Source organism: Marasmius oreades, chromosome 4, assembly GCF_018924745.1.
Source record: "Marasmius oreades isolate 03SP1 chromosome 4, whole genome shotgun sequence".
NCBI lineage: Eukaryota > Fungi > Basidiomycota > Agaricomycetes > Agaricales > Marasmiaceae > Marasmius > Marasmius oreades.
The window spans coordinates 3,658,517-3,729,652 of record NC_057326.1 but is presented as its reverse complement, the minus strand read 5'-3'; the positions used below and the strand labels follow the sequence as shown (position 1 = coordinate 3,729,652).

At 45.0% G+C, this 71,136-nt stretch overlaps 7 protein-coding genes across 7 annotated transcripts; all 7 read right to left on the bottom strand.

Moving 5' to 3' along the window:
• Positions 1-31,903: 31,903 nt before the first annotated feature.
• E1B28_007991 (uncharacterized protein) lies at positions 31,904-32,400 on the bottom strand (the record flags this gene model as incomplete). The annotated part of the gene is made up of 2 exons (XM_043152774.1): positions 31,904-32,256; positions 32,331-32,400. The coding sequence occupies 2 exons, from the start codon at positions 32,398-32,400 to the stop codon at positions 31,904-31,906; spliced, it is 423 nt and encodes a 140-aa protein (XP_043010861.1).
• Positions 32,401-37,976: 5,576 nt separating this feature from the next.
• On the bottom strand, positions 37,977-38,248 carry STR4 (Dehydrogenase str4; the record flags this gene model as incomplete). The annotated part of the gene is made up of 2 exons (XM_043152773.1): positions 37,977-38,062; positions 38,125-38,248. The coding sequence occupies 2 exons, from the start codon at positions 38,246-38,248 to the stop codon at positions 37,977-37,979; spliced, it is 210 nt and encodes a 69-aa protein (XP_043010860.1).
• A 2,425-nt stretch (positions 38,249-40,673) lies between these two features.
• On the bottom strand, positions 40,674-42,316 carry E1B28_007989 (uncharacterized protein; the record flags this gene model as incomplete). The annotated part of the gene is made up of 3 exons (XM_043152772.1): positions 42,049-42,316; positions 41,567-41,991; positions 40,674-41,429 (listed from the first exon to the last, which is right to left on the bottom strand). The coding sequence occupies exons 1-3, from the start codon at positions 42,209-42,211 to the stop codon at positions 40,674-40,676; spliced, it is 1,344 nt and encodes a 447-aa protein (XP_043010859.1). The 5' UTR covers positions 42,212-42,316.
• Positions 42,317-46,486: 4,170 nt separating this feature from the next.
• E1B28_007988 (uncharacterized protein) lies at positions 46,487-46,792 on the bottom strand (the record flags this gene model as incomplete). The annotated part of the gene is made up of 1 exon (XM_043152771.1): positions 46,487-46,792. One exon carries the CDS (start codon positions 46,790-46,792, stop codon positions 46,487-46,489), a length of 306 nt encoding a protein of 101 aa, XP_043010858.1.
• Positions 46,793-46,823: 31 nt separating this feature from the next.
• On the bottom strand, positions 46,824-48,309 carry E1B28_007987 (uncharacterized protein; the record flags this gene model as incomplete). Its single annotated transcript, XM_043152770.1, has 4 exons — positions 46,824-47,477; positions 47,531-47,767; positions 47,827-48,113; positions 48,165-48,309. 4 exons carry the CDS (start codon positions 48,307-48,309, stop codon positions 46,824-46,826), a joined length of 1,323 nt encoding a protein of 440 aa, XP_043010857.1.
• Positions 48,310-50,419: 2,110 nt separating this feature from the next.
• On the bottom strand, positions 50,420-52,557 carry E1B28_007986 (uncharacterized protein). Its single transcript, XM_043152769.1, has 16 exons — positions 52,408-52,557; positions 52,313-52,351; positions 52,236-52,246; positions 52,107-52,177; positions 52,007-52,055; positions 51,920-51,946; positions 51,749-51,865; positions 51,653-51,684; positions 51,568-51,592; positions 51,496-51,507; positions 51,252-51,433; positions 51,137-51,199; positions 51,025-51,082; positions 50,829-50,959; positions 50,711-50,767; positions 50,420-50,645 (listed from the first exon to the last, which is right to left on the bottom strand). The coding sequence occupies exons 1-16, from the start codon at positions 52,437-52,439 to the stop codon at positions 50,562-50,564; spliced, it is 990 nt and encodes a 329-aa protein (XP_043010856.1). The 5' UTR covers positions 52,440-52,557; the 3' UTR covers positions 50,420-50,561.
• Positions 52,558-53,983: 1,426 nt separating this feature from the next.
• E1B28_007985 (uncharacterized protein) lies at positions 53,984-56,042 on the bottom strand (the record flags this gene model as incomplete). The annotated part of the gene is made up of 10 exons (XM_043152768.1): positions 53,984-54,062; positions 54,122-54,262; positions 54,337-54,453; positions 54,526-54,607; positions 54,680-54,869; positions 54,926-54,939; positions 55,000-55,105; positions 55,162-55,277; positions 55,333-55,481; positions 55,540-56,042. The coding sequence occupies 10 exons, from the start codon at positions 56,040-56,042 to the stop codon at positions 53,984-53,986; spliced, it is 1,497 nt and encodes a 498-aa protein (XP_043010855.1).
• Between the last annotated feature and the right edge of the window lie 15,094 nt (positions 56,043-71,136).

Here is a 71,136-nt window from a genome sequence, read left to right as displayed (position 1 = left end):
TATCGTCATCAGTGGAGTCCTCCATTCCTGACGTTCTAGACAAACTGGAGATGTCTGCTACTCCAATGAGATCTAGATACTCACCTAGACATGGTAACCCATCTAATTCTTGATAGGGCATCCAAGTTTTGTCGCCTGTGCTCCAACGAACCCTGAACAATGATTGTTCTCATGCACCCGTGTGTGTTTCAATGGCGTCAATCTTCCACTGTTGTTCTGCTTGTGGTGTTTCTCCGAGTTGGCCTTCCATCCTTCCGGAGAACCTATGGTCGTCATTTGGGACGTGAATCCGAAGGAGAGACGCGTGAAACACTGGATGGATGCCTCGCTGGAGGAAACTTGAAGGGAGATTGACTTTGAATGAATGATTCCTGTAATCTTTGAGAATTTTATAAGGTCCAATGTATTTAGGAATTAACTTACGAGCGAGTCTCTTTTTGAACGATAAGTTTTTTGTCGATACATAAACTAAATCCTGTTCTTTGAAGGGTTCATTCCGCTGTCGACAATTCGCTTGCCTGGCTTGTTTCACTCGGGCTTCTAGGATGCTATCATGGGCTTCCATTAGCGCTAATCGTCTCTGACGGGCGAAAACTCGGACTGAAGGATACTCATCTGATACATTGGAGCTCCAAATCATCGATCTAGGCATTTGACCAGAGTTAAGGAAGAATGGAGCATATCCAGTCGATTCCGAACGAGCGCTGTTAATTGCAAATTCGACTGCTGGTAGTTTGGAAACCCAATCTCTCTGGTTCGGGGACACACACTGACGAAGCATCTGCGTAATTGTTCGGTTAGCACGTTCCGTCGCTCCATCTGACTGGGGATGATAAGCACTTGACATATTTAGCTTTGTACCGATGAGTTCATGTAGTCTTTTCCAAAAAATACTTGTAAACAGCGAATCATGGTCGCTAATAATCCGTCGAGGAAGCCCGTGTAATTTATAGATGTGTTCGAACATTAATTCGGCGACTTGACGCGCAGTATAAGTTGTCCTACATGGTACAAGGTGGACCATAGATGTGAATAGATCAATTATGACCGTGATTGAGTCAAACATACCATCACGATTCTTGGATTCTGGCAGTGGACCCACAAAGTCCACTCCAATTGCATCCCACAGCCTGGAGGGGATTCCAAGTGGATTTAACTGTCCATATGGTCTCTGATTATCTGGTTTGGTGGTCTTACAGATATGACAAGACTCACAGTAAGACTGAGTGTCAGCAACCACATCTTTCCACCACACATGGTCCCTGAGGTAGTCTACAGTCTTGGCTGCTCCAAGATGGGCTAAAACAGAATGTGCTTCTGAAATCAATATCTCCTGTGCACTTCTCTGGTTGATTGTAATCCTAGGGATACACAAAACTTTGCTTGTGTCGGAATGTTTTAGATAGATCAAACCATCTGATAACTCAAAGTTCTTGAACTGTTTTGGGTTTTCCAATATCTTCTTGAAGAATAAGTCTTCAGAATATTTGCCCTTGATGAGTGTAGTGAAGTCAACACCACCACCAATGGCTCTAGTGACGATGTCTACCAGAGAGGATGGGCCGTCTGATTTGGTAACCCGGTCTTTTCCAGGCGTTTCAGTCACGCGTGACTGCTGTTTCCGTACTGGTACGGAACATACAGCCACTTGACTCGTTCGCTCTTGACCGTCATGACCGTCGTCCCCGTCGTCCCCGCTACCATCCGTTTGGTCAACACGTCGCTCACGTCGCACGGGTATTCGGATAATCAGTTTAGGTGAGTCTTCAGTACTTGTATTGCTGGACTGAGTTGTAATTTTTGTAGGATTCCTGCCCTCCTGTTCGAGTTGTGGGCCTTTGACTCGAACATTATGCATCATCCGTTTCGCAAATTCAGCCGAGGTTTCTGGTCGTCCAGAGTCCACATCTGAGGTGAGCAATTTCCTCCTTTTTGGCTCGTTTTTTGTTAACCGAGCTCCTTCAGCTTCAATCCCGACGACGAGTGGCATGGAGATAGCATGACTAGCAAGATGGTCATTGTCGATATCACCAAAGAAGGTATATTCGGAGCAGGACCTCACAGTACCTGGTGCGTCGTTAGCATATATCCGTGATAATGCATCTGATAGGACGTTCTCAGTACCCGGGACATACTGAACATCAAAATCAAATTCACTCATTTTTTCGACCCATCGAGCCTGTCGGCCAGTCAAATTCTTCTGTTTCATCAAGTGCACCAAGCCCTTGTGATCTGTTATCCACATGAACCTCACACCTCGAAGTAGGTCCCGATATCTCTGCATTGCTTCAACGCCCGCTAACATTTCGAGTTCATGAACAGCATAATTCTGCTGGGTCGAGTTCAACTTCGCAGAATAGAAGGCAGCTACATTCGACGATTTCCATTTGTCGCCTTGAGAAACTACGCCCGCAATGCTTGCTGAACTGGCGTCGGTTATCAACCATATAGGTTTGTGATTCGGCGAGTAGTTGATTGGTACTCGACAGTGGTCTCTATGCCTCTCAACGATTTCTTTTATTTCATCAAAGGCTCGTTGTTCAGTGAAGGTCCACTGAAACGGGGCCGATTTCGCTGTAAGTGAGTGTAGTATGCCTATAGGTGCCCGGATCCGGGGTAAGTCGTCCGCCAGAAATCCTACTGCCCCCAAAAAACCTGATATGAGGTCTTTTGATGTAGGCGTCTTCCACTTAGCGATAGAGTCCACCTTGTTCGGGTCCATGCGGATGCCGTTATCGTCAATTACTCGACCCAGAAGCTTCAATTCCTTTGCGAGAAAGTTCAATTTCTTTTCGTTCAGGTAGAGCTTCTCCCGTTTTAATATATCGATAACCTGCTTAACATGTTTGATATGGTCCTCAATAGTCTTTGAATAGATCACGATATCATCAAAGTAGACGTCCATGCATACGCCTATCAATGGCGTGAAGATGTGGTTCATCAGTGCTTGGTACGTCGCTCCTGCATTACAGTTGCCCTGTTGGACAACATGACTGACCATGGTTCCCTCAGGCATCGATACAGCCGTATGGGGAACATGTTCAGGTATTACCCGAATCTGTTCATAGGCATCCTTGCCGTCAATTATGCTTCGGAAGGGAAAACTGGCTGCTCGACGTGTGATCTCCTCGATATTTGGAAGAGGTGAGGCAACTTTTTTTGCATTCGCGTTTCACTCACATAGATCCACAACAATGCGTAGTAGGTCCTTCTGCTTAGCAGATTTAGGTATCAACATCATTGGCATCGGGTTTCAAGCCGTTGTTATCTCCCACCTCCCTGAACCGACATAGTCCTTCCATTTTTGATCCCACTGGGAACGAAACGCAGCCGGACATCTCGACGGTCGCCATGAATAAACCTTATCCTCGTCAATCAATGGAATGGTATGATTAATGGCTCGTAACGGAGGGAATGGAGTTTCGGCGGAGGTTTTACATATGGGTTTTGCATAATTTCGTAGCTCTTCACGAGCCGCGTCTAAGGTACGCTCTTCCACCTGTATAGACTGTGCTCGTATCTCACTGACATTATCTCCTCGAACAGGTTGGGGTTCGCTACTCCCAATTTCGATTGTCGAAGGATTAAGCCCAATACGGACTTTGTGCTGGAATATCCACGGCATACCGAGGATGACGTCGTATCCAGCTATATTAGCTATATCAAAGTAATGTAAACTTCTTATGGACTGATATTGAATATTAACAGTTGTTCCACAATGGATTTTCGAACGGGAGCTTTGAACAGCCATGTGCAATGCCAAAGGTTTGTCAAGGTATTTCTTTTTAACTTGCAGTTGATCTGCGAGTTGTGTCGACATGAAGTCACCAAGTGAGCCAGAGTCGACAAGGGCCCTCGCCGACTTTCCATTGACCTGGATCACTATTACTATAGGCCGTGGTACCACCCGAGAGACACCTTTAACCAATGATGAAGTCCGTTGAATACCCGGAAACGTCTTCGGCTCTATGTGTACACTGGCTATACTAACAAAGTGGACAAGACCGTCATGTTCTTCCCACTCAAGGTTATTCTCATATCTTAAATGAAGGTAATTGTCCGAAAACCCTACAAGGCAGTCTAATTCTCGCTGAAACTCATTTTTAGGCTCATAGAATAACCTGGATAGGAACTCGTATTCAACAGGTCCAGCGAGACTACGCTGGAGTTCCGCTTCAGCGTTCTCCAGCCATTTCTGATACCAAGCTGGTAAATTGAAGTTCCTATTAGCCAGCAGTTTCGCTGGTACATTTAGTTTGAATTCTCAGACATTGTCCTCGATCACATACTGATCAGTCCATTCAGGATTTTTGTATACAAAATACCAATGTTCTCTTGGAACTTTGGCTGTCAAATCGCTCGGAACCCATCGTGTAAGCTTTAATTTTGCTGTTTTAGCAAGTACGTCACCCATTCTAGGTAGATCCATGTCTTCAAAGTCTAAGATATTTGACTGTGAAGCACATAGTAAAGACCACACTTCTCTGGGTATGAATTTCGGGTTACGTAGGTCATCACCGTCAAACTTCCAGTGCAAGTCCCATTCATGGTCAATGACTTCCACCGTTTCCATCGCGCCCTTCCGAGGATTAGACCAGGCCGTGAACCTGCTATATTTGCCCCATTCTCCCTCATCTCCGGGGAATGGTTGACTTTTTTCTAGACAAGCTTCAAGCCTTCGTGCATACATATTGTCCTGTCGGCGATTAATCCAGGCGCGCATTTTCTCAAAACATAAGTATTCTTTCCGTTCTTTGGCTGCCTGATATCGATGTTCCGAGCCGTCCATCGGTACACTGAGGATGGCTTCACGCCACCATCCAATTAAATCAAAGTTCAGGTCATGGAGGAATTCGACCTTCAACTTCCTCGAAAAACCTTCAACTAAATCATGGATATGGTACTGTTCTTTCAATTTATCTTTATTTGATTGATTAACAATAAATCTTCCACAGCTCGGCTCATCTGGGAGACCCGAATCTGGGTAGCATTGTGATCCATGGGCAAGGACCATTTTAATACCTTTTCGATAAGCGTCCCCAACTTCCGAGGTGCTGTAGTCCCGATATTCACTGTAATATCGATAATCCAAGCCCTGTTCTTCAGCCCGTCATTTAGCGTACCAAGCCGCTAGCTGGAATTTCGGATTCTGTAACAGGTGAGCAGGTAAATTTATAGGACCTTGCTCTGATTCTAAGTCACAGATCTCAAAGGTGTCTTCGTCTAACTGAAAGACATTAATCCGGTGCGAGTCTGTACATCCCCAGCAGAATTCGTCTCCCAGATAAGGCATGTAGTGTTCAAGGATCAGTTCAGCATTCTCGGCGTGGAAGTTACCAATCATCCGAGGACAGAACGACGGATCAATCTGTTCATTCAAGTAAAAATCCGACCATGGCGAGCTCGGATATCCGTAATTCTCTTTAGCTTCATCCGCCCAGCAGAATCTGGGTTTTCCATTAGCTCGATCCTCAAACGCTTCCGAGATCTCAAATCTGCGGCGGATATTTTCAACTGCAGGCCTTTGTTTTGATGACGGTTTGTATTCTTCAATGTACTCAGAATAGTCTACGACAATTTCGTCCTCAGATTCATAATTTAAAACAACATTGTCATCTTCAGCATTGTCCAAGTCTTCCGAAAAATTCGATCACACACTCAGCCATTCATCATCAGACTCATTACCATCCAAATCCGACTCGGCGTCTGACACAGTTTGAAGACTCGGCATTGAGTCACTGTTGTCTTCCGAATATTCCGAGTCAGAAGCTGATACATCCTGAAGGTCAGGTATAGAGTCTATATCCGAGCCGTCAAATTCTTCGCTTATAGACATCATGTTTACAGATATGTGTTCTACAGTTTGGGTGGTTTGAAGAAGTTCATCATTCAGAACAAACCTCATACTATTCATTTGAACACCGGGTGGACCCTTTTTCCCATTTCCTTTGAATGTGTTCTTTTCAGGACAGTTTCGGGTGAAGTGTCCTACCTGATGGCAATTGAAACATTTGTTACTGGCCATGTGTTCAGCCTTCTCGGCCTCAGTGAGTTGTTTTTGTTGAGGTGGGGATGATTTCCCTCGCCCTCCGTTCCCAGGTTTGTTATTATAATTACTCCCCGAGTTTGAGTTGGATGGACCCGGAGACTTCGTATAATCTTTCTTCCCCGAGAACGAATTTTTCCCGCAGTTATCCCAGTTCTTCTTGCTCAAAGGTTCACTGGGCTTGTTATTTCCACCTGAGGAATTGTTCGGACAATTGCTGTTGTTACGCCCATTACTACTCGGACCTGATCCTTTCCCACTATGGGATCCTGAGCCTGATGGTCCACTATTATTGTGTTTATTCCTCGGAGCTGTTTCCAACTCTGCCATTTCGATCAATTCAGCCGCATTGACAATATTGTCCCATTTGTGGACTTCCTTATTCAATTTTTCACAATGTAATTCACGGTGAATATGTGAATTAAACCCATCCCAGAGTTTAATCACTTTTTCTCACTTACTAGTTGCACCAACGAGATTATACAAGCTGTCAAGCTCGTACACATACTCAGAAACTGTTCTATCATTTTGGAAACACTTACGTAGTTTGTCCCGTTGTAAACTCCGATAGTTTAATGGGAAGCAATAATTGAACAATTTGCAGAAAAACTTAAGCAAGGTCCACTTGGAGTGATTTCTCGCCACTTTGTGTAAGAAGAACTTCCGAGCTTTACCAGTGAGGAAATGCGAAATCAAAATGACCTGTTCCCTTTTCGGAATCAGTCCTTCCTTGTCATATTGAGTACTTTCCATAATGAACATCTCATATGTTTCTTGATTAGGAGAACCATCGTAAGGTTTCGGAGGAATAGGTTTAATTAATCGGGTAGCCCGTCGCTTCTTTTCTTTCTTTTCACAGTTCTTCTTTCTTGAAGACCGTTTCTTTTTCCACTCTGCTCTTCGTTTACAACGTTGTTTGTCTCGGTGGTCCGAAGAATTTGAATCACTTGACGACGACGACGAATCAGAAGAGTCTGAAGGTGAAGAATGGTTGTGCCGAGAATCTGAAGATCCGGTAGATTGCATATCAGGGCTACTGTCAGAAGGCGTGGTCCCAGAATCTGAATCGGAAGTTGGTGAATTGTCATCATTTGATGATCCCGAAGGAGAAGAATCGGGCCCACTACCATCCAATGGTGGTGATTGTCTTTTCTTTCTGCGGTCCCTCTTTTTCTTCGCTTCCTTAGATTTGCTATGACCGCGTCCTTGGTAGTTTTTATTAAACAATTTCCCTAACATGTTACTTCCGGGAAGTTGGTTCGCTGGTACTGCAATATCGTTCTTGTGCTTCCGAACTGTCGGAGTACTAGATTTACCCCTGACTACATCTTGCAGCTGTTGGTCAAAATAATCCGTTAATGGTTTAACCTGTTGACTAGTTTTTAACTTCTTCAATGAAGATTTCTTATTTTTGTCTTTACGGCGAGACTTCCTAGGTTGCTCGTCGGACTCATCATCCGCTTCATTGGATGTTTTGGACTCACACTCACTTGGCGTGACCTTAGTACCTTTTTTCTTGGGTACGTTCTTTCCTGTTACCTTTTGAATAGGTATATTATCAGCAGATTTGCCTTTTTCATTAGCAAATCTGTTGGCAGCAGCGTAAGCCTCATATGCCGCCTTCTGAGCAGCCATATTAACTTCCAGATCACTGATATCATCGGAACTAGCATCCGACAAGATTTTCCCCTTGCGCTTTAGTTCAGCGGGAATTCTTTCCGATATGTTTTCAGGTTCGGATTCACTCGGGGTATCATCCTGGTCAGTCTGGTCTTGACCTACAGACTCTTGGCGCATGCGGATGGCTTTACGTTGTGCCGAAGTAAGCTGTTGCTCTGCCAACTTAACCATATGGACCTGCTCAGGGGAGAGATAATCCAGTGGGACCTCAAATCTCAACCCAGAGTTAGTTTCCTTACGGCGTAATTCCTCAAGACTGCGTGCTCTGCGAGGTATAACCCATCCTTCAGGGTCTGGAGCTCTATTAGACCTCTCAGGTCTGGGGATTTCAATAGCAGAATCTACGTTATCATTTGAGGTTGTAATTCTATCTGTGCCTAAGGTAGAACCGTTACTATTAACCAGTATAGTCTCGGTCTCGACAGAGCCGGAATCTCGGGCGGCAGCCACTACCACGTCGCGGTAGGAGGGCTTCCCAGCCAACCCGGACCGACTTACAGCTTTCGCCTGCGCACCCTTGGGATCAGGGTGGTCACTGTCGGAGGCATCAGAACTAGAGGATAACAATGGAGACTCACCTGGAGGGACCAATTTCTCAATGCCGTCAGCAGAGTCAGTTGGTCCCTGTTTGCGTGTACGAGAGCAAGTAGATACCATTGTCGAAAGATTTGGATAAAAAATGAATTTGTTGTCCTAGTCGTTGTCGGGGGACTTTGTTGATCAGACAAAGGGGATCCGATTGTCAAATAGGATGAGAGTAAGAGAGTAGAGAGTAGAGAGTAAAAGAGCCTTGGACTGTTAAAAATATGAAACCGGCGCTTGGAGTGCAAGGTTTCACAAAGAGTCAAACTCTCGAAGGTAACAGGTATAAGACGTGTTTTTCAAGAGTGCTACCCTACTCAAATCTAACTAGAACTCCTTATATACTAGAAAAATATCTAAAAGCCAAATAGACATAAACTTGAGACTGTCAGAATGAAGAGAACGCAAGATATATCCATCCCGCACGTTACACACAATTCACACAGTTGATGTCATGCGTTCCGCGGCTCTTTGACCTCCTCCCTCAACCCACTGCTAGAGCGATGGTGTTATGACTCGGTAAATGTTCCACAAGATAAATGTTCGAGTTGAGTAAGTTAGACAGGTTTACACTTTAAGCTAGGGTTGATTAATGAGCAAGATGTGAGTAGTTAGTTTGATTCAACAAGTATTTTATTATGCACAAGTTGAGATTTATGAAAGATAATGGTTGATAGTTAGTTATGATTGTTGAAAGGGTTAATATTCAGAGTATTTGTGGAATGAGGAGAGGCTTACGGTTTGTTTGGTTGATATATTGGTTCACTTAAATGGTATTCACACGAGATGGGGTTTGTAGATTCAGATAGATATGATTCTATGTCTTAATGAATTTACAAGAGAGAGAAGTAAGAGGAGAAATAGTAGTTAAAGGTAAGAAAAAAGGTTACAGAGGTTGCAAAATAACTAGGTTGAGATTCTCGTGTTCGAAGGCCCAGTTCTTATATAGTTCTAATGTTTGTATATATTTGTAAGTCCTGAGTCAGTATCGTTCAGCTACGGATTGACTACGGATTAGAAAATAAAAAGAATAACTACGGAAATATAGCACAGTTGTCCAATCGGTGAGTTTCGCTAAAGTGCGCAGTTCGGAAGGATGGAGGTGTAGACTCGGCATATTAGAATGAGATGTAAATTCGGCAGTACAGGCCGGAAAGTGAGGCGTCCCCTCGGCTTTATGCTGCGTCGTGCTGCGTTAAGGTACTGAGAATGCGGCACATGGTTACAAATCACAAATAGATAGTGATTGTGACCATCTTGGAGATAAGGTGATATGATTAGTCTCGATAATCAACGTTCGGGGTTGTCGGTGTGATATATTCAGAGTTTTGGTCTTGGCAGGACGGTTTCAAAACATCCGGCGTCTGGTTTGGGCGTTTGGGTCGCAATAACCTAATAGGTCAAAGCGTTTGGCGTCTAGTCTGGGCGTTCGGAATACTCGGGTCATAACATTATCCCTTCCCGAGGCACCAATCCATCGATTTTTTGGTTAGTTTTGCCTTATGGGTATAGTTGTGAATTTGCTTCATCCGGACGGTTATGTGGCTGCAGTTAGACGAGGTGCTTTTCTCGTAGAACAGCGGCTATAGTATGTGGGACGTGTAATGTGATAAGAAATTTCGACGAGAAGGCATGCGTAAACGGTATGAGGAGTACCGAGAGTGAGTTGAGCAATGGGTATGTGAGAGGGTCCCAAAGTCCTATAAAAGCTGAGGTTGTACTTCAGTTAACGGTCAGAATCGAACCCTCAATCGAATCTAACCAACATGAACACTACCACTTCCAATGTCAATCCTTCTCTTCTCTTTGCCCCTGTTTCCAATATTTCCGAGACAATTATTACACCCGTAATGTTGTCTAACCCATATACTCCTGCCAGGTACGCCGTTCCTCATGTTTTCATCGGAGGCGAATGTCGATTTTTACTCTTCTAGCCTTCGTGAGGAAGCTTTGGCAATAATTCAAGGCCGTGGACCGCTTGATAAAGAGTCACTGGCGTTAATGATGGCGATCAACGACTCCGTTAATAACCTTCAAACGATCCTGGACGAAAAAAACAAGTAAGCCCCAAAAATTGCTCGGGAATAGGCCAAGACTGACTAGTCGTATTGTCCAGTGACATCGAACGATTTAAACTAGACGTTAAGATTAAGGATGCGCGGATTGAAATTCATAAAAAGTAAGTCTATTACCAGAATCCGTGATCATAGTATAATAACATTGTTTTCGAGGATCGGAGAGGTTCATAAGGGTGCGGCGGAGGAGCTTCGAGGGAAAATAGCAGCCATAGAGAAAGAGACGGACTTGTTGAAACGGAAGAATAAGGACCTGGAGTCCAAAGCCCGTATGTATTTTTTACAGTCTTCAGATATACTGTATCATTTTCAGGCTAATTTATTGTGTAGGGGAGCTTCAACAGATGGTATCCGGCCTGGTGCGTAAAGTTAATGCGATGGGTAGGGAGGCATTGAAGGGTCGGCGAGGGAATGCTGTCCATTTGTTCCCGGAGATTCGTCGAAGTATACGCGGAATCCGTTTCGAACTTATTAGTAACACTACTCATTCCAGCGTTACTAGTGGGACTTCGGGTTTCAGCAGTTCGAGTAATACGAGTCCTCGGGTTATTGGGCTGGTCGATAATGCTGCAAAATTATTGGACCAGATCGAACGCGCTTCAAAGGAGGTCGTGGGGGATATTAACGAATCTTCTGCCTTGGACCAGAAAATTCGGAAGGCTGCTAGGGGCCCTCGGGTTGAGTCCGTCAAAGAGGCCTTCGATCGGATTCGGTGAGTATTCTTCTTTGAGTCGAATACCAGGGGTGCTCATGAACCTACTAGCTCATTTAATCCTTCAGTTCGGCGTCCCTTTTCGGTTGATGCATCCCCCGTTTGGTCTTTTCTTGGGGTTGACGCAGAGGGATCTTTGAAGTCGACTTCTGATGTGCCGGGGTTGTCTATGTCCGATATTCGCAGTTGGCGCGACAATGTTATGACTGGGAAGTGATTCTTTTTTAGTGATTTCTTAACTTCTGTTCTAACTTCTACTTTAGACTAAAGGAAAGGGGGTTTCGACAATTTTTAGTGCTTGTTTTTCAATCAAACTTCTGTGTATTTTGTACTAGACGTATCCACCACTCAATGTAACGGTCTTGCGAGTATCCCCATTATTTGCGTGTGATTGGTGTTAATCGTGATGACCGCCGCTGAGGGAATGAAGACGATGGGTCATTCGACAATTTTGTTACTGGTGGTACGGATGGGTTATTGGGTTTGTTGTGCGAGCGACTTGGCATTTTTGATTGGGATGGGGAGTCATTATCAGGTTCAGAGTCAGACTCCTCAGGATTTTGTGGATGAGTCTTTTCTAGAGCTTCTAATTCGACATCGGTAGGTGCATGTTTATTCGGGTGCCTTTGATGAAACTTCTTGACAGTGTCGATGGCTCCAGCGAGGTTCCGAAGTGGTTCCCAAGTATCGTCGTCAGGATCATATCCTTTCCAACGTACGTGATACTTTAGGTTCCTTCCAGATCCTCGGGAGTTCAAAATGGTCTCGACATGGTATTCTTCGATGCCTTCTTCTACTTCAATGGGGAGGGGTGGAGGCTGTCGACGTTGAGGAAAGGGGTCTGGTGTGTATTTGGAGAGTAAGTTAGCGTGGAACACATTGTGTATCCCTCGCAATGTTTCAGGTAGTTTGAGTTTATATGCGTGGGTCGATACGCGCTGGATTATTTCGTATGGTCCTACCCGCTTGAAATCGAACTTTTTAGTGGGTCTTTTTGTTTTCAAATTCCGGGTATCTAACCATACCTTCGTTCCTACTTTGAAGTCGTCGGGAGTACAATCTCGCTTTAGATTATAATAACCTTTTGCAGTCTCGTTGGCGAGAGTGATTTGTTCCTGTAGGTATATTTGCATGTCCTGTAAGTCCTCGGCAGCTTGTAGTGCAGAATGGTTTGATACTCCCTCATACGAGAACGTGAGGCGAGGATGATAACCTTTATTTGCAAAAAATGGAGTCATATTGATAGCTGCATGAGGGGTGTTGTTGTAAGTGAATTCGGCCAATGGGAGGTACTGTTCCCAGTCATCTTGGTCATAGTTTACGAATAAGCGAATATATTGTTCAAGTGTTTGATTAGTCCTCTCAGTCTGTCCATCGGTTTGGGGATGATAAGCCGTGGATAGATTGGTACGGACTTCCAAGATTTTGCACATTGCTTGCCAGAACTTAGAGACGAACGTAGATCCTCGGTCGGAAACAATATTCGCTGGAAGTCCATGTTTTGAGAATACATGTCGTACAAATTGTCCGGCAAGGTCAGTTGCGGTGTCGGTAGTGTGACAGGCTATAAAAATCGCCTGTTTGGTGAGTCGACATACGACCACCAGAATAGCATTATATCCGGAGGATCCAGGCAGCTCGCCAATGTGATCTACTGAGATTGATAACCATGGTCGTTGAGCAATCGGTAACGGTTTAAGGTATCCATAGGGTTTCCGGCGAGTGGATTTCGCTCGTATACAAGGTTGACACGAGAGAACATAAGCCTTTACATCTTTACGAATTTTTGGCCAATAAAAGGTTCGGAGGATGAGTTTGAGGGTGAAAGTGATACCTGGGTGTCCTCGCAATTTGTGGTCGTGATGAGCCTTCATCACATCCACTCGTAAATCATGGTAATCGGGGACATATATGACTCCCGAACGAAGTAAGAGTCCATCCTGGAAGGTGTAAGGCCCGTCCGGATTCTCGGTCATCCAATTTCGGGCGTGCTTCCAGTGGTCATCTTCGGGAGCCTCTCGAATTCGTTTGACAAGAAGATCCTCGTTCAAGATGTAGTTTGCCGCGAGGGTTACCATTAGCTGTTCGGGTTTAATGAGTACCCTGTTGTTGGCAGCGTTGACTACGTCTCGGAAGGTTTTCTTGGGGTAAACGTCGGGTCGGCGAGTTAAAGCGTCGGGTTTTAATCCTAATCGACCCGGGCGGTAGTTAATGACGAAATCGAACCCCGATAAGAATTCGGACCATCGGGCTTGTCTGCGGCTCAGTTTCTTTGTAGTGGTAAAGTGCTGAAGATTATTATGGTCGGTATACACTTGTATTGGGAATTTGGAACCTTCAAGATATGCACGCCATTGACGAAATGATTCTACAATGGCTAACAGTTCTTTATCGTAGATATCGTAATTAAGTTCCGCTGGGTTCATACTTCGTGCGTAGAACGCGACGGGGAGCAATTCTTGAGTGTCTAAGTGGGGCTGAGAAAGAATGGCGGCGATAGCGTAATCGGATGAATCAGATTCCACCACAATGGGGAGAAGAGGGTCAAAGTGTCGTAGGATGGGGGCCTCAGTGAACGCTTGCTTAAGGAGTTCAAATACCTTTTGACACTCCGGCGTCCAATCCCAGGGCTTCTTCTTTGACGTGAGAGAGGTGAGCGGCTTTACTATTCCGGAGTAGTTATCAATAAATCGGCGATAGAAATTACTAAAACCCAAAAAGGACTGTACCTCTTTAACATTCGTCGGTGCAGGCCACTTTTGGATAGTATCAACTTTTCGTGGATCCATATGTACGCCGGTTGGTGTCACTATAACTCCCAGATATTCAACTGAAGTAGTGTGGAACTCGCATTTTTCGGGTTTAAGATGTAAGTCATTCTTTTCGAGTCGCCGTAATACTTCGCGCACGTCTTCGACGTGTTGTTCCTCTGTCTCCGAATAGATTAGGATATCATCTAGGTAGACAATAACATTTATATCTACCATGTCATGAAATATCTCATTCATGAACTGCTGGAAGACGGAAGGAGCGTTGGTAAGTCCCATTGGCATTACCAGATATTCAAAGGCTCCATAACGAGTTCGGAAGGCCGTTTTCCACTCATGGCCCTCTGCAACGCGTACGTTGTGGTATCCGGCTCGTAAGTCCAATTTTGTGTAGATTGTTGATTTGCGAAGTCGGTCGATAAGATTTCCGATTAAAGGAATAGGGTAATTGTTTCGTTTTGTAAGGCGGTTCAACGCCCGGTAATCGATACATAAGCGTAAAGTGCCGTCTTTCTTCTTAGCAAAAAGGACGGGAGCCCCAATAGGAGAGTTTGAGGGCCGGATAAACCCTTTATTCAGCATGTCATCGATATGAGACTTGAGAGCGTTAAGCTCAACCTCAGACATATTGTATATTTTCCCTATCGGTGGGTATTCGTCATTAACGGTTTCAATGCGGATGTCGTAAAGTCGATGCGATGGTAGAGCCTTCGCTTCGTGTGCCGAGAATACTTTGTCGAAAGTGTGATAACATTTGGGGACTACTTTTTCAAACCTTAGTCGTTCTTCGGGCGTCATGAACGCAGTTCCTGATCCAGAAGCTTTGGGGACTTCAGATATTTCGGCTTGCCTTGCCGATTCCTGTATGCAGTTCCAATCATCCGGGGCTGGTTGTATACGGAGTATGTAGGCGTCACAGCCTTCTTGGACAAGCTCCAGGAAGTTCTGAGCACCTATAAAATTAATATATGGGGAGGTATGTTCGTTGGAAGGGTTAGGTACTAATGGCTCAGAAGTTTCGAGCCCGAAGGTCAGTGGTCCCTCTATTGTAGTCGCAAGGATGGCTGTATCATTGAGAGTGATTGTTAAATCCTTCCAGTCGATCGGTGGATTGTACTTTCGAAGCCAGGGGAGTCCCAGAACGATTCGGGCGGAAGGGTGAAGTGTTGTAATGAGAAATTCTTCTTTCTCATGTTTCGTTCCATCGTCGAAGATCAAATCAATGATCAAAGCGTGTGTGATTAGTCCAGCGGACGTATTCCGTCCATCGAACATCTTCAAGACGATAGGCTTGGCTAGAGGGTGAACATGAGAGGGAAACTGGTGTGACACAGACTTGTCTATGAAAAGTCGTGAGGCACCGCTATCAATAAGAGTAGGGAGTGACGGGTTATTGGGGTTAAGGATGTGGGCCTGAACAATGAACGATTCTTCTGAAGATGAGAGAATATACGCATGATCACGATTTTCATAGGATTGAGGATTAGGTACAGACGATATAGGGGTAAGAACAGTAGATCGTAATGAGGTGTATTCAGTGTTATGTCGTCCGCAGGGAGTGCTAGTATCGAAATTGATTGCAGAAGAATTTGAAGGGGGCTGGTGTAAGTCGGGACTCAATTCTCTCCCTCCTCGAGGTTCTGAGTCCCCTGGTCGTTTCCCGACAACGGTTCGGTGTCTTCGTCGTCGACGCTGATATCGTTGATGTCGTTTTCAACGAGATAGGCTTCTCCGTTGTCATCGAACGCATAGGCGAGTAATTCCTCCTCTGGTTCTTCAACCAGAATCCCTATGCGACCCGTGACTTGGTTGGGAGGTGAGCTATCAACCGGGGGGGTTAATGCAATCCCTTCCAAAGTGTCCTGGTTTTGCACACCTAAAACAAAGGCCATTGGCCATGCGTCGTTCCCGTTCTTGTCGGGAAATTCTCATGATCGGTCTTTGGGGTGCTTCCTGAGCAAGTCGCCCTTGTGCAGAATTCTTTGGTTGATTTGAGTTATAAGCTCGTTGCCCTGAGCGTAGTCCTCGTTGGGTATTATTTTGAGCAGGTGGGACTTTGGTTGAAACTGCTCCTTGATTAGCATTAATAGAAGGTCCAGCGAGCGCGTTATTGGGTGAAGATCTATACCTATTATCGAACCCTATGTCCGAAAATGCTTGTCGCGCGCCATCAATCTCGAGTAGTTTTTGCACTACGTCTTGGTATTCGGCTGGTACTCCTCCTACGTAAGTGATACGGTCTCTGAGATCTCTTCGGATTTGTGCTATAAGTCTCCATTTCAGTGCATTATTATTGTAGCCAGTGAGAAGGGAGGCATCCTCAAATCGTACCAAGAATTCTGCGAAAGTCTCATTCCATCGCTGGATTATTTTGTCTAATGCGGCTTGCGCTTGCAGTTCCTCATCAAACACTCCGAATAGTCGTCTTAGTGCAGATACGAAGTTAGACCAGCTATGTAATGCTAAATCGTATCCTCCATTATTCATCTCCTTTTCTACCCAGTTTTGAAAGGTACGCGATGCTGCGCCTGTGAGATACGATGAAGCGAACTGAATTTTTTCTTGATCAGCAATGTAGATATGGGGTTTGGCAACGAACATACGTATACAATCGCTGATAAATCCCCGAAATTCATCTCGCTTTGATCCATCGAACTCGCGAGGTTTTTTAATCTCGAACTTTGACTCACGGTTGACGGCCTCGCGAATTAATCGAGCGTCATCATCTCGTGAATTCAGATTATTCTGACTAGGCGGTCCTTGAGGTCCTGGTGGGCCAGGAGGACCCGGTGGACCGGGAGGACCAGGAGGGCCGTATCCGAATGGTGGCGGCGGCAGCGGTGGTAGGAATGGGGGACCTGGTGGACCTGGTGGTTGTGGGGGTCCATAACCAGGGGGTGGCGGCGGAAACATCGGTGGAGGTCCTTGTCTTGGTGCGTTTGGGGCTCCAGGAGGCGGTGCGAATCCACCAGTTTGAAGTGGTCCCGTATACTCTTGCGGTACGAATCCGTAGGGGTTGTGAAAGTGGTCTGGTGCAAATTCGTGATCATGCGGAGTCCTTTGCCTCGGAATTAAGGCATTGGAGGGTGGCGGTGATGACCGCGACGATTGCGGCGAGGGTGGTGGTGGTGGTGCCATATTCGACTGTCTTAGGGCTGATTGTCCTTGGCTTGGACTAGAAATGGAAAATGAGTGATATTCGGTTGATTTACTGGAGGTTGGCACGCTCTTACTCGTACTCGACGCGTCATCATCACCGTTACTCCTTGGGTTTGAACTTGATTCAGTCGTGTTTCCGTCGGTTGATGGCCCGTTTGCTACATTCTCAACCGGAGATGAGCGTGTAGCTACACCCGTGTGTGGGGATGAGCCTGTAGCCACACCCTCAACCGAAGAAGAGCGTGCAGCTACTTCATTCTTTGTGTCTGATCCCTGTTTTCCTATATTAACATCTAAAGTGGATGGAGAGGGGCCTGATCTTCGATGGCCATCATCGTGAGTCGTGTCTCGATAGCTAGGATCAAGGCCTTCTCCTGGCGCTTTTCCAGAAGGAACGGAGAGGGGGTTTAGAGACGGATTGGGAGGGGAAACAATCGATTCGTTAGCTTGTTGGATTGCGTGTTGGAGTTCCCGGGATGGAATAAACGATCTATGTGGGGCACCACCTCTGGTGTTGACCACATTTGTACGTCTCCTCCAACTAGGTACTTCACCAAAATGTGCGGGACGATCAGGAGACGCACCCTGTTTCCATTTCCCTTTCTCTTCCCAAATACTCATCCGTTCTTCGCTCTCATCTCCATCATCTTTTCCCGAGTTACCCTTTTCCGGAACTTGTATGTTTGACTTGAAAGGTAAGTGGGGGGGAGCATCACGATCGAGAGGGTTATGGGTGAAGGTGGGCGTACGAGATGAAGGCGGAATGGATGACTTGCTTTGCATTTCCGACAAATCGGATTTTGTTTCTTTAGGTAGTTGGTTCCCACCCGCTTTGGTTACGATAAAGTCCGGTATAGCCGGTTCCTCGTGTACGTTACCGTTACTCCGCGTTACGTCTACTGATCCGCCTTCTCTACTTTCATCCCTTGTACTCGTTTTTTCTTCATCCTCAACCAACGCTTCAATTACTGGCAAATTCAAGCTTTGGAGGTCTGTAGGAGCTTTTGGAGGATGGATAAGAGTTCTTTGGGGCCGGGGTGTGTCCTTCCTCGTCTTTATTAGTTCATTTTGATCTTCTTTTTCAAGTTCGGGTTCGGGAGTTACATTTACAACTCGTAGCGGGGTAAACCGGTATCCTGACTTTCTAACATCTCCCGGGTGCCGTGATGAAGTGGCCGCCGGGGTTACCTCTGTGTATACCGGAGTTTCTGCAGAGAATCGTACGCTTTGACGTGGGGTAGTATAACTTGGTCGAAGGGACCTTTCGTCATCGCCTATCCTCCGTTCTGTATCAACATCGAGATTCCTGTGTCTTGGTGGCTGCCCGGATATTTCCCAACTCGTAACTCTCTCTCGTATAGGGTGCTCCTCGGACGAAGAATCGGAATCCGTGATCACTACCACTTGTGACCGAGTCTTTGTTCGATACGAACGGAGACTATGCTTGGGTTTCGGAATGTTCGTTACATACGACGCCTGAGAGTTCGCTTCAAGCAATTCTCCTTTTGAACGATCGTCTTTACGACGTCGTTCCTTTCTTTCTCGTTCCCAAGTCTGCGCTTGGAGCTGGTTCCCGGGAGGTAGTGAAAGGTCAGAGTCGTTGGTGGAAGGTGGTTCGGGATTAGTAGGTCGAAAGGGTGGGCTTAGGGTTTGTGGACCATCGTAAATCATGATCTCCATTCGACGTAGGTTACTCAAGTTTACTGAGATATTGATTGTCGTCTTAACTGTTTTCGGCCCTTTCTTCTTCAGAGTTGGGGTTACCAATATATGATTCCTTAAGTGAATTTACAAGAGAGAGAAGTAAGAGGAGAAATAGTAGTTAAAGGTAAGAAAAAAGGTTACAGAGGTTGCAAAATAACTAGGTTGAGATTCTCGTGTTGAAGGCCCAGTTCTTATATAGTTCTAATGTTTGTATATATTTGTAAGTCCTGAGTCAGTATCGTTCAGCTACGGTTGACTACAGTTAGAAAATAAAAAGAATAACTCTGGAAATATAGCACAGTTGTCCAATCGGTGAGTTTCGCTAAAGTCGCAGTTCGGAAGGATGAGGTGTAGACTCGGCATATTAGAATGAGATGTAAATTGACAGTACAGGCGGAAAGTGAAGCGTCCCTCGGCTTTATGCTGCGTCGTGCTGCGTTAAGGTACTGAGAATGCGGCACATGGTTACAAATCACAAATAGATAGTGATTGTGACCATCTTGGAGATAAGGTGATATGATTAGTCTCGATAATCAACGTTGGGGTTGTCGGTGTGATATATTCAGAGTTTTGGTCTTGGCAGGGCGGTTTCAAAACATCCGTCTGGTTTTGAAGCGTTTGGGTGCTTAATAACCTAATAGGTCAAAGCGTTTGGCGTCTAGTCTGGGCGTTGAATACTGGGTCATAACATTATCCTTCGAGGCACCAATCCATCGATTTTTTGTTAGTTTTGCCTTATGGGTATAGTTGTGAATTTGCTTCATCGGACGGTTATGTGGCTGCAGTTAGGCGAGGTGCTTTTCTCGTAGAACAGCGGCTATAGTATGGGGCGTGTAATGTGATAAGAAATTTCGGCGAGAAGGCATGCGTAAGCGGTATGAGAAGTACCGAGAGTGAGTTGAGCAATGGGTATGTGAGAGGGTCCCAAAGTCCTATAAAAGCTGAGGTTGTACTTCAGTTAACGGTCAGAATCGAACCCTCAATCGAATCTAACCAACATGAACACTACCACTTCCAATGTCAATCCTTCTCTTCTCTTTGCCCTGTTTCCAATATTTCGAGACAATTATTACACCCGTAATGTTGTCTAACCCATATACTCTCCTGCCAGATGCGCCGTTCCTCATGTTTTCATCGGAGGCGAATGTCGATTTTACTCTTCTAGCCATTGAGGAAGCTTTGGCAATAATTCAAGGCCGTGGACCGCTTGATAAAGAGTCACTGGCGTTAATGATGGCGATCAACGACTCCGTTAATAAGAAACGATCCTGGGACGAAAAACAAGTAAGCCCCAAAATTGCTCGGGAATAGGCCAAGACTGACTAGTCGTATTGTCCAGTGACATCAGCGATTTAAACTAGGCGTTAAGATTAAGGATGCGCGGTTGAAATTCATAAAAGTAAGTCTATTACCAGAATCCGTGATCATAGTATAATAACATTGTTTTCGAGGATCGGAGAGGTTCATAAGGGGCGGCGGGGAGCTTCGAGGAAAATAGCAGCCATAGAGAGAGCGGACTTGTTGAAGCGGAAGAATAAGGACCTGGAGTCCAAAGCCCGTATGTATTTTTACAGTCTTCAGATATACTGTATCATTTTCAGGCTAATTTATTGTGTAGGGGCTTCAACAGATGGTATCGGCCTGGTGCGTAAAGTTAATGCGATGGTGGGAGGCATTGAAGGGTCGTGAGGGAATGCTGTCCATTTGTTCCCGGAGATTCGTCGAGTATCGCGGAATCCGTTTGAACTTATTAGTAACACTACTCATTCCAGCGTTACTAGTGGGACTTCGGGTTTCAGCAGTTAAGTATCTGAGTCCTCGGGTTATTGGGCTGGTCGATAATGCTGCAAAATTATTGGACCAGATCGAGCAGCTTCAAAGGAGGTCGTGGGGGATATTAGCGAATCTTCTGCCTTGGACCAGAAAATTGGAAGGCTGCTAGGGGCCCTCGGGTTGAGTCCGTCAAAGAGGCCCGATCGGATTCGGTGAGTATTCTTCTTTGAGTCGAATACCAGGGTGCTCATGAACCTACTAGCTCATTTAATCCTTCAGTTCGGCGTCCCTTTTCGGTTGATGCATCCCCGTTTGGTCTTTTCTTGGGGTTGGCGCAGAGGATCTTTGAAGTCGACTTCTGATGTGCGGTTGTCTATGTCCGATATTAGCGGTTAGGCGCGACAATGTTATGACTGGGAAGTGATTCTTTTTAGTGATTTCTTAACTTCTGTTCTTTCTACTTTAGACTAAAGGAAAGGGGTTTCGACAATTTTTAGTGCTTGTTTTCAATCAAACTTCTGTGTATTTTGTACTAGACGTATCCACCACTCAATGTAGCGGTCTTGCAGTATCCCCATTATTTGCGTGTGATTGGTGTTAATCGTGATGACCGCCGCTGAGGAATGAAGGCGATGGGTCATTCGACAATTTTGTTACTGGTGGTACGGATGGGTTATTGGGTTTGTTGTGCGGCGACTTGGCATTTTGATTGGGATGGGGAGTCATTATCAGGTTCAGAGTCAGACTCCTCAGGATTTTGTGGATGAGTCTTTTCTAGAGCTTCTAATTGACATCGGTAGGTGCATGTTTATTCGGTGCCTTTGATGAAACTTCTTGACAGTGTCGATGGCTCCAGCGAGGTTCGAAGTGGTTCCCAAGTATCGTCGTCAGGATCATATCCTTTCCAGCGTCGTGATACTTTAGGTTCCTTCCAGATCCTCGGGAGTTCAAAATGGTCTCGACATGGTATTCTTGATGCCTTCTTCTACTTCAATGGGAGGGTGGAGGCTGTCGGCGTTGAGAAAGGGTCTGGTGTGTATTTGGAGAGTAAGTTAGCGTGGAACACATTGTGTATCCCTCATGATGTTTCAGGTAGTTTGAGTTTATATCGTGGGTCGTCTGCGCTGGATTATTTTGCGTATGGGTCCTACCCGCTTGAAATCGAACTTTTTAGTGGGTTCTTTTGTTTTCAAATTCCGGGTATCTAACCATACCTTCGGTTCCTAGCTTTGAAGTCGTCGGAGTACAATCTGCTTTTAGATGTATAATAACCTTTTGCAGTCGTCGGGTTGGCGAGAGTGATTTGTTCCTGTAGGTATATTTGCATGTCCTGTAAGTCGCCTCGCAGCTTGTAGTTGCAGAATGGTTTTGATACTCCCTCATACGAGAACGGATGGCGAGGATGATAACCTTTATTTGCAAAAAATGGAGTCATATTGATAGCTGCATGAGGGGTGTTGTTGTAAGTGAATTCGGTCAATGGGAGGTACTGTTCCCAGTCATCTTGGTCATTAGTTTTTACGAATAAGCGAAGTATATTGTTCAAGTTTGTTTGATTAGTCCTCTCAGTCTGTCCATCATTCGTTGGGGATGATAAGCCTGGATTAGATGGTACGGACTTCCAAGATTTGCACATTGCTTTGCCAGAACTTAGAGACGAACGTAGATCCTCGGTCGGAAACAATATTCGCTGGAAGTCCATGTTTTGAGAATACATGTCGTACAAATTGTCCGCAAGGTCAGTTGCGGTGTCGGTAGTGTGACAGGCTATAAAAATCGCCTGTTTGGTGAGTCGACATACGACCACCAGAATAGCATTATATCCGGAGGATCCAGGCAGCTCGCCAATGTGATCTACTGAGATTGATAACCATGGTCGTTGAGCAATCGGTAACGGTTTAAGGTATCCATAGGGTTCCGGCGAGTGGATTTCGCTCGTATACAAGGTTGACACGAGAGAACATAAGCCTTTACATCTTTACGAATTTTTGGCCAATAAAAGGTTCGGAGGATGAGTTTGAGGGTGAAAGTGATACCTGGGTGTCCTCGCAATTTGTGGTCGTGATGAGCCTTCATCACATCCACTCGTAAATCATGGTAATCGGGGACATATATGACTCCCGAACGAAGTAAGAGTCCATCCTGGAAGGTGTAAGGCCCGTCCGGATTCTCGGTCATCCAATTTCGGGCGTGCTTCCAGTGGTCATCTTCGGGAGCCTCTCGAATTCGTTTGACAAGAAGATCCTCGTTCAAGATGTAGTTTGCCGCGAGGGTTACCATTAGCTGTTCGGGTTTAATGAGTACCCTGTTGTTGGCAGCGTTGACTACGTCTCGGAAGGTTTTCTTGGGGTAAACGTCGGGTCGGCGAGTTAAAGCGTCGGGTTTTAATCCTAATCGACCGGGCGGTAGTTAATGACGAAATCGAACCCCGATAAGAATTCGGACCATCGGCTTGTCTGCGGCTCAGTTTCTTTGTAGTGGTAAAGTGCTGAAGATTATTATGGTCGGTATACACTTGTATTGGGAATTTGGAACCTTCAAGATATGCACGCCATTGACGAAATGATTCTACAATGGCTAACAGTTCTTTATCGTAGATATCGTAATTAAGTTCCGCTGGGTTCATACTTCGTGCGTAGAACGCGACGGGGAGCAATTCTTGAGTGTCTAAGTGGGGCTGAGAAAGAATGGCGGCGATAGCGTAATCGGATGAATCAGATTCCACCACAATGGGGAGAAGAGGGTCAAAGTGTCGTAGGATGGGGGCCTCAGTGAACGCTTGCTTAAGGAGTTCAAATACCTTTTGACACTCCGGCGTCCAATCCCAGGGCTTCTTCTTTGACGTGAGAGAGGTGAGCGGCTTTACTATTCCGGAGTAGTTATCAATAAATCGGCGATAGAAATTACTAAAACCCAAAAAGGACTGTACCTCTTTAACATTCGTCGGTGCAGGCCACTTTTGGATAGTATCAACTTTTCGTGGATCCATATGTACGCCGGTTGGTGTCACTATAACTCCCAGATATTCAACTGAAGTAGTGTGGAACTCGCATTTTCGGGTTTAAGATGTAAGTCATTCTTTTCGAGTCGCCGTAATACTTCGCGCACGTCTTCGACGTGTTGTTCCTCTGTCTCCGAATAGATTAGGATATCATCTAGGTAGACAATAACATTTATATCTACCATGTCATGAAATATCTCATTCATGAACTGCTGGAAGACGGAAGGAGCGTTGGTAAGTCCCATTGGCATTACCAGATATTCAAAGGCTCCATAACGAGTTCGGAAGGCCGTTTTCCACTCATGGCCCTCTGCAACGCGTACGTTGTGGTATCCGGCTCGTAAGTCCAATTTTGTGTAGATTGTTGATTTGCGAAGTCGGTCGATAAGATTTCCGATTAAAGGAATAGGGTAATTGTTTCGTTTTGTAAGGCGGTTCAACGCCCGGTAATCGATACATAAGCGTAAAGTGCCGTCTTTCTTCTTAGCAAAAAGGACGGGAGCCCCAATAGGAGAGTTTGAGGGCCGGATAAACCCTTTATTCAGCATGTCATCGATATGAGACTTGAGAGCGTTAAGCTCAACCTCAGACATATTGTATATTTTCCCTATCGGTGGGTATTCGTCATTAACGGTTTCAATGCGGATGTCGTAAAGTCGATGCGATGGTAGAGCCTTCGCTTCGTGTGCCGAGAATACTTTGTCGAAAGTGTGATAACATTTGGGGACTACTTTTTCAAACCTTAGTCGTTCTTCGGGCGTCATGAACGCAGTTCCTGATCCAGAAGCTTTGGGGACTTCAGATATTTCGGCTTGCCTTGCCGATTCCTGTATGCAGTTCCAATCATCCGGGGCTGGTTGTATACGGAGTATGTAGGCGTCACAGCCTTCTTGGACAAGCTCCAGGAAGTTCTGAGCACCTATAAAATTAATATATGGGGAGGTATGTTCGTTGGAAGGGTTAGGTACTAATGGCTCAGAAGTTTCGAGCCCGAAGGTCAGTGGTCCCTCTATTGTAGTCGCAAGGATGGCTGTATCATTGAGAGTGATTGTTAAATCCTTCCAGTCGATCGGTGGATTGTACTTTCGAAGCCAGGGGAGTCCCAGAACGATTCGGGCGGAAGGGTGAAGTGTTGTAATGAGAAATTCTTCTTTCTCATGTTTCGTTCCATCGTCGAAGATCAAATCAATGATCAAAGCGTGTGTGATTAGTCCAGCGGACGTATTCCGTCCATCGAACATCTTCAAGACGATAGGCTTGGCTAGAGGGTGAACATGAGAGGGAAACTGGTGTGACACAGACTTGTCTATGAAAAGTCGTGAGGCACCGCTATCAATAAGAGTAGGGAGTGACGGGTTATTGGGGTTAAGGATGTGGGCCTGAACAATGAACGATTCTTCTGAAGATGAGAGAATATACGCATGATCACGATTTTCATAGGATTGAGGATTAGGTACAGACGATATAGGGGTAAGAACAGTAGATCGTAATGAGGTGTATTCAGTGTTATGTCGTCCGCAGGGAGTGCTAGTATCGAAATTGATTGCAGAAGAATTTGAAGGGGGCTGGTGTAAGTCGGGACTCAATTCTCTCCCTCCTCGAGGTTCTGAGTCCCCTGGTCGTTTCCCGACAACGGTTCGGTGTCTTCGTCGTCGACGCTGATATCGTTGATGTCGTTTTCAACGAGATAGGCTTCTCCGTTGTCATCGAACGCATAGGCGAGTAATTCCTCCTCTGGTTCTTCAACCAGAATCCCTATGCGACCCGTGACTTGGTTGGGAGGTGAGCTATCAACCGGGGGTTAATGCAATCCCTTCCAAAGTGTCCTGGTTTTGCACACCTAAAACAAAGGCCATTGGCCATGCGTCGTTCCCGTTCTTGTCGGGAAATTCTCATGATCGGTCTTTGGGGTGCTTCCTGAGCAAGTCGCCCTTGTGCAGAATTCTTTGGTTGATTTGAGTTATAAGCTCGTTGCCCTGAGCGTAGTCCTCGTTGGGTATTATTTTGAGCAGGTGGGACTTTGGTTGAAACTGCTCCTTGATTAGCATTAATAGAAGGTCCAGCGAGCGCGTTATTGGGTGAAGATCTATACCTATTATCGAACCCTATGTCCGAAAATGCTTGTCGCGCGCCATCAATCTCGAGTAGTTTTTGCACTACGTCTTGGTATTCGGCTGGTACTCCTCCTACGTAAGTGATACGGTCTCTGAGATCTCTTCGGATTTGTGCTATAAGTCTCCATTTCAGTGCATTATTATTGTAGCCAGTGAGAAGGGAGGCATCCTCAAATCGTACCAAGAATTCTGCGAAAGTCTCATTCCATCGCTGGATTATTTTGTCTAATGCGGCTTGCGCTTGCAGTTCCTCATCAAACACTCCGAATAGTCGTCTTAGTGCAGATACGAAGTTAGACCAGCTATGTAATGCTAAATCGTATCCTCCATTATTCATCTCCTTTTCTACCCAGTTTTGAAAGGTACGCGATGCTGCGCCTGTGAGATACGATGAAGCGAACTGAATTTTTTCTTGATCAGCAATGTAGATATGGGGTTTGGCAACGAACATACGTATACAATCGCTGATAAATCCCCGAAATTCATCTCGCTTTGATCCATCGAACTCGCGAGGTTTTTTAATCTCGAACTTTGACTCACGGTTGACGGCCTCGCGAATTAATCGAGCGTCATCATCTCGTGAATTCAGATTATTCTGACTAGGCGGTCCTTGAGGTCCTGGTGGGCCAGGAGGACCCGGTGGACCGGGAGGACCAGGAGGGCCGTATCCGAATGGTGGCGGCGGCAGCGGTGGTAGGAATGGGGGACCTGGTGGACCTGGTGGTTGTGGGGGTCCATAACCAGGGGGTGGCGGCGGAAACATCGGTGGAGGTCCTTGTCTTGGTGCGTTTGGGGCTCCAGGAGGCGGTGCGAATCCACCAGTTTGAAGTGGTCCCGTATACTCTTGCGGTACGAATCCGTAGGGGTTGTGAAAGTGGTCTGGTGCAAATTCGTGATCATGCGGAGTCCTTTGCCTCGGAATTAAGGCATTGGAGGGTGGCGGTGATGACCGCGACGATTGCGGCGAGGGTGGTGGTGGTGGTGCCATATTCGACTGTCTTAGGGCTGATTGTCCTTGGCTTGGACTAGAAATGGAAAATGAGTGATATTCGGTTGATTTACTGGAGGTTGGCACGCTCTTACTCGTACTCGACGCGTCATCATCACCGTTACTCCTTGGGTTTGAACTTGATTCAGTCGTGTTTCCGTCGGTTGATGGCCCGTTTGCTACATTCTCAACCGGAGATGAGCGTGTAGCTACACCCGTGTGTGGGGATGAGCCTGTAGCCACACCCTCAACCGAAGAAGAGCGTGCAGCTACTTCATTCTTTGTGTCTGATCCCTGTTTTCCTATATTAACATCTAAAGTGGATGGAGAGGGGCCTGATCTTCGATGGCCATCATCGTGAGTCGTGTCTCGATAGCTAGGATCAAGGCCTTCTCCTGGCGCTTTTCCAGAAGGAACGGAGAGGGGGTTTAGAGACGGATTGGGAGGGGAAACAATCGATTCGTTAGCTTGTTGGATTGCGTGTTGGAGTTCCCGGGATGGAATAAACGATCTATGTGGGGCACCACCTCTGGTGTTGACCACATTTGTACGTCTCCTCCAACTAGGTACTTCACCAAAATGTGCGGGACGATCAGGAGACGCACCCTGTTTCCATTTCCCTTTCTCTTCCCAAATACTCATCCGTTCTTCGCTCTCATCTCCATCATCTTTTCCCGAGTTACCCTTTTCCGGAACTTGTATGTTTGACTTGAAAGGTAAGTGGGGGGGAGCATCACGATCGAGAGGGTTATGGGTGAAGGTGGGCGTACGAGATGAAGGCGGAATGGATGACTTGCTTTGCATTTCCGACAAATCGGATTTTGTTTCTTTAGGTAGTTGGTTCCCACCCGCTTTGGTTACGATAAAGTCCGGTATAGCCGGTTCCTCGTGTACGTTACCGTTACTCCGCGTTACGTCTACTGATCCGCCTTCTCTACTTTCATCCCTTGTACTCGTTTTTTCTTCATCCTCAACCAACGCTTCAATTACTGGCAAATTCAAGCTTTGGAGGTCTGTAGGAGCTTTTGGAGGATGGATAAGAGTTCTTTGGGGCCGGGGTGTGTCCTTCCTCGTCTTTATTAGTTCATTTTGATCTTCTTTTTCAAGTTCGGGTTCGGGAGTTACATTTACAACTCGTAGCGGGGTAAACCGGTATCCTGACTTTCTAACATCTCCCGGGTGCCGTGATGAAGTGGCCGCCGGGGTTACCTCTGTGTATACCGGAGTTTCTGCAGAGAATCGTACGCTTTGACGTGGGGTAGTATAACTTGGTCGAAGGGACCTTTCGTCATCGCCTATCCTCCGTTCTGTATCAACATCGAGATTCCTGTGTCTTGGTGGCTGCCCGGATATTTCCCAACTCGTAACTCTCTCTCGTATAGGGTGCTCCTCGGACGAAGAATCGGAATCCGTGATCACTACCACTTGTGACCGAGTCTTTGTTCGATACGAACGGAGACTATGCTTGGGTTTCGGAATGTTCGTTACATACGACGCCTGAGAGTTCGCTTCAAGCAATTCTCCTTTTGAACGATCGTCTTTACGACGTCGTTCCTTTCTTTCTCGTTCCCAAGTCTGCGCTTGGAGCTGGTTCCCGGGAGGTAGTGAAAGGTCAGAGTCGTTGGTGGAAGGTGGTTCGGGATTAGTAGGTCGAAAGGGTGGGCTTAGGGTTTGTGGACCATCGTAAATCATGATCTCCATTCGACGTAGGTACTCCCTTTTGTTCAAGTTTCTGAGTATTGATTGTCGTCTTAACTGTTCGGCCCTTTCTTCTTCAGTATTACCCATATTCCCTACTACTTCATCCTCTCTCGATTCCGAACTTGTTTCATAAGATAGGAAGGAAGTTAGGTCTCGTAGGTCTTCTCCGTTCGATATTTCCACTACGATGTCCCTTATTTCGGGTCGATGTACGTATTGCATGAATCTTAACAGTTCCAGATGGTTTGCTGGATCCGACACGTATTCTAAGGCATACAGTGGAAGATTTTCAGGGGGTGTTTGTAGAAAGTGTTGAAACAGACGAAGGTACGTAATTAATTCCTGTCTATATACAGGACATTCCATTCTTGACGCTAAATCTCCGATTCTAGCGATTAAAAGTCTTTCTACATCATCGCGGGAGCCATGTTCTCGTGGTTGTGCTTGGACGAATTCAGGAATAGTTCGACTAGAGGTCTCTAGCAGGGGTGGTAGAAGGTAGGTGTTTCGTTCCCGTTGTGATATATTGCGACTCTTTGGTGATAACTCTATATGTTCTGGTGCACTCTCATCGTTCGTATCTTCGTGGGAGCTCCTGTCTGATCGAGGACTTCCCTGAAGCGCTATCATCGAAGTTGACTGTTTCATTCGTTCGGCAGATGTATGTTCATTACTACGATTCGAAGGTGTACTCGGAGGTGTTATCAATGTTTCCACAGGTGCGTTTAGCGGCGATTCCTTCGTATCACGCGGTTCTGACGCTCCTGTGGGTTCGTCCAGAAAAAACTCGTTTTGGGAGTTTTCGGATTGCGGCGCCCTAGGTGTTCTTCGGGAAGTCATGACCGTCGTGATTGGTCGAGACTGAGAGGCTGAAATCGGTGTGGGATAAGGAATTAGTCTGCTGGGATTTGCACCCAGGTAGATTCTGCGCGTTCGGGCTCTACGTATCCCTTCGACATTATCTTCAGGGGATGGAATAGAAGGCATGTTGACCTGTCTCACGAACGTTGGGGAGTAACGTTCCGTATTTGTGATATTGCGTAAGGGGGAGGATGGTGGAGATGTTGGTGTATCTGGTACTGCCTCAGGATTCGTAGGTTGAGGGGAATTGGGGGGAGTGACGGCTGGTCTGATGTTTGTCGGTGGGGCGAACGGGTTTCGAGGGTAGGTTGAAGGGTCTTCTGGGTCAGATTCTTCTATTAACCTTCTTCCAGGGGTATTAAATCCCATGGGCCTTTCAAGGTCACGGTTTACAGTGGGACGGGGGGAGCGAGGGTCACTTGGTGACCTTCCATTTCGCCTTCTAGGAGTCCAGCCAGTCGTTGGATGATGTACATGAAAAGGGGTTGATTCGGATGACGACGACGTTCCGTCGTTATTGTCGGTGCGTGTTCTAGTTCTAGTTCTAACTGCTGACATGATGGCTTAATCAATTTAGAACCTAGTTATTATGTTATGACTCGGTAAATGTTCCACAAGATAAATGTTCGAGTTGAGTAAGTTAGACAGGTTTACACTTTAAGCTAGGGTTGATTAATGAGCAAGATGTGAGTAGTTAGTTTGATTCAACAAGTATTTTATTATGCACAAGTTGAGATTTATGAAAGATAATGGTTGATAGTTAGTTATGATTGTTGAAAGGGTTAATATTCAGAGTATTTGTGGAATGAGGAGAGGCTTACGGTTTGTTTGGTTGATATATTGGTTCACTTAAATGGTATTCACACGAGATGGGGTTTGTAGATTCAGATAGATATGATTCTATGTCTTAATGAATTTACAAGAGAGAGAAGTAAGAGGAGAAATAGTAGTTAAAGGTAAGAAAAAAGGTTACAGAGGTTGCAAAATAACTAGGTTGAGATTCTCGTGTTCGAAGGCCCAGTTCTTATATAGTTCTAATGTTTGTATATATTTGTAAGTCCTGAGTCAGTATCGTTCAGCTACGGATTGACTACGGATTAGAAAATAAAAAGAATAACTACGGAAATATAGCACAGTTGTCCAATCGGTGAGTTTCGCTAAAGTGCGCAGTTCGGAAGGATGAGGTGTAGACTCGGCATATTAGAATGAGATGTAAATTCGGCAGTACAGGCCGGAAAGTGAGGCGTCCCCTCGGCTTTATGCTGCGTCGTGCTGCGTTAAGGTACTGAGAATGCGGCACATGGTTACAAATCACAAATAGATAGTGATTGTGACCATCTTGGAGATAAGGTGATATGATTAGTCTCGATAATCAACGTTCGGGGTTGTCGGTGTGATATATTCAGAGTTTTGGTCTTGGCAGGACGGTTTCAAAACATCCGGCGTCTGGTTTGGGCGTTTGGGTCGCAATAACCTAATAGGTCAAAGCGTTTGGCGTCTAGTCTGGGCGTTCGGAATACTCGGGTCATAACAGATGGACTCGATGCCATCCAGAATGTTTCTGAAATCGATGGAAAAACAAACTAGCTGGGATTTATCAAGGCATGAAAAAGCTCACAAATTGACTGCTTTCGGTGCGCGGGGCTCATACTACGATTTCATCTGATGTCCTGATTTCTCTGTACACAGGCTGATGTAGTAGGCGGCGTGCACTAGTCACAACCTGTCAAATTCGATAGAGGTGCATCAGGATGGAAATCATGTAGCTCTTGAGTCATGAACAATGTTGGGTGGGTACAGCCCTGTCTCGTCACGAGCCTTCTATTAATAGAATTGTAGAATCTGGCATTACAAGATTCGTCGAATTTCCAGTGTTTCGTCTCAACTTCACAAACACGAATCCGATGCAGTTTCTCCAACTATCCAAACAGAAACCTACATCGTCCAGCTGGATGAAATGGCCACATCTGAGTTAACCACAAGAAGATCAACTAAAAAGAAGCAAAGGAGACTGTAGAAATTAGGGCACGGGGGGTTCCAGTTGTTAGAGATGGTGGACGGGGTATCCTGACGCAGCAATTCCAGTTTCTACCCTTCGGGAGTCGCCTCGGACCTGATTTTTGCTGCTGGAGGATTCATATTCTAAGAGGGGCATTGATTGTGGGATATATGGAACAATTCATTACCAGGTTTAAAAAACAGCATCAGATCCGCAATGCATGAACCTTGTCTTTTCTCTCATCTTGTCAGTTCGACTAGGGTTCATCTCGTTCGAGGCGTGAATGGCACACATCTCATATATCCACTGTGAGCCCTTACAGTCATGGCTCTGAAGCGTGGCGCTCTTGGATTCGACGCTTCGGCATTCAATCACTTGACTTTGAAGGATGGCGAGAAGTTTGGACTAACACTGACTACAGTATAAACACCTCTTTCTTTACCCTCCTCCATATATTGATAATCTGTTGTTCGATTAGTTACGGGGTGTGGGGAACATACTGTACGTAACCCAGCCAAAGATCCTCCAACGAACGTATATCCAAATTTCATGACGATATTGCGGGGAAGTACAGCCATTGCTTTTCAAAGCCCCCATGCGTCCTTTATTAGCTGCGATCCTCGATCCTCGTTCACCTATGATATAGACAGGAGCCTGTGTGTGAGCAGCAGGTATATATGGCTGTAACAAATTTAATCTTCAGCCCCAACCGAGAAAAAGAAACACAATTAAGCTTTTTTTTAACTCACAAAGACTGAACCATCAATGACGCGAAGGCCTGATCGGATCCCTTTCACCCTCAGATCAGGATCAACAACACCATAATCAGCACTCTTCGCGCTCATAGCAGCCATTCCAACAGGGTGGGAAATCGTCCAAGTGGTATCGCGAATCATGTCCTCAATCTCTGCCTCCGTTGTGGCGTTGAAAGAAGGCTTGAGGATGTAACTGTCCCAAGATCTAGCAGCAGTAAAGCGACGGGCAGCGTAGATTGCCTCTTTCATGACGGTCATGTCGAACTTGGAGCCGTAGAAATTGGGGTCAATGAAAGGGTCATCGAAGGGGTCGCTAGAATGCAGCTGAACAGAACCCCCTTCAGAAATGGATTAACATCAAGTCAGGATCCAGGCAAGGTTGTATAACTGAATGCGAGCGGATTAAACTCACGAGAGGCGGGTGATGCAACAACAGTAGATACCGTCACAAAGTTGCCCTCAGTTGGCAGTTTGCCTCTCATGCCATTCTAACATCAGGAAAAACCCGATTTGCGAATTAGTATAAATCCGACTAATCCTCCCAATTTGCATGCTTAGTTATAATTTATTTAATTCTGCATGCCTTAGTCATAATTCGATTGAATTAACTTACAGTGGGAACTAAATAGCACTAATTCTCCCGAACTTCTGATACTTTTGGGGAAATTAGGTAAAATTTGGAGCTCTAACCAAAATAATTTGTGCGAATTTGTTGGCTTATGTGAAATTGTGCAAACAATAAAATGCACAAGAATATTTGAGGCAAGTTTGTTGGTATACAGCTTTATATTTAAAATATCACAAACACAATCTCAAAAATAAACCAGCAGGAGGGAGCATTCTAGCCTGACATTGTACTGATAACTCGGGTGTACTGCAGGTGATGAGGTGAACTTAAAATTTTTTTACGAAGTTACTCCGGGATGCCCATGTATTCAGGGCGGGATCCGAACACATGGATTGTCCGAGTTGTCGGGTAATCCGGGACCGGGGCATAAATTCGTCCACATAAAATTTCTTTCTGACTTTCCCTTTCTTCCTTCCTTCCCTCCATCCATCTTCCTTTTTTTTTACCTTCTCCAGCCCTAACACTCTTATTCGTTCCAAACATCAACCACTCTTTCATACCAATTGGCAGGGACTACTCGACTTTTTGACTGTGAGTGGTAAATAATTTTTGTTGCCGAAATTTATTAACATTTCAGATACCTCAGACAATACAGCGTCATAGCATTGAATGAACTCGTGATGTAAGTTGATTCATCCTCTAGTTCCCGGTATCGCACTGAAAATCGGATTTGACCCTAAAATGCATATTTTTAATCATTTCAATAACATTTGAGTTATAAAATAAGGGAATGTAGGACTAGGGTGAGCCAGAATTACTAGTCAAAGCACAAGCCTCTACGTGAGACTTTAGCAGTACGAAAAGTACGGAATTAGAAAGATGAGAGACTTCACGAGGTTTCGAAAACGGTAGAAACCTCAAGAAGCAGCCTCTTAAAAACCTTCGTCTTTTGAATAGAAGGCCTCGTCTTACTTGCGGAATGCTTGGGGCGAACATAGGGAATTTATTGAACACTTTACTTTGACTTCACGAAGTATTGTTGGACAACTCGGACTTAAAGGAATTAACGAAGGATATATCGGACAAAGGACCTACATGCGGATCTAGGATAGAAATATCCGGCTCCCATGAAGTCATAGGAAAAAGGAAAGGATTACAATGTTCCGAAAACAAAGGAAATCTAGACCTCACGAGGTTGACATGACAGTTGTTACCAAAGACAGGAACCCAGGAAATATGTCATGAGCGGCGACTGGTTCCTTTCCTTATTTAGAGGACAACAGGATGAGGGTGACATAGGAGATATGTTTCCAAGGCTATGTGGGCAACTCAGAGACCTCGGGAAGTCTAGGCTCTGTCATCGTAACATGGATACAGACAGGGGATTCTTGGCTTATTATTTTATTCATGGTTTCTGGCACAATCTCTTGTATTATGCCTGATTAGGCGAGTTTCTGTTCGACTGAAAGGGATTTTATTATTATTCTCAAGTTTACTACATATCTTGGACTTTTATTATTTTTATTTCGAAAAGTGTATATAAGGAGGGAGGGTAGCAGGAATTTTCCTCCAGCAGCCTACGAGTGGAGACGCAGTTCACCTACTAGGACTAGCTCAAGGATTTTACCTTTGCCCCTCACTTCGTTGAAGTTTGGTGTTTTGTGTTTGGATTGATTTGGACCTATTGCAATTTGGATTTGATTGGATTGTTATTGGAATTGAACTTGGATTTTGAAGTCAATTTGGACTTACATTGAATTGGAATTGCATTTGGACTTGATCGGAAATTTGAACTTGAACTTGAACTTTGCGAAGTCTTGAGAAAAGCTTTGTTGAATCCTTGTTGTTGAAATATTGAATTAGTGTTTTGTCTTGTCATTTGATAAGAAGGAATAGAAACTTGATTGAATCTTAAAAACCAAATATCCCTATATTCTCTCTTTCTTAGTGCCTCTTAGTGCAAACTAAAGCCTTAAGAATACCGACCTCCACCCCTTACACTTGTGTATACTCTTCTTGGTGTGGTTTTGGTTTGCGCACTTCGTGCTTGAGGTGTGTTTGCTAGCCATATTTAGTGGTGTTACACAGAGTTATTACCGGGTGCAGGCTCATTTTTTTACTGGATTTTTAGAATGACATGAAATCCATACGTACAAAGACCATCCTCGATGCTTTTGACTCGTCTTCAGGTGACTGTCATAAGCTTTTTTTCTGATCTACTCTATACTTGTAGGTATGTAGGTCTTTTTGCTCTCCAACTGGCAGAAAAATGTTGATTCTTCTATATATTAAGTATATATTAATTATTACTACATGTATTTTATCGTAACTACCATTAATATAATTGATGTGGTTTAAACTTCAGCTTGTGAAATAAGTCCTATTTGTAAGAAAAATATGAAAATATGTGCCAACCAAAGGCAACGAAAGCATGCAAAATTGTGGTAATAAGGACAAATTAGTGCTAATGAAAAAAGGGGGATGTTTGATTTTCGAAATTCTGCCAAGCGAACTAACCATCTCAAATTCGGCTCCTTAGGGAGAATTGGTACGAATTATCCCTAATTCGCACCAATTCGTGTTTTGGGATTTTCCTGATGATCCGGCAAATCGTTCCCGTAACCTTACCGTTGGCAGCCATCGCGTGACTTTTACAGTGCCAATAGACACGAGCTTGGATGTTCTCTCTCTCTTAGAGTAATCACTCGTGATAGAGGATCGTGAAGGTGTTTTGCTCGAGGGAAGAACAGGAGTAACCCGGGAATTGAGAAGGACGTGCAGATTGGGCCGTGCAGCGTACATCGGTGCGAGATACGAGGTAGCTGAGCTACTTCGCTCTCCGTTAAGAATAGTAGCCATTCCCCACCCTACGAGGCTGTGTCAGGGAAGGAACGAGAACACATTGAGTGATTACCTATTTCGAGTTGGAAGCCACTATTATAATCTTCATTGAAGGGAAACTCTTTTAGGTGTTCCTGGGTACTTTGCATGATGCGTTCGTCCATTGGCGTTGCAAACCCGGGAAGACTAGGAAGACTATTCGAATTCACTCCTGAATGACCATGTACTGCAGGAGTGTATTGGCCTTGGGTGTTGTGGTGATCCTATTGAACGATGTTCATTAAGTGCGAGTTCGAGGCCGCCAAAGAGATTGTCAACGTACAGCTGGTGGGGTTACAATTTCGTTCTACGACCAGTCAAACAGGGTATTGAGTTGGGAGGGTGGGAACTTTCATACCCGAAGAATGAATGGTTGAAGATTGTGCCATGACCAGCCTTGGTCTCTGGTAACTTCGGCGATGCGATCGTAATCTTCTGAGGATCCACGAGTGTAAATCATGAAGTCTACCCAGAATATCATTAGTTTATCGGTTAAAAGTGGATGGAATAAGTAACGCACTGGTGCTGCTACACCCTCCTAATATAATACATGTCCACGGGTGTAGTCTATTGACCTGCCGTTGAGTTGAGCCTGGGGCACTGTTCTGGAAAGAGCATCATGTGGTTGAAGGAAGCTAGAGTTTTTCCATAAGTAATCACCCAAAATGGTAGAGAAAATCATACTTTATATACTAATCACTAATTGGGGCAATTGGGGCAAAAGGTTTGCATAGGTTATTACACAGAATTACAGGGGTAAATTAGATTTATATTAGAAGACAGTGTAGTAAGTGTTTCTATCACTGAAGACATTTACAAAGAAAGCAGAACACTGGTCTAAAACAGTACTTGAAGTCCATTCTGATGGTACTACTAGGCCAAACTTGAGATGAAATTACTTATCCTCAGGTCTGCTCTCTGTAGAGTCGGTCACAGACCACAATATTGTCCAATTGCTTACATATTTTGGGAATCTACTCCCCCTATATATTACTAACTACTGGTATAGTATCATTGGTGTGGAAATAATATCTGTATGCAGTGTATTATTTTTCGCTTTTTTAGCATTTTTTGCCTAGGGGGGTCAGCTGTCACTTTCAAGGTCCAAAAATTGGTAGGCAGGCCTTTACATATATCCAGAACATTCCCCCAAACTCCCTGTGATTCAATATTTGATTTGCCTTCTTTATTGAATATCTATTATTTCCAATATTTGGGCATAAAATATTTTCATTTATATTGTCACAGGGAAACATCCTATCATCAATCTGATTGTGAATTTGGATTCTGCACACAAAAACACATACTACCACCCATCTCACCCATTTCTATCATCTACCTTACTCAGACAGTGCTGGATTGGTCAGAAATTGAATCACACCAGGGTATCAATTCTGGGAGGGGTGGGAGAGCTCAGCTAACCTCATAGTCAAATTCAGAGGGTCAGGAAACCCTAGAAACCAGCCCAGGATTACACAAAATGGATCAGTTTTCATTGAAATAAATGGATATTATTTCCTATTTCCGATATTTTGGAATAAATTTTATTTATTTATAGTGCAGTAGGGAGACATCCTATCATCAAGCTGATTGGAAATTCGAGTTCAGCACCCAAAAATACATAGTTCTACCCACCTCTAATATTTTTATCATCAACCATGCTTATACAGTGCTGGAATGGTTAAAATTCTGGCCAAACAATGATATCAATTCAGGGAGTGGTGGAAAAAATTAACTAAGGCCAGAATCGGATTCAGAGGGTCAAAGAACCCTAGAAAACATCCCAGATGAACCTGGATTGAATCAGTTCTCATTAAAATACATGATATACACTGTTTTTCAACACAGTACAAGCACTATCTCTTCAAGGAGTGATGGGAACAATTAGATAAGCTCAAAATCGAATTCAGGGGGTAGAAAAACCCCCAAAACCACCCCAGAATCATCTAAATTGACCAGGAACTGATGAAATACAAGTTACCGCTTATATGGGGTACCCGCCGGTGTAACACAATCATAACTGCTAGCACCAGGTTCAATTCCGGTCTAAAGAAAATTATAACTATAAGCACCGTTACTACTATAACCTTATTGTAACTCTTTAATATGTTATATATATAAGTATATCTATTATATTTGTATGCATAGTGGACTTAGAAAAATTTCGGACTTGAAAAAATTTCGGACAAGTCTAATACTAATAAATGTAAGTAAGTAAGTAAAATTAGTTAGGTTCTACTTCAAAATATCATAGTAGAGTATACTATAGTATAGTAATAAAATAGTACACTATATACAATACAATATGGTGAAATGTCTTTTTCTATTTACCTACTAATGCCTACTAATTAGTACTAATAGAAGTATGTAAAATACAATATGGTGAAATGTCTTTTTTTATTTACCTACTAATGCCCACTAATTAGTACGAATTAATTTGATAACCTAGCGAATTCATACTAATTGAATTAGTGCCAATTAGTATCGATTATTATTAATTAGTACTAATTCATACTAATTCATACTAATTAATAAATCTGGATTTTCCAGATGTACGTCTTTGTTTCTGCCGCCGCTCTCTCAGTATCGGAGAAAAGTAGTAGAATTCCATCACGAAACACCGGCTTCAATGACAAGAACCGAAACTTTAGGATTCTCGCTGAGCCTATTCGCGACCACTAGTCCTGCTGTACCTCCTAGGAAGTGAGATGAAACGATTTCAATCGGCTACTGCAGAACTATCGCGAATGCAGCTTACCACCAACAACGATGAAATCATAGCTGTGTTGGGGAAGAACTGATATATCATCGAAAAAAGCCCCAAAACACTGCGCAACGAGGAAAGTAAGGGAAAACCACGTCTTGCGAGCAGTCGAGGGCATGTTCGCAGTCCCGTTCCCATGGCTTGCATTCAAGTTATGTATAGCATGGCTGACTTCGGCTCAAGCCGAAACAAGTCACGTTTCTTCCTTCCTCCCTGTTGGGTAAGTGCTACTGCGATATCTTTAGCTTGCCCAGAAGCTCATCCCTATCTGCGCAGGTTGACGCAGAAGTCTACCACGCTTGTGAGCAATTCGGAGCGGTGAGTTCCAACTAGCCAGGTTCACGAATCATCTCTAATTGATGAATCATAGAATCCTTTTTTTAATGAAAACTTAGATTGCTGCTTTTAACCTTCCATCTAGATTTCCCCGGAATGTACAGAAAACACAAAGTATTTCGCCAAGATTGGAATATTGGAACAACTTCTTGGAGAGATGAAAGGGTATCCAGGCGTATCGTATGTGTTCAAGTGTTACTTTGATCCTTACTACGTGCTGAGAAGCTGATAATTCGTTTATTATCGACCTGATACTTGGTCACAGCAGACACGGTGCACTTCGTCGCGTAGACATCTCGTTCACCACGTTACGTCAAGCTCAGAAGCAGAAGAAAACACTGAAATGGGGCTTCTAGTTTGGGAGGGATGGTGGAAGAAGTATTGAGAGGCAGCAACTCGACCTGACGCTCCGTCAGGAATTCGATTTTTCTACGGAGAGACCCGCGTCTCAAGCGACCCATCCTGTGCTCGGCTTCTACATCTCAACCGTCATCGGACGGAGTCGACGATAGTTATTTTCTGGGGAGCCAGCAAGTTGGAATGGATTTCTAGTACATATCTGAGTGGGTAGAAGAGTTCGATGATGGTACCCTGTTTCGATAAAAGAGGTGAATCTCCTCTCTCTCCATCCCCTCAGCTCGAACTGATCTTTTTATTTCTTTCAGGACACACTCCAAAAAACATCGAATCTCGCAGAAAAGACGAGGATTGAACGTCAAACGTTGGCCGGAGAAAACATCTTCGTTCTCTCACCCATAATCCACACTTTCCTCCAGCGCTCTCATCCCTATACGTGTCCACGAACCGCCATCTGAATTCGGGAAGTGCTACGTTCGGTTGACAGTTGACGGCTCTCGGCGTTTAAAGAGGGGGCCCTTGAACGATTGAAACGGAAGTTTTAGATCAATCATTGCTGGAGCCCTGTCCTTGGCTGGATGAAAACCGAACTGCCAGGAATAAGCTCGAGGAATGATCAATGATGGCGAATCCATGACTCGGAAATCTCAAAAAGTCAGAGTCAAAGTTCCGTAAAGACACTTCGGGATGAGGGAGGAGTCATGAAGGGCGCCAGCGCGTGGTGGGAGACAGCCTATCTACACCAGGAGCTACTTACTAGACTTCGAGACTAGGGCGAACCTTCAACGTTTCAACTTCCCTCGACTCTGACTACGACTTATGCGAGCATAATCACCCCCCCTTTTCTTACACCGCTTCCATCCTTCCGAACCCCATACGGTCGTCATCGATCCCCCCCCCACCTCGAAACCCGATTCATCGTCGCACATGAATGTTCGTTATTCACGGTACCAGCTCCGACGCATCACCACTTCAAGTTGTTTGCGACACGTATGGTCGTGCTGTCATCGTTTCGAGAACCACTGCTGGCCTGAAATGGGCAGAAGCAGAACGTTAAGGAATGGGGGTAATATGCATTCAAACATTCAATTCGCAGCGTTGCAATTGGCGTTATTATTGCATATAGAGAACCATTGAAGGTTGAACACCATGAACAAACTTCCAATCTCAACGTCAGGATGGAACCCGTTGGTTGTTGTTTTTTATGTGGTATCCTATCCTATTACGCATGCACTACGATACACAATATGCAAATATGCAGATAACCACCGTGCTTTATCCTATAGTACTAGTGATAAGAAGCTTTGTCCTTACTCCCAATTTCGTAGCGTAATGTCCAAACTCCAAAAAAAAAAGAAGAAAAAAGGTTCCAAGCGATGATGAAAAGCGTCCATTGGGCAAGTCCAAGAAATGGGATGAAGGGATGAACGGTAGGTATGGGCGGCAGCGCAGACAAACGAGTAAACCGAAATCGAATGTGAACTTGGGAAAGACAAGGATTCTCGTGTATATAAAAAAAAAGGTGTAGAGAATATAATGCTAATGCTAATGGATGACTGTACAGGAACAGGTTGCAGAAACAGGGAGGGAAAAAAAAAAAAGAAAAGCCAGCTGACTCGAATGCAGCCTCAGGGATATAGTGAAGGAAACAAAGGGAGAAGACCAGACAAAAAGAAGCGACACAGGTCTCCCAAAAAGGAAGGGTGTATACCATTTAAAAAAGAACCCCCTTCTCCTCCCACACCACGCGTCATAAATAGAAATAAACCCAAGGGGGAGATTGGCAAAAGAAAAAAACGAAACCCAACAAAGGGACACCATAAAACTTCAATTATCCAACTTGTCCCCTCTTAGTACCGATAAGCATCAATAACATCCGAGTCTCGTTTCGCACTAGGGTTCACCCCCTCATGCTTCACCTGATCCTCACCATTTTTCGGATCCCTCAAGAACGACTCCAATCCTTGCGCAGGCGAAACCGTCGTCGGAGATCCAGGAAGACTACAGAAGCTACTCTGTCTCGCCATATCCACAGGTCCCGTTCCGAACGCAACAGAATCGTGAGGATTGACAAGGATCGAAGACGCCGTTGACAGCCTGTTGTCCTGCTGAGAAGCGGTAGGCGAGAGCATAGGCTGACTGGCAGACACCGGGAGACTACCCGCCTGCGATTGAGGTGCATAAGGTGCAGGGCTGTACGTTTGGGGAATAGGGGACCCAACATGGGAAGCGGCTGAAGACATGAACGGGTCAGCTGAGGTCGGCGAGTAGGGGGGCATTTGAAACTGCGGCTGTAATTGCTGCTGTTGGTATTGCTGGTACTCGTAATACGAACCCCGGTCGTATCCTCCTTGTTCATATCCGCCCGGGCCCGCACCATGGTATCCTCCACCGTAACCCTGTACGGGCTGAGAAGGATACCCACCGGAACTGCTTATCACCGATATAGGGGCAGCGTTCAACCTCCTCTCGATGATACTGGGTGGTCTCGGAGAACGTGGGGAAGAATCTTGCAGCAACACGGCAGATTTACGGAACTCGCTGGCGCTGAACGCATCTGCAGCAGCCTCTTCAGCCTCACGGTCCTGTTTCTTACGCCAAATTCGCTGTGTGAATGAACAAAACAAGGATGGATTAGTGTTCCGTATCCAAGGCACACCATTAGAATGAAAAACACGACGCGATGACGAAGGTGGCGTAACAGAAAGGCACGGGTTTTTAAGAGAATAGACAAGTGACATACCATGATCCAGGCAGCAATCACGCAGATGGCGACAATTCCACCAACGACACCCGCCACGGTTCCAATGACTTTTCCTGCGCTCGTCCCGCCATTGCCACCTTTATCGCTGCCAGTGGTAGATGTGGGCAACGCAGATGTATGAGAACTCGATACCCCTCCGAGTGCCGTAGAGAAGACTGTACTCGTTCCTCGCTGAGCCGTATTGGTGATCTGGTTCTGCGCGAGCGATGTATTTTGTTGCTGGGTCGTCTGTGTGCTCTGTGTGGTAGAGGAAGTGGGACTGGTATGTGCCGTGGTGGGCGTTGTCGTGGACGCCGTTGGCGTGGCGGTAAGTGACGTCGTTGGTGTCGTCTGGGTGGTAGATTGCTGCTGCTGCTGTGTATTCGACGTCGTTGGCTTTGACTCGGGCGTTGTCGAAGTTTGTTCTGCAGGTATTGATTCGGTGTCAGTTATCATGTATCATCTCAAGATTTCAAACTTACGCGTGGGGGAGGTGCTCGTAGTTGAGGCTGTCGTTCGCTGCGTTGTTGACGTCGTTGACGTTGGCTTATCTGACGCCGTCGTACCTCCTGCAGAAGAGCCCGAATTTGTAGCCTGGCGACGATCCATTGCTAGACGTTGATGGCGGCGATGATGAGCAGTCATTGTGATGAGATTGAGATAGGTATTGGTTTTGCTTGACTTTTGAGTAGTTTTAAAAGAGCGACTAGAAGAGAATGACAGCTAGAAAAGAGTGTGGTGGTGGTGAGGAAGAGAGCTGCAAGGACGGTGACGAGGGGACGCGATGTCACAGTGAAGGAACGTGGGTAATAAATGAATGATCCATGTCGTTAAGGGGGTCTGCTCACGTAATAATAGCGGAATTATTTTGTCCTTCATCTGGAGCGACATGGAATAAGTTCATGCAAAATAAGAGAACAAGACTGAATATTCGAGAAAAGAGAATGATAAAATCAAGCAAAAGAGAGCTCTGTTGGAGTCCGCAAGGCAAACTAATTAAAGAAACAACAATCCACATACTACCCATTAAGTCTCTGGTCCCGGTCGTCCAGTGTGCTCGTATACACCATCCCAGCTTCAGAGCGCCACAGAAGGAATAGACTACTTGCAGATCAAAACTCAGGGCAAAGATTTTAGCTTTGATATTTGTCAAATGGAGAATGGGCGGTCATGAGGTGCGCGATGGCACATTGTCGACGAAGCCAATCAAGAGGAGTCCCGAATATCATCAAATTCTAGGCTATCCATCTTGGCAAAGGACGTGACGTGGCCAATGTCGATAGGGAGATTACCAATTTGAACTTTGAAGTGGCTCAAAACAAAATAAAAATTCAAAAAAAAAACGAACGGAAATTGAATCCAAGGTAAGTCCAGTAGGAAGCCAAGAGGACCGCAAGCTTAAAGACTGACAGCAGTAAAGTTGAAGTTTGCAAATTCACCTCCTAGCCAGCGACCGATCCTAACTCAGTTTCAGTTGATTTCGGAGCTAGAACGACAGCTCGGAGATCTCTGAGGCCTCAAGGACCTTGAACCTGGCAAAATTCTGATGTTGCCCTTCATTTACTGGTATACATCACAAAACTACACAACTATCAGTTTTCAGGTACCAGTCAATTGGACACCGCGATCGCGCTGAGAATAGGGGTAATCGCAAGCTTGTTCGCTATTTGAGTTGCGTTTTCCAGTAGTCAATGTTCATGTCTTCAAATATTAGCCGTCACGTCAAACCTACCAGTGCCAAGTGTACTTAGACTTGGGGTTTGTTCAGGGGTGCAGGGGGCTGGATCGGCGCCTCCGCACAATTTACCGTGTGAACCGCGAACTTAAACTTGAAACGGCGGCGGGCACATGTGCTGGAAAAGTGAGCTGACATCCCAATGGAACAGGCTGTTGGAACGCCGATAGAATCCGCGGTCGACAAGCTGCACACTCCATGTAACCGGGAAGTACTTGGAAATTACAGAGGACTCCTACAAGCATTTATCAGAGAATAAATATCCAAAAAAAACAAACGAACATGTAGATGTTTGAAGTGTAAATGAGAGATGCTGGCCTGAACGGGCGGTGCAACTTGGGTGCAACCGATCCTCAAGGAGGCGTTCGTACTACAATTCGTCAAGGGCAAGCACACCGGATTTGAGGACTGACCGAGAGCAAACTCTATAGCATTCAGACAGACGTCGAAGGATCGAAGAAGCGTGAAAAGCAAAATATATCCTTGTGTGAAATTTCTGGCCTGACCTGAACGAAAAGCGATAAAATTTCCCGATCCAGGAATTGAACTCTAGACGCTTTTGTTTCGTAATACCGCTAGTCTATTATTTAGCAGTATAACCTACAGTCAGTCAGACAGGTAAGGTCGAATCCGATACACAACCTCACCGTCACCGGATCCTTAGGTTCCCATGTCTATCCAGGTAGCTGAACACCGACTCCCGTTACTAGTGGTCGAAGCCTACAATAGAGGAATCCGGGGCCTATGTTTCTGTTACCCAATAAGTCGAAGTCATAAACACAAAATGGCACGGACTTCCCGAATCCCGCCGACCTTACGCCGGGTGGTCCTGGATTGCAGAGCGAGAAGGGCAGTATTGCCACCTTTGTTCCCATTCTGGAATACAACAATACGACACTTCTTGCTAGTGGGAATGTAAGATTCGATTGGGTAAAGCTCAAGATGGACTAGTCTTCCAAGTCGAGATATCGCTGCCAGAAATATGCTAGGGTTAGTTCAACATACCTTTTCTAGGATATTTGGTTTTTTTTTTTTTTGCCTCGTCTGTGAGGATATAACCCGAGATACCAAGACCGACAGGATCACGGACGAGCGTCGAGAGCGGCTCTAACGGTCTGACCTAACAAAACGAACTACAAATCAAGGTACTAGTCTTGATGATGATAATGATCACTCACACAATTAACCAGACGTGAGAGGTGCATAGCCTATATAACCGTAGAGCACAAGACGTCAGACGTATTTAGCGGAAGAGGTGATGACGCCGCGGTCGGTTGAATAAAAAAAGATCCTCATAGCTACCGGCAGATGAGCGTCGAACGTCGAACCTTTGTACCTTTAAACACTTGAGCAACCGCCAACCAGCTCTCCCGTTCCCGCGACTCGTCGTCGGTTGTGGCAACTACATCCGAGCGCAAGGCTGAACTAAGTTGACGCCATCAAAAATGCCTTCAAAGTTACCATGAATGCCCTGTTGATTCTCTTGACAACTTGTGCAAAGTACCCAACGCCCACCTGGGATTGTAAAGGACGATTCAAGAGCGCAGATAGCCCGAGTTCCAAGGTCCGGAAGACTTGGCGTAAGAAAACCGGGGGTGGTCGTCTCTTGCCCTGACGGCTTCCGAGATCAGACTCAATCTGTTATTCCAGATACTGTTCGGTCTGATACGCCTATCGCCGAGTTCATCAACTTGTCAGGATGTCCGAACAGGCAAATATCTGCATAAAGCCAGGTTGATGGAGCGCACTTGGTTATAGCAACTGATGACGCCCGTATATTAAAAAACGTTGTCCATGAAACATTCGCATGGCCATCTATCATTTCGAGCTCAAACACAGTGCTAGCTTCCCATAATCCGCTCAACCGCCCAAAAGAACTGATCGTTGAGGTATGACGATAGAGATGTAAGCAAGCTATTTTCGAGTTGACGTGCGACCCTAGTATCGAAAACAGCATGTAGAGTTCCTTGGAGCACATAGAACGCGTCTCAGTTACTAGAGGCTTGATTTATTTGAAAGATTTTGAACGCTCAGTGGGGTCTCCCCAATCCGCATTTCCGTCTTCGGTAGTGGCAAGTACATTCCGAGCGTAAGGCTGGGGTTGAAGTCGTCATCAAATCCCGAGAGACTGTAACGTCGTAAATTCTCTGCTTGCTGTAGTACAAGTCACCACATGCACAACAACCCTTCATCAATGTTCATATGATCGCAGATAGATGCTTGACGGTCCGAAAGCTTCGACTCAATCTGTTGTTGTTCCAGAAATTCCGTGTGATACGCCGGCGGGTCGTCCCTTCTATCCTCCAAGTTGTCAGATGTCCGTAGTGCCTTAAGTTTTCGATCATGCAAATATCCTTGTAGTTACACGTGATGGATCAAGCGCAAAAAAAAAAGATTGATGAAACACACCTGATTATAGCGACCTATGGAGGTCCACGGGAAAAAATTGAAAGTTGCCCAGCGAAACCTTGGTGTGGCCATTCAGTAACTCATTCCGAGCCACTTCCGATGAGAATGTGACGCAAGCAGCTATTTTCGAGTTGACGTGCGACCCTAGGATCGAAAACAGTCTGTAGAGTTCCTTGGGGTGCTGAATGGAAGGTTTATAAAAAAGGTGTCCCAGTGAGAGGCACGAACGGGATCGTGTCTAACTTGTTCGAAAGATGGTATCAGCCAAAGCGAGTTGCGCTGAAAAAGGCTGAAAAGCGGTCGTGACCACGTGACATCTAAGGTGTTTCAAGTACCGTTATTAGGTGTACTCAAAAACCGGTTCCACCTACGCGTAGTACTCACTTTAACAATAAAACGAACCGTAACAAGTACGCCTGATTTGGAAAAGCTCCCAGCGTCAGAAAACGAATGAAAGAAATATTCTTTTAAGACCTCACCATACATATCTATATCCTAAGCACTACTTAAAACGTCCATTTGTAAATTCTCTACACGTCCACAAACAGAAAGAAAGAAAAAAACCACAGAAAAAATAAAAATAGTGATTTTGACAAGGGGGGGTATACATAGCCAGCCACCGAGTAAAACAACTAGTACAGTGTCTTTACCACAAAAGAACCGGTCGACCGACGACATTCATATTTAGCGATAAATAGCGAACTGAAGCCATTAAATGGCCATGATATTGAAGCAAAGCGTTAGAGGAGAGATGCACGCTCATTGAATCAAATGATTCAAAAAAAGAAGTTGAAAAAGACAGAACCAATGCAAGGGTGGAAGGGGTTTCCAGAAAGGGCGAGAGTAATAGAATGAAACAAGATGTGGCCGGTAGCGAGGAAGATAGAATATCGCTCCACATCGCTCATACGGTGAAAAAATGCACCAAAGCAAAATGAAAGATACAAGGGAATAGCGTCAACGCGACTCAAGTAAGGGAAAAGCGAGGTGGAAGAAAGTAAGTATGATAGTACGAGCACCGACAGGGGAAAAGTCGAGTCCGGCAGTTGAAGGGAACAGGGGAATAGCTTGACAGACCCCATGGAACCGTAGACCTAGACGTTTTCCGGGGGTTTAAATACCTCCATATGCGTCTACGGTAGCAGAGGAATTCCGCAAACCCGAGTTGGCTGTCATGTTATACATCCTTCCGTGAACATCCTGTTCGGAAGCGAAGGGATTTTCGACCTGCACGCTCTGTCGTGGCGTCTGGGTGCTATACACAGACGCTGCTTCTTCATGATCAGATTGACCATCATCCGAGACGATGTCCCTGTTCTGAGCATACGTACTTCCGAATGTGTATTGTTGACGAGGTTGAATAGCCTGTCGAGTGGAGGCAGGAGCAGTGGAGGACTGCAATTGCTGTGCGAAGCTATCTGAATAGTATTCCGCGCTCGGTTTGCCCTCAGGGTGGTCTTGGTAGACAGGGTATCCAGTTGGTGCTTGAGCCTCGTATTGAGCGTACTGGTTATACTGTTGATATTCGTCCTCGTTGGCACTACCGTGAAAAGCCCAAGCTCCTTGTCCGGCCATACCAGCAGTAAGCGAGCTCCTCATCGAAGCGACCTGGTCACGGCCTTGGAATACCATCTCCCTCTGGGGCGGTAAAGAAGAATTGGGTGAGGGGTAATGAGTATTAGTGGGAACGTCTTCCATAATCATTGCAGAGCGGCGGAATTGAGCGGCGTCGAATTGACTGGCGTGATCCTTGGCGCGCTTGCGGCGCTGCAGGAAGAAGCTTCGTTAGCAGCTCAATTGAAGCATAGATAACAACTCACGATGAACATTAAGATCAGAACACCAAGAATTGCAGCACCAACAAGGCCGCCAACGACACCGCCTGCTACGGCGCCCGAGTTAAGTGATCCTGACACAGCAGGGGAGGACTTGGAGCTTTCGGTGGTTTGAGGTCCACTGAAGCTACCAGTAGGGGTGAAAGTCTTGCTCAAGTCTGTATCAGTAGTAGGTGCAACAAGATTGCCAGTTGCCGTTAATGAATTAGAAGTCGTGACGAGCTAGTAGACATAATTGAGATGATGAGGATGACAACAATCGAGGAAAGAGAGGTACTAACTATACTCTCAGAAGAACTTGAGGTTGACAATTGACTAGACGCGGTAGATGAAGTGGATGGAGAAGGTGAAGAAGAGGTAGACGTCGAAGTCAACTCTGAAGTCTGTGATGTGGTGCTCGAAGTCGAGATGGAGGTCGAGGTCGATGTGGGGGTCGTCGATGTTGTGCTTGGGGTCGAAGTCGACGACGAGGTTGATGTTTCCGAGGTCGAAGTCGAGGTAGTAGACGACTCAGATGTAGTACTAGCCGTCGTGGATGGTGACGATGAGTTCGACTGACTAGTGGTTTCTGTAGTCAAAAATGAGTGTGGTTCGCCAGAGGATAATTAGAGCCAGTCACCTGGAGTCCCTGTACTGCTTTGGGATTCTTCGCTACCACCTCCCTGCCCTTCCCTTCCACGTTGTCCATCTTGACCTGATCCTCCATCCTGACGAGTATGAAGTCGGCGAAGTGAATGTTCAAACACACGGTTATGCATCGACATGGCTAGATGATATCGAAATGTTGATTTTTTTTTCTGCAGAGAAAGCGAGCGGTATGGTCAAATGAATGTGTGAGTTTGCGTAGATAGCGGTGGCTTCCCCGTCCGTTAGGATGCTTGCCCAAGAGAAGTTGGACAGACGAAGCGGGGTCTTGAAATGATAGCCAGCACCAAAGGATATGTGGGGACGAAGAGGCAGAAACCGTGGGAATACTGAGACTTTCTCGGCTTTCTCGGCCATCCTTTGGCCGACTGATGTACGTGGACAACGTAGTTAACCCAAGTTTTCTGTCTTTCCCTTGGGCTAGGAAGCTTTGAGTCTCAATTTTCGATAAGCTCGTTCCTACTGACAATATTGACGGGATCTGTTGGGCGGCTGCCAACTCGCCCCATACACTGACAGACTACAAGTACATCAATATTGATCATATTTCCGGCGTACCTGCAGGGTCTAGCGGTTTTTCATCATTATACAAGCTAGTAACGTCAGTGTTGCTCAGGACAGTGTCCGACAGTGTCCGACACCATGTATAGCCGCCAAGTCAGTGGCGGACACAATTTGTGTCCCCTGTCAATGACTTTTCCACGATCATGGTCCTGCCTAGAGTGGGCGACGACACGTGTCGACGAGTATAATCAATCAATAATCTACAACAATCTAAAACAAAGCTAAACGATGTTCGGGTAGGCGGACCGACACCGGCCCACTGCTTTCCTGGGTCCGCTGACGTGGGACAACATTTGTGTCCGCCACTGTCGGTCATGCTGTCCGTGGGACACACATTCTGTCCACGGTCAAAGTGTCCGAGCAACACTGCAGTAACGTTATGGACAGAAACTTCCATTGATGAAGGATGCCATCGAATCGGACCATTGTGAATTGAAAACCCAGCGAGAGTGCTGACTGTCCACTTCCACCCACGGGAGGACTTTAGCTATTGAGTAAGGGATACTAGCTGCAGAAGTTCTCAACAACCTTGTGGGCGTACGCGTCGTAAATGTCTAAAATTATGGAAGGTGGCTGCGCGGCACTTGAGTCGCTGGCCATGGTCATGACAACCGCCGTAACTGACCTGCAGCCGACCTCATTTCGGCATGTATACTAGCCCAGGCCGTAGCCGGCGCACTCGACCTTCCAAAATGGCGCGTCGTACAGCTCGGCTTTCATTTCGGCTCTAGCTTGAAGTGACCAGGAACTCATTTACACAGCCCTAAGACTTTTCATACTTACAGCTGGGATCCGGGACACTATGAATGCCATGTGGAAAAGTTGCTGTTCCGACGAAACTACGGTGGAGGTCCCCGAATAGTTGCTATGTTTGAGAGAAAATGCGTAAGTACTTAGGAAGGCTCCACGGTGCTGATCAATGGTTGGTGGCACAGTGTCACCCACATTAATACCCACCAGAATATCGACGTCAAATTCCGACTGTGGTAACATAGAATGAGTCGCTGAGGGAGACAACCACCTACCGATGATAGTGCTTACTCCCTGGGACCCTGGCAGATCTTGTAAACCTTTCTCACCGATCTCCGAGTCTTCGCTTTTCCTTTCACACAAGTAATGTGGAGCTCGACAAACTTGCATGCATATGAGGATAAAATAGCCTAACGATATTCAAATTCAACGGTTTTTTGTTTAGGCTTAGCTGCTATTAGCTTGAACCGTGAGTCGCACGACAGTTCGGGATCGGGGTTGGTGGCATGCTTCAAGTTCATGTGCACGCTCAGCGGACCACGGTGGTGGCATACATAAAACTTCAAGTTCCCAAGCCTGTGGTAGCGTATGTATGACACCTTCCAAATCCTGGTACATGCTTCCTTCAATCTCCACGCGGCGTAAGGATCGAGACTGCTTCTCTTGTAAGCGGTTGGAGCAATAGACAAATAGGGGCCGAGGCATGGGTACTTGTACGATGCGAACGTTGATCTCGCTCTCAATTGGTGACCATCATGCCTGAGTCTGGAAGACTCCAAGACTGACAGTGGACACCCACAAATGTTGATATGTTGACAGTTTGAGAATTTGCCCTTTTTCCTGATCGGAACGGAGTAAACATATCCTCCAGGCTCCGGGGTGTAATTTCCTGATGAGATTGAGACTGGCACCATGACAGGGACCAACAAGTGGATTGATGATTGAGAAAATATAATGTACGGTACACTTGGTAGATTCCGGAAACCGTAAAAATTGAACCAGTGAAAAGTAACGCCCCAAAACTTTAGATTGGTATCTCGAATTTCTTTTCGACTTATCATACGGCATGCCGCGGAATTTCATCAGGCGGAAAATTTGTTTCCTTCCCAATCGGACTTGAATCGTATTCAGCGCCCGTATCCTATTCCATTGTGTTTCGTTAACTCTCACAGCAAACAGTGGGAAATCAATTGAACGGGAACTCACATGGAGAGTAGATTTCTCAATCCTAATGGCGATGTCAGTGGTGTGGGTCTCTTGTGGCTAAGAAGAAAAAGAGAAGGCTATTATGGATGTGATGTGAAGGAAGGGTCAAAAAACCCACAGCGCGCGATCTGCCGTTGGAAGTCGTTTGTGAGAATTTTGACAAAGAGATGGTTTCGTGGTCCGTTTCAACCGCGATACCTCTAATGTAGTCTCTTGAATTCAGGGTTACGAGAATTGAGTTCGTGTAAACTGGGGCGTCGAGGCAGGGTTAAATCAGCGTTAGAAGACGTCAAAAACAACGAGTGTTTACTTACATCGGTCTCGGATCAGGAAGAATCCCATGTAGACGAAGGTCTCAGGCATGGCATTGAGCTACGTCGTTTGCGAGTTCATAAAAATAATGGTGGCAAGCCGAATTGGACTCACAGTGATGAAATCGGCGACTGAAAGGGCTGTGGTCAATATCCCAGTGTTGAAGGTGAAGATAATCTATAGAACGCCACATCTGAGTCCTGCTTCTCGAATGTTGAAGACGGCGTACCATTCGATTGATAATGTCTGTACTTTTTCGGAATCCAGTCTTCTTACCCTGGAGACACCATATCATCGCGACAGTAATGGCTAGGTCTGTCCCAGCACTCATGACATTGAGAGCAGTCGCCCAGTGTTGTTGGACAATGAGTTCTCCCAACGAGGAATACCCCATAGTCACGATGGTATAGCCTAAAATTAGGTGAATCATGTCAGCGACCGAATTGGGGCCGAAGCCAATGTGTTGGACATACCCCACAATAAAGCTAGTCGCCCCCCATCCACACTCAGTCAACGTAGTCATGGAATGAGAATGGCAGTCATACCGAGGGAGACAAACGAAAGAAGAGACTAAGAGGGAAGAGAGATATGTGAGCGGCGATGCCATCAATCATCGGCGGAATGGCTTACCACTATCCCTGCGATATAGTAATTATTGCTCACTTCATCAAAGACGTCAATCACAGTTAGTCACCGCAAGCGCGTGAGCGAAAAGATTAAACTCACGACGGAAAATGCGATAAACATAGAACTGTTGCACCGCGAATCCAATAGGTCCAGCAAACCATAACTGGAGCAGGATAGTTCGAACCATGTGTTTCATTGCATCTGGGTCCCCGTGCACTACGAAACTCGTAGATCAGCCTCTTGCAGAAGTCGGAAGCTGAGATAACGTACTCGTGACAGCGTACTTGTAGACCGCCTCTGACCGAACAATATCTCAGCCCCAATATGTCCACTGGACGCGTAAGATTTTTTTCGCACCACAAATCATGGCCTCCTGCACAGTATCGGCTACCATTAGGAATGCAATCTAATGAAACAGTTAACATGGAGCACAGGCGAACGGAACTCGACAACGCACAAGTAGACGAGTACCTATTGGGTCTCTGCTGTTGTATTTGCGGAAGTAAAACCATCCTTGTAGTGATCCAGCTTAAAGTCACTGGTCAGTCAAATTGCATTGTATCATATCAACCAGAGATTTGCTTACCACCCCAGAGGCTTCAGAATGCGCGAGAAAAAAAAAATCAGAAACGTCTTGCACGAAGATGCGCGTGTTTGACTTACGCAGCGGTGATTATGGCGACATTGAACAGAAGACCGAGGCTGAAAATAATAGCTTTCAGTAACGTCGAGAAGGCATCGAAGAGTATAAGCCTCACGTATTGTCAATGGTCGTTACAGGACCTACCATAGCAGCAGATTGGGGGGGGTAGCACTGGTAAAGGGGGAGGACCGAGGGCGCCTCTTATGTCGTTGCGACAGCTCCCGAGGTGCTTTTTATGGCCATGGCATCCGTGAGTACGTTCACAAATCCAAAGGAGTAAGTGCGGATCTGCCATACGGCAAGAACTCAACATCTGGCAGAATATGAATATCCCGAAACCACACAATCCGGGGGTGCTTTTTTATATCCGTTAATAGAATAAATACGGCGTCTGCCCTGGGACAACTCAACATCCAGAATATCCCGACAGCTCTTTCTCCATTAAAATGGTACAGTATCCGGACCTCCTTGGGAATGAATCCAGCTATGGGCAACTTGATCCAATCTCTCTTTCGAATGATGAATTTTGAAACGTCGTCCACCGCTTGCAACAGAGTGGTTACATGCGTCCGCTGTCCTGCGGGCTACGCTGGGAACGGGAAAGGTAGTATGTTCTGCTCTAGGGTCCGGGATTTTGGCAGCGCTTTGACCACGGTCTGGCGTGGTGTCAAAAAGGTCAAATCAGAAAATATTATGATATCCCGCTCAAATGACAGCCTAACCACGTGAGTTTTAGAAGTCCGAAGTCACATGGTCGAAGAAGTCCAGTTATCCTCCCTCAATTTGCCCCTCAATACTGTAGTATGAGGAACCGGTAAGTTGTGCGGAGCTCCATACGTCAGCACCGCGGAGTAATCATTTCTTCCGGGGCAGGAACGGTAGAGGATAAGGCTTTACCGCTAGGTGGGAGGCTGAGGTTGAGGATATTCTGAGATATGCAGCTGGCTCAACACTTGTTGTTCAATTCGGCCCCATAACGACCCCCATGTTCTTTCTAGCTATGACAAAGTTATTCCTTGAAATCCAGAACAACGCCAGGGATCTTACCGGCCCTACTACGAACATTCGAGCACTGAGACAATCTTCCCTATCTCGAGGCACTTACGAAGGAAAATCTGCGATTACACCCCGCGGGACTGAATGGACAAAACGGACACTCTACACACTTCGAAAACTGAGCTCAATTTTAAATGGGTACAGAAGGAGTCGAAGCTGAGTCGAAGCCAAAAAACAACTTACTGCTGGCACAAATACCGACGTTTCTCAGGTTACTGCCAGTCGCCGTCTTGAGCAAAATGGCAAAGCTCAATTACAAGGTTGATAAATGATAATACGATCCTCCTTGAAGTTCGAGTCACGGGATTCAAAATAATCCACTTTTGTTACTGATGACCTTCACTGCTATAGCGGCATTGTCTATTAGTTGCCTGATTCTGAGCACATTCCATTTAGAGGGGCAAAGACCTGCGGTCTCAAGAGTCTGAAGGAACTCCGGTGGCTGTCAAGGAGATTGCAAGGTAGCCTGCTTGTAGCGCAGGTATTACACATGTAGATGAAGTGAACCTCTAATGTGAAGCTCAGTTGTCTTCCCTTTGTGTGCGTGCAGTGATTGGGAAATACAGTAGCAGAAGGCATGTACACAATGATGGTAGATTAGCAGGCAAAAGTCATTAGAGGCGCGTTAGTGTTATTTAATGCTCCTTCATCAAAGTCTCCATTGTCTGACGATCAAATCTTGGGGATATTTTACACTTGAAAGGTTTCAGTCGGCTGGGAAGTTAAAAAAGAGTTAAGTATCGCGCAGAGCGATGAACGAAGCAGCTACTCACTTGACGGCACCTCCTTCACCTTTGATTTCGGGAAGAACAGGTTTGCCGTTCTCGATTATGGGAGAGATGTCCAGGGCGGCAAGGCACGTCGCGAGGGTAATGAATATAGAGGCATCGGCAAGGAGACGACCAGGGCAAACACTGTTCGAGTGAAGGAAAAGAAGCGGGATGGCGCTTAACAACTAACCCAATGACCAGAAGTAGAAATCACTCACCGTCTTCCAAATCCAAAAAGAGCATCACGAGGGTTTTGCTCTGGGTTTTCACCCAGGAAACGGTTTGGGTTGAAGGTCTCTGGATCCGGGTACACGTCGGCGTCGCGGAACATTTTCCTATGTAGGAAAATAAGTAAAACAGAGTTAGGAATCCATGTTTCTTCTATCGCTGATGCAGAATACACTTACCAGATGTTAGGGATGATTATACAGCCTTTTGGAATGAAGTACCCCTCGAACAGGTCGTCTTCAGTTGTACAGTGCGGAAGACCTGGTTATCCACGAAATTTGTATCAGTGACTCGGGGTCAATTTCCTCAGAAATCGGTGTTATTGTCGCTCACCAGACGGCGCCGTGGGGTGGAATCGCAGAATTTCCTTCGTAAGTGCTTCGAGATAGGGAAGATTGTCTCGGTCCTCAAACATTGGTAGACGGTGACCACCGGTAAGGGCGTCAATTTCTTCCTTGGTTTTCTTCTGAATTTCGGGGAATAAAGTCATAGCGATGAAGAACATCTGAACGGTTATGGCAGTCTAGAACGACAAGGGTTGAGGGCGGTTGGTGTAGACGTGTTGAGGATCCCGCTCACCGTTTCACCTCCACCTGAAGTCATTGAAAGTGGATTTGAGACGTCTTCTATCAATAATAATCTTGAAAACCCACCTCCGAACATAGAGCCTGCTGCATATCTGAGAATATCCTCATCCTCGTCTGAAAGTCCCTTCTTCAACCACCTGGCGGTAAAGGAGTCCTCTGCCGTTCCTGCCGACTGAAAGAAATGAGCACTCCTCGCGATGCTGACATGCAGAGTTCCGCGCCGCTTACTAGTTCCTGCTTTACGTAGTTGAAAGGGGTGTCAACCATAAGCCCGAATAAAGGTCGCCACAGGCGGGCTTGTTTCTGGAATCCTGCTCCTGGTACCCATTCTGGGATATATTGCACTGAGAGAATGGCATATCAGTAGGTGATCGAAGAGCCATCTGTGACGGAACCCACGTATTGGGAGGTTGTTCACCATGTAAGCACCCGGAGTACATCCTTTGTTGAACGAATCCATGGCTGTGTTTCCTGCATTGACGAATGGATCGTCGTAGTCCTTTGCAGTGTAGCCATACGCGACGCGGAGAATGATAGCACCTGCATGTCTGCAAATACGTGTTATTAGGCTTTCATTCTAGAATCCATTCAACGGTGGAGACGTACTGGAACGTATTCTCGACAAGACGATCTGGAGATTCAATACAAAGTTGAACGAAGTGACGAGCATGAGAGATCTCCTGCGGCCAATAATTCCGAAGGGCCTTCGGGTTACCGAGTTCTTCGTGGAAGACTTGTCTATATTTTCGGAATCGAGGTCCGTAAGTAGTGAAAGCCATAGCTTTCTGCCATCCCATCATATCGGCCATCGGAAGCCACGGTCGAGACGAGTACATCGCACCCTTCTGATTGTCGGCGAGAAGCTTCATCGCTGCCTTGTACTGGTTCACTACGATGATGGTAGCACCAAAGACAGAAGCAGAAACGATGGGTCCATACTGGTCGGCCCATTTACCGTAGGTCTCCCATTCGAAAGAAGTGGGTATATCGAATAGATTTCGTAGAACAGGAAGACCGGGTGGGCCGGGTGGGAGGTTTCGTTTTTTTGAAAACAACAAACGAAAGACGACGTAGGTACTGAGACCGACTAGGAGAAGTTCCTTCAACATGATAGTGGGGATGCTTGAGAGACCTGCTTGCTGTACTATATAAGCCATGATAGCAGATAGCCGACACGGCATCCCCTGTGACCAACAACAGGCCTTCTGATACCATTGATATGTTACGATCTTGCAAGAGAAATTGAATCGCGGATCGTCTCAGCACCTATTCGGGCACATCCATCGCTAAAGATTATCGCACTATCAGCATCTAACCACATGTGGTCATATGTATACTTGACTTCAGTAGCACATACCTTAGCAGACCTATCGTACCTTGCGCCAAATTTCGTGAGCAATACGATAAACTTATTGAGGACCTGCAAGTCCGTGGCCTGACGGTGATAAAGATCTTTCTGACCTCGTGTTCGACCCTGAGAGCGAAGCTGACCAGCCGTACCAATCATTGGCCGAGCCGACAAGCGCCAAGAAACTTGCACTTCTATAGTTTGACCGTAAGCCAATTCTTCTAGTCTGGTAGGTAATGTTCAATGTGTTACAGCGGAAACGCGAATGCACCGGTGAGCATGTTCAATCACTTCGTGTGACAGACAAGGCGCTTTTGGTCCGGTACTGAAGCTGAAACCTCAAAAAAATTTTGACCTATTGAGCTGGAAGATGACGTACGACTCATGAAAGGATGACCTGTGAATTTGGAGCAGAAGATTCTCTACAATCGATGCTGCCAAACTGCTTGCCTTGAGCTATGGAGGATTTGTCCATGCTACGGTTTGCAAGGAAGGGAACCCTGTAATCGATCTGAGCACATCGCATCAGGCTGACGGACAACGGCTGTACGCATAAGATTTGTATGAGCGGGTTGCGGTGACGAGAAGCGCATCAGAGGCAAGGTTTGAAAACTTTGGATGTGAAGTTGCAATAGCGTGGATTTAGGAGCAGGCCCATGTGACGGTACTGGACAGAAGCCAGATGGAAGGTCAACGGAACTTCCGACGGAGTGACAGCATTCACGTACGACTCCGATCATGATTTACTACAAACGCCTCTCACGCTTTGACGTTGCTCTAAGCTCTTTGGCTAGCCTCATCGAGCGCGTTGTAGCCGGGGGGGAGGTGCAAGATGTGGATCTGGGGATGGTAAGGAGGATGGGTTCGACGTCGATGGCATTGGATCGGGAAGTGAGGATGAAAGTCGGAGAGGTACTAGTACCACTTGGAAAAAGTCCAGTTTTGATAGTCCAGGAGAGATGACCAGTTTATAGGCTGGAGATTCTTTGTGAGCTCCTGCTTTTTTTTCAATCCTTGCTTTCTTTCTTTTCCTTATTTGCCCTCTACCAGCTACAATTAGAAACGCACTTCGATTCCCCATCCATGCCTCTCCCAACCTGATCATCTTCGTAGGCTACCGGAAAACCTCAACGAAGGTACTTTCGGTCTTTTTGAAACCATGGTCGGCGTCATCTGGAAAATCCAGATTTATTAATTAGTATGAATTAGTATGAATTAGTACTAATTAATAATAATCGATACTAATTGGCACTAATTAGTATGAATTCGCTAGGTTATCAAATTAATTCGTACTAATTAATACTAATTAGTACGAATTAGTGGGCATTAGTAGGTAAATAAAAAAAGACATTTCACCATATTGTATTTTACATACTTCTATTAGTACTAATTAGTAGGCATTAGTAGGTAAATAGAAAAAGACATTTCACCATATTGTATTGTATATAGTGTACTATTTTATTACTATACTATAGTATACTCTACTATGATATTTTGAAGTAGAACCTAACTAATTTTACTTACTTACTTACATTTATTAGTATTAGACTTGTCCGAAATCTTTTCAAGTCCGAAATTTTTCTAAGTCCACTATGCATACAAATATAATAGATATACTTATATATATAACATATTAAAGAGTTACAATAAGGTTATAGTAGTAACGGTGCTTATACTTATAATTTTCCTTAGACCGGAATTGAACCTGGTGCTAGCAGTTATGATTGTGTTACACCGGCGGGTACCCCATATAAGCGGTAACTTGTATTTCATCAGTTCCTGGTCAATTTAGATGATTCTGGGGTGGTTTTGGGGGTTTTTCTACCCCCTGAATTCGATTTTGAGCTTATCTAATTGTTCCCATCACTCCTTGAAGAGATAGTGCTTGTACTGTGTTGAAAAACAGTGTATATCATGTATTTTAATGAGAACTGATTCAATCCAGGTTCATCTGGGATGTTTTCTAGGGTTCTTTGACCCTCTGAATCCGATTCTGGCCTTAGTTAATTTTTCCCATCACTCCCTGAATTGATATCATTGTTTGGCCAGAATTTTAACCATTCCAGCACTGTATAAGCATGGTTGATGATAAAAATATTAGAGGTGGGTAGAACTATGTATTTTTGGGTGCTGAACTCGAATTTCCAATCAGCTTGATGATAGGATGTCTCCCTACTGCACTATAAATAAATAAAATTTATTCCAAAATATCGGAAATAATATCCATTTATTTCAATGAAAACTGATCCATTTTGTGTAATCCTGGGCTGGTTTCTAGGGTTTCCTGACCCTCTGAATTTGACTATGAGGTTAGCTGAGCTCTCCCACCCCTCCCAGAATTGATACCCTGGTGTGATTCAATTTCTGACCAATCCAGCACTGTCTGAGTAAGGTAGATGATAGAAATGGGTGAGATGGGTGGTAGTATGTGTTTTTGTGTGCAGAATCCAAATTCACAATCAGATTGATGATAGGATGTTTCCCTGTGACAATATAAATGAAAATATTTTATGCCCAAATATTGGAAATAATAGATATTCAATAAAGAAGGCAAATCAAATATTGAATCACAGGGAGTTTGGGGGAATGTTCTGGATATATGTAAAGGCCTGCCTACCAATTTTTGGACCTTGAAAGTGACAGCTGATCCCCCTAGGCAAAAAATGCTAAAAAAGCGAAAAATAATACACTGCATACAGATATTATTTCCACACCAATGATACTATACCAGTAGTTAGTAATATATAGGGGGAGTAGATTCCCAAAATATGTAAGCAATTGGACAATATTGTGGTCTGTGACCGACTCTACAGAGAGCAGACCTGAGGATAAGTAATTTCATCTCAAGTTTGGCCTAGTAGTACCATCAGAATGGACTTCAAGTACTGTTTTAGACCAGTGTTCTGCTTTCTTTGTAAAGGTCTTCAGTGATAGAAACACTTACTACACTGTCTTCTAATATAAATCTAATTTACCCCTGTAATTCTGTGTAATAACCTATGCAAACCTTTTGCCCCAATTGCCCCAATTAGTGATTAGTATATAAAGTATGATTTTCTCTACCATTTTGGGTGATTACTTATGGAAAAACTCATATAACTTTTTGCCCAATTAGTGCCAATTAGTGTCAATTAGTGATTAGTATCAATTAATGGAAATTAGTTTTGGATTAGTACCAATTATTACTAATTATTACTAATTACTACTAATTACTACTAGTATATAAAGTATGATTTTCTCTACCATTTGGGGTGATTACTTATGGAAAAACTCATATAACTTTTTGCCCAATTAGTACCAATTAATATCAATTAGTGTCAATTAGTGATTAGTATCAATTAATGGAAATTAGTTTTGGATTAGTACCGATTATTACTAATTATTACTAATTAGTACTAATTAGTAAAGTAGGTTTCCTCTGATGGTATATGCGAGATTTGGAGAACATCATATCTCAAGAACGTACGCAACAACGCAGGTTCCGTAATGAACGCATGTACAGGGTGGAATGAAGACTGGGACAGAGCGGGGGAAGTTGAAGGATCGTTTAACGGTGCTAAGAAGGCTCTCTATGAGTTTCTATGCCATGGATATGAGTATTCGATTAGGGAAAGGATGACGGTTTACTTTTCTTTGGAGAAATAGGCGCGATACTGCCTTCGCTCGGTCCGTCGTCGTCACTTTGGATTCGGCACCGCCAGCGGTCCCTGGCCCATATACCGCAAGGTTTGATTGTCATTTATGCTGCGGAGACCGGAACCCATCTTTTACATTCTGGGTATTAAGCTTTCGTCGTCGTTCGCGGTGAAACGTGATCATGATGAAATGGTTTTGAAGAATCGTCCACGCAGACAACACGCTGATCTGAGGAATAGTATTCTTGAATTTTGCCTTCAATCATTGGTTCAAGCTTGAAGTCAATGAAATGTTCGGCGATAGGCTGCATCATTCTGCATGGAAAGCGAGGCTTGCTAGAGAGATTTATCGTCGGGGTCAGTAATCACTTTACCCAGAAGAATTCTCGGTCACGTACCGCCAACAAAATCTACTGCAGTGAGTAGACCAGCTCAGGTGTGATGTAGCTCTTCCTGACCACAAACTGTTGCCCGAACGGTTTGGTATTTATGTGCTGACAGGTCTAGAGGCGAAGTTGGGAACAGAGGTATAGTTTATGGAGAAATCGGGAACGTTGTAGTTATAAGGCGGGACGTCCCCCCCTCATTTATAAGTGGCCCGGGCCGACAAGCGGCAATAAACAAGTCGTTGTCATCGACACTGTACATATTTCATCAGGAAAAACCCAAAATACGAATTGGTGTGAATTTGTGCAGATTCGACCAACTGAGATAATTGACTCAAATTTGTCTGCTTAGCACTAATTAGCACTAATTAGTTGGTAATTAGAATGCTGTTCATAATGCCAAAAATAATTAGTACAAATTAGTACCAAGTTTGTGAATTCCACACATATAGAAAGCCAGAAGACATTGCATCCATGAACTATGACACAGGTTACTATACAATGGTGAGCCACAGAGAGAACTTTATGCATGTGCTTTTTGCTGAATTACTTAGCTGAGTCGGCGCAAGTCCGAAGACAGTTGAAAATTCTAAGTACATTTCTAAGTTACCGCCGAGATCTCCGATTTATCCGAGGGCCGGGTATTGACAGCACAACACGTCACACGGTATCCTCCTTATATACTGTACTGTACTTACCTCGTTCTTTCCCTCCTTTTTTCCTTCCCTCATGTACTTCATGCTACTCAGAAAAAGAAGGCTGCCGAAACTGCAAGTCAAAGTAAGTACCTGGCTTATATCATGCTTATATCAATTCTGATAACATGGCGTAGGTTGAGGCGTGAAGCAAAGAACAGAGAGGAACTGACGCACAATGTGGATGAGTCCGACTTAGCAGGTAAGGTCCGTACATACATTTACTTAGGTGCAAGCTCAGTTTTTTTTTATTAAATTTTTAGAAAAACATGAAATTTGTACGTGCAAGGACCGTCATCAATGCCTCGACTCGTCTTCGAGCAACCGTCACTGTGAGTAAGCTTTTTTGTCTGATCCAAGTTTTTACTAAAGGGCACGCAGGTCTTTTCAGTTTGCGACTGGAAAAAAGATGTTGATTCTTCTATGTATATATTAATTATTTACCACATGTATTTTATCATAACTACCATTAATATAATTAATGTGCTCTTCAACTTCAACTTGTGAAATAAGTAACTATTTGTAAGAAAAATATGAAAATATGTGTCAACTAAAGGCAACTAAAGCATGCAAAATAGTGGGAATAAGGTCAAATTAGTGATAATGAAAAAAGGGGGATGTTTGATTATTGAAATTCCGCCAAATGAACTAACCATCACCAATTTGGCGCCTTAGGGAGAATTGGTACAAATTATCCCTGATTCACACCAATTGGTGTTTTGGGTTTTTCCTGATGTTCTATACAAGCTTATGGACCCGGCCCTTTGTGCCGATTTTTTTGCAGATGCTTACATGCAATAAGTTAATAATACCATTCAAGTCATTTATATAAAACAAATATATATATATATACATATATTCCTATGTTTACAATGGTTCAAAACTGTTAAAAGAAAAAAAGAAAAAAATCTGTTAAACCAATCAGATATTAGACTATCCTATATATAATGGGACAAAGAGACCTGATTATCAGCGATTATCAGCGATTATCTCCAAAAAATGATCTATGCGACAGGACCAGGGTAAATTAAAGCGGAGATCGAAATTTCCTGTGCACACGACGCCTTCCACCACTTTTCTCTTTACCCTTTCCCCCACAGCTTGCCTTTTCCCTTCCCTCTGTATCCCTGCTATAGCTTTTTTTTGTTTTGTGAGTGTCTGAGGTACTGTTGTCCTTTTATACTTCTGTTTATTTCTACTGTGTCTAACATACATTTCAGCTGTTATTGCAGATTTTGATTTCCCCTTTGTGCTTGGGGCTTAACTTTTCTTCTTCAGAGATACCAAGTACTTTTTATATTTCTGTTAATTTCTACTGTGTCTGACATATATTATTTCAGCTGTTATTGCAGGTTTCTCTGTTGTTGCAAGTGTCTCTGTTGGGTAATTTTTATATTTCTATACTCTTTTTTTAATAATAATTTCTCATCTCTTGCTGTTTCCATTATACAGTTCTGTTCCTGTGAACCTTCCCCTTCCTTTCCCTGGCTGTACTATTACATTCTTCTTGATTCCATAGAACAAAGCTACCTCCAAAGCAAGCCCACCCCCAGTCCTTTGTTTGGCTGTTGACCAGGGCCTCTGTTTGGATACGACGCTGTGGAGAGTTGGTGTGGCGGGACCGGAAGGGTGCAGATTTTACGATCTCTGCATAGTTGCCCCCAATTTTTTTGCTCTCTTAACACACGTTGTCTTGCGCTGATTTCTGGAGTCTGTTGAATTGTGTTGTACTGCTACGGTTTCCAACTCAGTTATTTCTCAAATCTATTTTGTAACTTCCGTAGCTACAAGCTCGGATTTTGTGACTTCTGTAGCTTCAAGCTCAGATTGTCAGCCATCTGCTTTGGATTCAATCCAAGCTTTCAATTTCTGGCTTTTCTTCATTTCTTTCCATCCTCTATCCTCTATCCCCTATCCTCTATCCCCTATCCCTTTCCATCTCCTATCCCCTATCCCTTTCCATCCTCTATCCCTTTCTATTCCAGCCTCTATATCCCTTTTCTCCCTTACATACTTGATGTGATATGTGAGCCAAGCCTTTTTTTCTGTATTCCAGTCCAGTTCTGATTACAACTTTTTATTATTATTGAAGGTCTATAAATCCCCTTCAGAGTTTTTCTACTTCAAACCAAGATCATAATGCTTCACACAGGTTCGTGTGATCCCCTTAGTAAATTGATTGTGTGCTCATGGTGTTTTTAGTCCTCCTCATACTCCTGAGCGTCGTCAAAACTTGAGCCCTCCTCATACTCCTGAGCGTAATCGGAACTTTGAGCGTGAGCGTCTTTGTCGCCAGCGAGAACTACAGATGACTTCTCCAAGTCATCGCCATCGTCGTCACCCTCCTCAGAGACGTGAACCTTCTCCTACTCCTGTCCACAACACTCCCCCACTTTTGTTTCCATATTCTATGGGTCTTCATGCATCTCATACACCTTCCCCATCATATATTCCTCTTCTACCCCTCACTCCATATCAACGTGCCACTCATATATATGGTTCTCCTGTATCTCATCCACCATTTATGACTGCTGCACAAATCCAAAACCGAAACTATACACATCAACGTGATGAGCATTTTCGACGTCTCTCACCTTTGCAGCAGAATAATACTTTGCTTGCACAAGCTGCACGCGCTGCAGAAAGACGGGAACGGGAGCGATCAGAGCGAATGACAGCACGTGCTGAAGAGTTCCGTGCTACTCAAGCACGACGCTATGCTGAGCAGGCAGTACGTCAACACAATCAACGTCGGGCTCAGGAGCTGCGAGAGCAACGACAACAAAGAGATTTACATTTACAGCAGGAGGAAGAGGAACATCGTTATTATGAACTCCAAGCCCAGGAAAGGCAACGGCAGATGGAGGAGGAGCGTCGTCACCATGAACTCCAGGCCCAGGAAAGGCAACGGCAGATGGAGGAGGAGCATCGTCAGCATGAACTCCAAGTCCAGGAAAGGCAACGGCAGGAAGAACAACAGCAGTGACGCGTAGAACAGCGTCGTCGTCGTGCTCAGCATGAGTTGGAGAGACAGCATCACTTAGGCCGTAGACCATATCAAGAGCCTGAGAGTCGACATAACCTTGGGCTTATGGATGTAGTTTGTCAAAAGTGTCAGGCACTTCATTGGGATGCTGAAAAACTATCAACCTCAACAAGAGCTGTTTCATTATTTGGCAGTTGTTGCCTCCAGGGCCAAATATCTCTCCCTCCCTTCTCCCCTCCCCCTGAACCCCTGCGACGTCTGCTCATTGGCAAAGGACTTGCAACTGACCCTCCTAATGTTGCATCTCAGACCTCAAAGCATTTTCGTGATAATATCCGACAGTATAACTCTGCTTTTGCATTCACGTCATTGCAAGCAAAGGTTGATGAAAGTGTCACACGTGCTTCAGGCCCTTTTGCATTTCGCATATTCGGTTCACTTCACCATCGGCTTGGTCCAATAGGTCCCATTCATCCCAATGGTGCACAGGACTCACACAAGTATGCTCAGCTGTATATCTATGATGCCCAGGAAGCTTTACGTGTTCGTCAGCAACGAAACTCTGACTTGAAGCAATCTGTTATGCAGGAAGTCCAAGACATGCTTTATCGGGAGAATCCATTCATCCAGACTTTTAAGCAAGCTGCAGAAGTGTTACGCGAAAAGGCAGACACAGAGTCTACAGATGTTGAAGTCCAACTACACATGTCAGATGATGCAGATCATCGTCGATACAACCTACCCACTGTTGATGAAGTTGCTGCTGTTATACCTGGTGATGGAACAGATAGACAGATTCTACCTCATCGGGATATTCTTCTTCGCTACCGTGAGGGTGGAATCTGTCATATGAGCCATCTTCATCCCAATTACACACCACTTCACTATGTTCTAATGTTTCCAAAAAGTGACAAAGGCTGGGATAGGGATACACCATTGGTTAATGCCCAAGGACGTAGACGTACCAGATCTGGCTTTCTTTCTCAAACCCTCTATTATGCATATCGTCTACATCGCCGAGCTAATGAGGCTCTTTCCTCTGTATTTTTGGCTGGAAAACTCTTTCATCAGTACATTGTTGATGCTTGGGCTTCAACGGAGCAGTCAAAGCTGTCATGGATCTATAATAATCAGAGGGAGATACGTGCAGAGCTTTATCAGGGTCTTAGAGATACTATCAACCATGATGATCATTCTGGAGATCTTAATGATACTGGACGTCGTGTTATCCTCCCTTCCACACATACCGGCAGTCCACGCCATATGTATCAGCTCTTTCAGGACTCCATGGCTATTTGCCGCTACTACCAGAAACCTGACATCTTTCTTACAATGACAGCTAATCCACAATGGCCAGAGATCAGGGCAGCTATGCCTAAGGACGATGAGGAGACTACAATCGGTATACCTTCAGACTATCCTGATATCATTGCACGGATATTTGAAATGAAGAAGAATGGGCTTTTGAAGGAGATCAAGTTGGGCATATTTGGCAAATGTGTTGCAAATGTCCACACCATTGAGTTTCAAAAGCGAGGTCTGCCTCACATGCATCTTTTGATTTTCCTGGACCCAGAGGATCGTATTCGCACTCCAGCTGAAGTTGACCATATTTCATGTGCTCAAATTCCTGACCCTATCACTCAACCTATCCTATATGAAACTGTCACCAAATTGATGCTGCATGGTCCCTGTGATGAAAGGTGCCAGGATGATCAAGGACATTGCACAAAACACTATCCCAAAGCATTTTCTGAGCAGACTGTCTTTTCTGATAATGGCTATCCTGATTTGGCACGCCCTAACAATGGTCGGACTGTCACAAAAAGAATTCGGGGAGAGGACAGAATATTTACAAATCGTGACGTTGTCCCATACAATCCTTATCTCACTGCAAAATACAACTGCCATATCAATGTCGAGATTTGCAACTCAGTTCAGGCAATCAAGTACATCCACAAGTACATCTATAAAGGCCATGATCGAACAACTCTGGAGTTTGATTCACAGGATGAGGTGAAAACCTATTTGGATGCCTGCTATGTTTCTGCTATTGAGGCATCCTGGCGCCTCTTCGAGTTTCATATGCATGCAGAGGAGCCTACAGTATACAGACTACCTGTACATCTCGAGAATCAGCAGGTGGTCTATTACCATCCTGAGGACGATCCTGACCAAGTTCTTTCCCGGGGTGAAAAGGATGATCGTCTGACTGGATACTTTCAACTTAATGCAAGAGATGAGGGAGCCCGGAACTACACCTATCAGGAGATTCCACAGCACTATGTATGGGATGCCAGGTCAAAGAAATGGAAGTCACGTGAGAGGGGTTTTGCTATTGGGCGAATGTACTTTGCTGCACCATCAGCAGGGGAGCGCTTCTATCTCCGTCTGTTGCTGACTGTTGTTAAAGGAGCTACCAGCTTCCAAAATCTTCGCACCATTGGGAGGGGAACACCAACAGCACGGGTGTGTGACACATATAAGGAGGCATGTCTTGCATTAGGTTTACTTGAAGATGACCAAGAGTGGAGGGAATGTCTTCAGGAGGCCTCAGTTATGCATCTTGGGCGACAGATGAGGGACCTTTTTGTTACACTGCTACTTCATTGCCACCCTGCTCAGCCCTTAATATTATGGGAGCAATTTAAAGATAGCCTCTGTGATGATCTACGCCATGCCCTTGAAATACGGCCCAACTTCAATCTCCCTCAGATAACTGCCGACCACATATATGACTATGGCCTCTATCTTATTTCACAGAGCCTACGGGATAATGGAAAAGATTTATCAGATTATAGCCTTCCTGAAGTTGCAAATCCTAATCTGTGGAATGCCATCTTCAACGACAACTATCTCCTTGCTGAGCAGCTTGACTATGACCATCATGCTTTACACACTGTAGTAGAGGCAAACAAGCAGCTGATGAATGAGGAGCAGTATGCTATCTTTAATGCAGTTTTAGCATCATGCACTCACCACGAGGGAAAAATCTTCTACCTGCAGAGTGCAGGAGGCTGTGGAAAGACTTGGGTGTCAAACACTATTGCAAGTGCAGTCCGTGCAGAGGGAAAGGTTGTTCTCACTGTAGCGTCTTCTGGAATTGCAGCCCTCCTCCTTCAAGGGGGTCTTACTGCTCATGCACGGTTTAAAATTCCCATTCCCATTTTGGAAGATTCCATGTGTCCCATTAGTAAAGGCAGTAGACTTCACAAAGTTATCCAACATACACAACTCATTATATGGGATGAGCTTCCAATGCAGCATCGGTTTACCATTGAAGCATTGGAACGGACACTACGAGATCTTATGAACACTGATCAGCCATTTGGTGGAATCACTGTTCTTTTTAGTGGAGACTTCCGGCAGACCTTGCCAGTTATTCCAAAAGGTACTCGGGAGCAGATTGTTGGAGCCAGCTTCCTGAGGTCAGCACTGTGGGAACATGTGCATGTATTTCATCTCACCCAAAATCTACGGCTACAAAATGAGCCTGGTGCAGCAGACTTTTTGACTTGGCTTCTGGATGTTGGTTGTGGGAAAGACCTCCCAGCAGACAATGCAATAAATCTGCCACAGTCATTCCGTTGTGGAGACAATGTTGAAGATCTTATACAGGAAATCTACCCATCTATTGAGCATTTTCAGCCTAATGAGTACTTTTTGGAGCGCTCAATCCTTTCCTGCCGTAATGATGATGTAGATGATATCAATGCAAGTATCCTCCAGTCTTTTCCAGGTAACACACGGATCTATCAGTCCGCTGATAGTGTTGCAGTGGAAGAAGGAGCTGATGCCCCATATCAACAACCATATCCTGCTGAATTTCTCCACTCTCTAAAGGCTTCTGGACTTCCACTTTCCTGTTTATGTCTAAAAAAAGGGTGCCCATTGATGCTTCTGCAAAATTTGAAGGTCAAGGATGGATTGTGCAATGGAACTCGACTCCGGTTACTGGAAATGACAAACCGGCTTCTTCACTGTCAGATTCTGGGAGGCACTCATGATGGAAAGGAAGTTCTCATTCCACGAATCACTTTAGAGCCCTCCAATGAGTCTCTTCCTATCAAGCTCCAGCGGAGACAGTTTCCTGTGCGATTGGCATTTTCAATGACAATCAACAAGTCTCAGGGACAATCCCTTCGCTTTGTAGGACTTGATCTTCGGACTCCAGTGTTTTCACATGGCCAGCTTTATGTTGCACTCTCAAGATGTACTTCAGCCTCCAATATCAAGGTGTTATTTCCCAACACAGAACATGGTACAAAGACAATCAATATTGTCTATCCAGAGGTTCTGCATAACCTGATATAAATTTAATTCAACCTGCTGTTTTTTTTCAAGTGAGCCTATTTTGATTTATAAAACTTACAAGCTTATGGACCCGGCCCTTTGTGCCGATTTTTTTGCAGATGCTTACATGCAATAAGTTAATAATACCATTCAAGTCATTTATATAAAACAAATATATATATATATACATATATTCCTATGTTTACAATGGTTCAAAACTGTTAAAAGAAAAAAAGAAAAAAATCTGTTAAACCAATCAGATATTAGACTATAAGTTTTATAAATCAAAATAGGCTCACTTGAAAAAAAACAGCAGGTTGAATTAAATTTATATCAGGTTATGCAGAACCTCTGGATAGACAATATTGATTGTCTTTGTACCATGTTCTGTGTTGGGAAATAACACCTTGATATTGGAGGCTGAAGTACATCTTGAGAGTGCAACATAAAGCTGGCCATGTGAAAACACTGGAGTCCGAAGATCAAGTCCTACAAAGCGAAGGGATTGTCCCTGAGACTTGTTGATTGTCATTGAAAATGCCAATCGCACAGGAAACTGTCTCCGCTGGAGCTTGATAGGAAGAGACTCATTGGAGGGCTCTAAAGTGATTCGTGGAATGAGAACTTCCTTTCCATCATGAGTGCCTCCCAGAATCTGACAGTGAAGAAGCCGGTTTGTCATTTCCAGTAACCGGAGTCGAGTTCCATTGCACAATCCATCCTTGACCTTCAAATTTTGCAGAAGCATCAATGGGCACCCTTTTTTTAGACATAAACAGGAAAGTGGAAGTCCAGAAGCCTTTAGAGAGTGGAGAAATTCAGCAGGATATGGTTGTTGATATGGGGCATCAGCTCCTTCTTCCACTGCAACACTATCAGCGGACTGATAGATCCGTGTGTTACCTGGAAAAGACTGGAGGATACTTGCATTGATATCATCTACATCATCATTACGGCAGGAAAGGATTGAGCGCTCCAAAAAGTACTCATTAGGCTGAAAATGCTCAATAGATGGGTAGATTTCCTGTATAAGATCTTCAACATTGTCTCCACAACGGAATGACTGTGGCAGATTTATTGCATTGTCTGCTGGGAGGTCTTTCCCACAACCAACATCCAGAAGCCAAGTCAAAAAGTCTGCTGCACCAGGCTCATTTTGTAGCCGTAGATTTTGGGTGAGATGAAATACATGCACATGTTCCCACAGTGCTGACCTCAGGAAGCTGGCTCCAACAATCTGCTCCCGAGTACCTTTTGGAATAACTGGCAAGGTCTGCCGGAAGTCTCCACTAAAAAGAACAGTGATTCCACCAAATGGCTGATCAGTGTTCATAAGATCTCGTAGTGTCCGTTCCAATGCTTCAATGGTAAACCGATGCTGCATTGGAAGCTCATCCCATATAATGAGTTGTGTATGTTGGATAACTTTGTGAAGTCTACTGCCTTTACTAATGGGACACATGGAATCTTCCAAAATGGGAATGGGAATTTTAAACCGTGCATGAGCAGTAAGACCCCCTTGAAGGAGGAGGGCTGCAATTCCAGAAGACGCTACAGTGAGAACAACCTTTCCCTCTGCACGGACTGCACTTGCAATAGTGTTTGACACCCAAGTCTTTCCACAGCCTCCTGCACTCTGCAGGTAGAAGATTTTTCCCTCGTGGTGAGTGCATGATGCTAAAACTGCATTAAAGATAGCATACTGCTCCTCATTCATCAGCTGCTTGTTTGCCTCTACTACAGTGTGTAAAGCATGATGGTCATAGTCAAGCTGCTCAGCAAGGAGATAGTTGTCGTTGAAGATGGCATTCCACAGATTAGGATTTGCAACTTCAGGAAGGCTATAATCTGATAAATCTTTTCCATTATCCCGTAGGCTCTGTGAAATAAGATAGAGGCCATAGTCATATATGTGGTCGGCAGTTATCTGAGGGAGATTGAAGTTGGGCCGTATTTCAAGGGCATGGCGTAGATCATCACAGAGGCTATCTTTAAATTGCTCCCATAATATTAAGGGCTGAGCAGGGTGGCAATGAAGTAGCAGTGTAACAAAAAGGTCCCTCATCTGTCGCCCAAGATGCATAACTGAGGCCTCCTGAAGACATTCCCTCCACTCTTGGTCATCTTCAAGTAAACCTAATGCAAGACATGCCTCCTTATATGTGTCACACACCCGTGCTGTTGGTGTTCCCCCCAATGGTGCGAAGATTTTGGAAGCTGGTAGCTCCTTTAACAACAGTCAGCAACAGACGGAGATAGAAGCGCTCCCCTGCTGATGGTGCAGCAAAGTACATTCGCCCAATAGCAAAACCCCTCTCACGTGACTTCCATTTCTTTGACCTGGCATCCCATACATAGTGCTGTGGAATCTCCTGAAGGTGTAGTTCCGGGCTCCCTCATCTCTTGCATTAAGTTGAAAGTATCCAGTCAGACGATCATCCTTTTCACCCCGGGAAAGAACTTGGTCAGGATCGTCCTCAGGATGGTAATAGACCACCTGCTGATTCTCGAGATGTACAGGTAGTCTGTATACTGTAGGCTCCTCTGCATGCATATGAAACTCGAAGAGGCGCCAGGATGCCTCAATAGCAGAAACATAGCAGGCATCCAAATAGGTTTTCACCTCATCCTGTGAATCAAACTCCAGAGTTGTTCGATCATGGCCTTTATAGATGTACTTGTGGATGTACTTGATTGCCTGAACTGAGTTGCAAATCTCGACATTGATATGGCAGTTGTATTTTGCAGTGAGATAAGGATTGTATGGGACAACGTCACGATTTGTAAATATTCTGTCCTCTCCCCGAATTCTTTTGTGACAGTCCGACCATTGTTAGGGCGTGCCAAATCAGGATAGCCA

Coding starts and splice junctions, on each gene's coding strand:
- E1B28_007986 (XM_043152769.1), bottom strand. CDS start 52,439: ATGGTAGGTCCTGTAACGACCATTGACAATAC. Junction 52,352..52,407: donor GTAACGACCATTGACAATAC/GTGAGGCTTATA, acceptor TATTATTTTCAG/CCTCGGTCTTCTGTTCAATG. Junction 50,960..51,024: donor CTTCCTGATCCGAGACCGAT/GTAAGTAAACAC, acceptor TCGACGCCCCAG/TTTACACGAACTCAATTCTC.